At 38.4% G+C, this 72,089-nt stretch overlaps 4 protein-coding genes across 4 annotated transcripts; 3 read left to right on the top strand and 1 right to left on the bottom strand.

The window, feature by feature from the left end:
- Positions 1–387: 387 nt before the first annotated feature.
- LOC122974445 (butyrophilin subfamily 3 member A2-like) lies at positions 388–9,390 on the top strand. The gene is made up of 9 exons (XM_044342477.1): positions 388–485; positions 2,524–2,682; positions 2,857–2,892; positions 3,539–3,835; positions 3,945–4,073; positions 4,311–4,405; positions 6,361–6,411; positions 8,357–8,407; positions 9,262–9,390. The coding sequence occupies exons 1-9, from the start codon at positions 404–406 to the stop codon at positions 9,388–9,390; spliced, it is 1,029 nt and encodes a 342-aa protein (XP_044198412.1). The 5' UTR covers positions 388–403.
- A 1,432-nt stretch (positions 9,391–10,822) lies between these two features.
- Positions 10,823–14,655, top strand: LOC122974225 (lamin-A-like). The gene is made up of 4 exons (XM_044342210.1): positions 10,823–11,303; positions 12,037–12,138; positions 12,460–12,579; positions 13,136–14,655. Exons 1-4 carry the CDS (start codon positions 10,833–10,835, stop codon positions 13,181–13,183), a joined length of 741 nt encoding a protein of 246 aa, XP_044198145.1. The 5' UTR covers positions 10,823–10,832; the 3' UTR covers positions 13,184–14,655.
- Positions 14,656–19,290: 4,635 nt separating this feature from the next.
- LOC122974100 (lamin-A-like) lies at positions 19,291–36,637 on the top strand. The gene is made up of 17 exons (XM_044341984.1): positions 19,291–19,366; positions 23,674–23,776; positions 23,893–24,234; positions 24,466–24,759; positions 24,940–24,972; positions 25,271–25,431; positions 26,359–26,469; positions 26,715–26,819; positions 26,982–27,020; positions 29,264–29,374; positions 29,940–30,044; positions 31,775–31,861; positions 32,116–32,220; positions 32,931–33,098; positions 33,964–34,071; positions 34,493–34,606; positions 35,193–36,637. Exons 2-17 carry the CDS (start codon positions 23,680–23,682, stop codon positions 35,244–35,246), a joined length of 2,034 nt encoding a protein of 677 aa, XP_044197919.1. The 5' UTR covers positions 19,291–19,366; positions 23,674–23,679; the 3' UTR covers positions 35,247–36,637.
- Positions 36,638–56,595: 19,958 nt separating this feature from the next.
- Positions 56,596–69,053, bottom strand: LOC122974139 (butyrophilin subfamily 2 member A2-like). Its single transcript, XM_044342060.1, has 6 exons — positions 68,968–69,053; positions 66,384–66,486; positions 62,926–63,249; positions 60,362–60,649; positions 60,163–60,282; positions 56,596–57,330 (listed from the first exon to the last, which is right to left on the bottom strand). Exons 2-6 carry the CDS (start codon positions 66,475–66,477, stop codon positions 56,723–56,725), a joined length of 1,434 nt encoding a protein of 477 aa, XP_044197995.1. The 5' UTR covers positions 66,478–66,486; positions 68,968–69,053; the 3' UTR covers positions 56,596–56,722.
- Between the last annotated feature and the right edge of the window lie 3,036 nt (positions 69,054–72,089).

Below are 72,089 nucleotides of genomic sequence, written 5' to 3' on the forward strand. Positions count from 1 at the left end.
ATCAATCTTTCTCCAGAAAGACTGACTCTAACTTTAAATCCCCCCCGCCCCCATTTGTTATAGACATAAATCAAAAGGAGTCCAGAAAAAATAAATGAATGAATTAATGAAATAATTAATATGGATTTTCAGCTGTAAGAGTGAGTGAGTTGATGTGAGTGAATTATTATCTTGTAGTGAAGTATTCCTTTATTGTCTACAACTCAGCTCATTGGATAGATAGATAGATAGATAGATAGATAGATAGATAGATAGATAGATAGTTGGATAGATAGATAGATAGATTTCATATTTTTTTTGTTTTTAACTGAAAGTGTTAATTTGCCCAAACAGCAATTCAAAAACATTTTCTTCATACACTCTATCACTGGTTCTTTTTCAGATCTCCAGGATACTTCACCTGATGGATGGACTGTATCTTCAATCTCCGCTAAGAACTATCAGTGTTTTGGTTTTCCATCTTCTCCTAACACACTTTTGTAGAGGTAACCTTTACACAAAAATAGGGAGCTTTCTTACACCCGGTGCAAAGCAGCGCCAAGCATGATGCAAATGTCTTTGCTAGTTTTCCAGTGTGCATATTATTTAAATAGCAAATGCACTTGCGCCCATCTGAGCGCCCATGGGTGTGTTGGTCTCAAAATGAGGTGTGGTCAGGCGCATTGTTGGTGCATTGCTATCTTGAGGCAGCAAAAAGTGATTGCATTATTGACCAACAAACTCTGGTCTAAAGTCAGTGGGGCAGTATTTCAGAGTTATATTAAGGGCACATTATCAAGATAGTAATATGCACCTACATAGGACAACACACAATGCACATACACCCTGCTTGTTACACACACAGACGTGCAGCAGCGCACAAACACGCAAAAGATTACAAACCAATGTCTTAACGGTTAGTCCTAATATTTATCAGAATTAGCTAATCATAGTAATGATGGATGAAATTATGTAATTATTTGACCAAGTAGGTCAAAGTAGGTAATTAAACAGACCCGTCAGGTTGAGGGTGTCTGTCAAGACACAGCAAACGGATTTCAACAACGGATCAGACACAGATCGACTTTCCTGATTCATCAGTACATGAGGAACACATGAGGAAATAAATAAGGTGAAAACAATGATTAAACTAAAGAAAGAAAGAAATCTGGAGATTAATGATTTAATTTTTGAACATTAATAAATATTTAAAAAAATATTCTTACTTAATACATTTTTGTGATTACAATGATCCGGTTTCCATACTTTCAGCTATTAAAACCCTGCTGATTTTTCTTGTTACTCCATTACAAGAAAATGATTTTAAATCTGTAATTAAAAAAATAAACCTTTTCAAAAATCAAACGCAAAGAGATTTGCAACAAATTTATCTACAGGATCTTAAACTGGTGGTCTGGGGCCACGGGAGGGTTCAGGAGCAGTGTGCTCGTTATAGATCGTGCGCTTTCACTTTGCGCATGAGCAGATCCATTTCCTCTGCAGAGAAGCGCTCCTGCTTACAACTTGGCAAATGCACCATTATAATAGCAGTCTGCCAAGGTGCAAGCACACCTGGCTATTAAAGGGAATGGGAGATGACACTCTGATTCGCTTATTGCATGTTACACCCAGAACACACCCATGATTAATTAATAGACTATGGACAACCCCTTTGAACCATGCGCCTGACCATTTTTTCCGCCCTAAATGCACTTGCACCATGACCATGCACTTAGATCATTAAAATAGGGGCCATAGTTGTTTTAGTCTTTCAGTCACAATTAGATTTTTGAAGATGAATACAAAATCATATCAATAAATGTGGGACAGTTATCCAAACAGTATTCAAACAGAACACAAAGAGTTAAAACGTTTCAACCAGTTCTCTCCTGATATTAAACTGACCAGATCACTTCTTACTGAGATCAGGTGGTTCAAGATGCTTTACGGTGTTTAAGCCTCAGACTTCAACTCACATACAAGTAAAAAGTCTCATTATGATTGACATTTATAATCAACCCTTTTAGATGACTCCACAGAAATTCATTGAATTGTTTCAATGAACATCTGCACTTCATTTTGAAGATGAAGATAAAGAGTCTGTATCTTGGTGCACAAAGAGCTGTGTAGATTTTAATCAGTTTAACAAGTTCTTACCTGAAAATGTTTTTGACCTTGTGAAATTTCTGAAAGCATAATATTAAGGCAGAAGAATATATTATTATTATATTATATTTTTATTTCATTGTTGCTCATTATTTGATTATTTTTTATATTATACTTTAATACTTATACTGTTGCTTATACAGACAAAGTAATGTACTGTTGTTTTAAGCGACATCATCATAAGTCTGCAGTGCTTGAGTTGAGTCTGTGTTGTATTATGTTGAATGATAGATGAGTTCCAGCTGCTGTCTGAAAACCAAACAGAAAAAAAATACAACCAGGAGAATAAAGTAGCCAAACTGAAGACTGAGACCTGTTTGTTTGAGACTGAAACACTTACTGCAGGATTTAATAATAAACAGATCCATTTGTTTCCAGGTGAGTCCCAGTTAATTGGTCCACCTCAGCCAATAGTTGCCAGGGTTGGTGATGACATAATTTTGCCATGTCATCTGGAACCTGCGATGGATGTTGTTGCCAAGACGTTGGAGTGGACGAGATCTGACCTGGATGTAGATGTCCATGTGAGGCGATTAGGTCAGGAATTTGTCTTTGTGTGGCGTTCCGGTGAGGACTTTGTAAAGCAAAAAAGTCCATCATACAAGGGTCGAACATCACTGTTTATTGAAGAACTGAAGCACGGAAACATTTCACTGAAACTCTCCAAACTGAAAATGTCTGATAAGGGAATTTATTCATGCTACATTCAAGAGCTGGAGAAACGTTCTTTCATTGAGCTTGTTGTTGGTAAGTAGATACATACTGAATATGTTCATAGTGGTTTGGTGTTGTCTGTGGATCCAATGATGAATTTAGTATGAACAGTTTCAATGTTGGGAGTTAAAATGTACAACAACAGTCCTCCAACATCAGCCTCTGTGTTACTGCCATCTTCATGTCCAACAGATTTAATAGTTATTTATGAACTCAGAGCAACATTTATGTTTACCAACATTTCTTTATTTCTAACTCTTATAAGACAACTGATCCCTTTGAAGAGTTAAAAGCCAGATAAAGTAATTACATGTAAAATGTGGATGATGGTAACTTGAAGCAACCAGCTGAGGCTTTAAGACCAGTTATCACATACATTAAATGGATTAAAGATAAAGTGTCATTATTGTGTTAATGCAGAGCTCCTAAAAGTCTGATTGACAGACTGGGAGCTTTAAAGATTTGCAGATTTAGAGTCAAATAATAAATCCTATTCAGAAAATATAGATTTTCTGTAAGATGCTTTACCATATTTAAGTTTTAGCTTTGCACCTTTGGATACTCATTTTATTAGGTTATTTTCCTAATTTGAATGATTTGTTGATTGTTGATTATTGTCCATAGTATCAATATTTTCCTTCCACTGACAGATTTGTTCTTAACTTTTCCTTTTCCTCAGCATCAGGTGCTGTCTCCTCACCTGTCATCAGTATAGCAGGTGTTGACGGAGACAGAGGAGGAGTGGTGTTACAGTGTGAGTCTAAAGGCTGGTATCCACAGCCTGAGGTGTTTTGGTTGGACGGTGAGGGAAACCTCCTCTCTGCTGGACCTACAGAGACAGTCAAAGGTCCTGATGACCTCTATAATGTCAGCAGCAGAGTGACTGTAGAGAAGAGACACAACAACAACTTCACCTGTAGAGTCCAACAGAACAACATCAACCAGACCAAAGAGACACACATTATTGTTAATCCAGGTATTAATTACTAATTACTTTTAGTCTGAAATTTTGGTTTTAGTTTCAAATAGCTGAGGTCCAGTGTTGTATAAATTACACATTATTCATTGTGTTGTATCATTTGCAGATGGTTTCTTTAAGGTCCTGCTCAGTTCTTTTACTGTCACAACCGGTTTGGCTGTTAGTTTGGCTCTTTGCATCGTGTTAATTGTTGCAGCTGCAGTTTTCTTTTTTGGGTGGAAATGGAGACCAGACCGTAAGTCACAAATGAATTTCAGTGCCTCTCACAGGGTTTAATGAGAATAGTGATACGAAATTTGTATTTGTATATATATATTTTTTTTATTTTAGTAATTTGGGTGATGGAGTAGATTATTTACAAGCAGTTAAACTGTCAGACTTCTTGTATCTCATGTTACAATGACATCAATCTTCCTAAAATGCAAGTAAAAATGTCTCATAGTTTAATGTCACTGCTTTTATTTTTACACAGAGACCAAGAGAAGCCACTGGGATGAAATTGAAGGAGGAGGATGTAATGCCACTGAAATGCAGCATCTCAATGAAGAAGGAACAGACAGAGACACAGTAAGGACTGTTCATTATGTATCAGAGGGAGGGGGGGTGGCTGGGGTGTGACTTTGTTTTTGTTTTTTATCTTGACCCTCCCCGGAGCAACAAATATTTTTCCTTGAGCCTCCCTGAGTGACTGCAGGAAAATGCATGACATAAATAACCATATTTTATTATATTTACACCAAAAGTAGTTAATATTGGAAAAAAATAAAAAGCAAAGGTTGACCCTTTCCCAACTATTACATGTAATAGTGAACCATGACCCGTCAACCTTGGTCCTCTGACCTTCCTTCCCTTGTCAGGAAAAAAAGCAAACTACCAGCCCAACTTACTGTGTCTCTCCTATAGTACTGTAAAAGTTACCGATGACAATTCAGCTCTTAAAGTCAAATAAGACACTAACTTAGTCCAGCAAATGTAACAAGCAAACAGCACCACGGAGGGAGTGACAGTTATCACCAAAACAAACAGATCATTTCTTAAGCAAAATGCATCACAAGTGATGTGCACTTCAGCAGAATAAAGGTGCATGACAGCCGCCCCTCCTACCACACAAAACCAACATTAAATAAGCCTACACACACACACACACACACACACACACACACACACACACACACACACACACACACACACATTACAGTGTGCTCACCACCACCATTAGAAACATATGCATATTATTAATATCTATTAATAATATATTAATAATATTAGCTGGCATGGTGGCGGTTATTAGATTTTAAAACCTTACCCTTTGATGATGCATTAACTAAAGTTATCTGAAAACGAAATCCTGGAGTTGAAACAAGCCTTGATTTTCTGCACCAAATTAACTCTGGTGACGGTTTTTCCTTGTTGATGAACTTCAACTTTTCATCAGATATTAATCTTGAAATAGGCATGGATAATCCTCACTAGCCACTCCCAGCCTGTTTATCTGTTCTTTCCCGCTAGTTTGTGATTGGGTCCGCTCCATTTCAGTGTGCTGGTGCATTGCTCAACAAGTAACAGCGAAGGCCAGGAAAACTGTTGAAACTATGTGTTTAAATGCAGTGTAATCTGGCTGTAATCTGTGTAATCTGTCAACCAGCAGCAGCAACCACATAACTGTCAGCTGACAAAACAGATAACAATGTCGGCCTACAGGGAAAAAGCCATGGTCGCTTTCCTAGCTGACAAATAACTGCCAGCATGGACAGTAATGTTCACAATATGAATTTATGTAAACCTGAATGACATTCATCAGTTCTCTGTTTTATCAATCTCCTTTGACTTGTTTGTGGTTGTATGGGTCATGTGGTTGTGGTGTCATAAACGCCGCTCTCGCAGCTGAAATTTGGCGGCGGATCTGCCAGCTGTGATGATTGTCAAAGGGTCTTCAGACTCTGTCTACTCAGCAAACACAGGTGTACCAGTGTGGTAAAGGTGCAAACTCACTCACAGCACACAGCGGGCTGAACTTGTCATAAAGCAGCGGTAACAAAGCCTGACCATTTGGAGGGAAGATATGATTGGTCAATTTTAATTTGCAGTAAATCTGTATATAAAGACACAAGGTGTGAGGTTTCAAAAGAGGGGGGTCACAACAAGAGGCAGAGAGCAACACAAATACTAAATGTATAAAGGGGTTAATTATATCAAATAATACACAAATAACTTGAATCATTCAGGCAGTTAATTGTGAATTAGTTCAGTTTTTTTATCTTTATGATCGCTGGAAGTGTTTGATTAAATTAATAATGTAGAAAAGTCAAGAAGACAAAAGCAGGACTGAGGTTTAGTTTCTCCTGAGAGACGTTCAATGTGTTTTACTTGTTTGTTCAAACTGCAGACTGTCTGACCTCCACAACTCTGACCAGTTACTGTGAGGAGTGGGTTTGAAAATTGATGAAAACTTTCTATGTTTCTAATTATTTAGATTTTCCTGCTTTAATTCTTTTATTTTAATTCTCTGTATCTCTCCTCAGGCTCAGTTGGAAAGAGATGAAGCTGCAGCAACTCAGTCTTTTATCTCTCTGGTAAGTGGTTGAATGGTGGTAGAAATACAACAATATACACTGTGGTTTCTGATACAGAAAGTAAGACTCAGCAGAACTCAACAACACAAACAGAAACACAACTGTGCAGCACTGAACACTGACTTTATATCACAATACTTCCTTTATTATCATGGCAGTGTGTGATTCTCTCGATCATGAAGGGACTGAAAATGTGAAGACTTTCTACCAAAGAAAAACTTTCTGTATTAAAATCTAAAATCCACAGAAATCAGACCATAAGACATTAGAGATGTTAATGAATTACAGATTTTAGTGATGAATGAATGAATAAAGGCCAGCCTGAAAGACAAGCTGGGGAAAAAACAAGGGTGGATAAACTCCTGGTGTCTGTTATATAATGTGCATGCCAGTTAAATAGTAGTTACCTGGATATAACATCAGTTCTATGAGTACATGTGGAGCTCTGTACATTTCCACTTACTTTTAATTAAATACATTCAACAGTATACATGCTATTTTCACTGAAAGCAGACTATCACAGAGACAGGAAGCAGACAGAGGAGACGCAATATCATTGAAATATGGAGATAACAGATATATCCATGAGCATGATACCTGCATGCTACAGATAAGTGATGCACTGCCCAAAACGTTCCGATTGGAATCAATCACTCAATCATTACTGGTAATATAGTAACAAAAACTTAACATACAGAAGCAGATCAGAAAACAAGGAGACTTCATACTAAAATATGAGCAAATATACTTATCAAACAGAGGGAATTACAAATAAAAGCCTTTCTGTAATAAGCCTGCTTCCAGTAAAGACCTGGTACCCTCTGCAGTTGCAGTTGAGGTAAATAAAAGCCCCGCCCATTATTTGAGGAAATACAGTATGCAGATGACACCAGACTGCCACAAAGCAACCACAATCACCTCTTCACAGTATAACTCGATATGCTACCTGTTAATGCCAGAGATTACTGGCGATCATTAATCTGTGCATCACCTTTTCAATTCTAATTTGATGTGATACAGAACTTAGACTGAAAGGATTCCCTCTGAGAAGGAAGGGTCACTGCAAATCAGTACAAAGTTGTTCTGAGTGATCACCTTTATCCTATGATGAAACATTTCTATCCTGATGGGAGTGGTCTCTTCCAGGATGACAATGTCCCAACTCAGAGGACACGAGTGGTCACTGAATGGTTTGATGAGTATGAAGATGATGTGAATCATATGTTATGACCTTCATAGTCACCAGATCTCAACCCAGTTGAGCACCTATGGGAGATTTTGGACCAACATGTTAGACAGCGCTCTCTACCACCATCATCATCAAAACACCAGATGAGGGAATATCTTTTTGAAGAATGGTGTTCATCCCTCCAGTAGAGGGAGAAACAACAGTAGAGGTGGCCCAACACCTTACTAAGACATTTTAAGTTGTCTTTTTCTTTAATTTGTTACCCATCTGTATGTGTATATATATATATATATATATATATATATATATATATATATATATATATATATATATATATATATATATATATATATATATATGCACAAACAAACTAAATTACACAAACCTGTATCTGCATTGTTCACAACTTGCTGCTGCAGGCTTGATTGTTTCTCTATATTTGTAGTATATGTCGTCTGACCACATCGGGATCAAAAGTCTCCATCATAGAGAGGGAGGAGACATGATATAATTTAAATATGGGGCCACACTTTCTCACACAGTTTCTCCTGGGACACATTCATAGTGTTGTACTCATTTATTCACACCAAAAGTGACAGAAATAGTTGTTTAAACAAAGAAAAAAGAGAGCTGGACAGAAAGGTTCAAAACCTGCAGACTGTCTAACCTCCACAACTCTGACCAATCACTGTGAGAAGTTTCTGTTTTTAATTATTTATTTATTTTCCTGCCTCATTTAAAAATCTTTCTCCACAGTCTCCGCTGGAAAGAGATGAAGCTGCTCCAGTCTGGTCTTCCATCTCTGTGGTAAGTGGTCATGCTAGAAATACGACAATATTCTCTCTCTTTCCTGATATAGAAAATAAGAGACTCAGCAGAGGGAATGCCATAAAACAAACCTACAGAGACAGAATGATGCAGCACTGAACACTGACTTTATGTCACAATACTTCCTTTATTATCATGGCAGTGTGTGATCCTCTCAGTCATGAAGGGACTGAATATGTGAAGAGTTTCTACTAAAGAAAAACTTTCTCAATTGTATTAAAATCCAAAATCAACAGAAATTAGACGATAAGATATGACTGATGTTCATGCTGGTTCATATGTTCAGTTTCATGTCCTAGTAAGAAACAGGTCTCTCAATTTGTCTCCAATTTCTGTCTCTTTGTCTTAGTATTTTTTTCCAGCCACCCACTTGCTTGTTTTCAGTTCTCAAATTGGTCTCTTAGATACTTTATCAAACAAAATCGTGACTGATCAATCTGCTGTTTCTGACAAACATAAATGTGTAACTTGACTTACATTAAATTTCTTGTCTGTTACTGTTGTCACATTGAAGTTCCTTCAAATTCCTTCATGAAACAATTATTTACAATAAACTACAAAACAACAAACATTTCAATAAATCACCAACAGTAAATATCTTCTGTGTTCTCACATATAGAACAGATGTTTATGTTCTCTGTGTAGTCAGACTGAGACCAGAGTGACTCGAGTCCTTTTCCAGACCAAAACCCAAACATTCACTTGTACTTCAATTCAAATGCTGAATGAATCAAACCTTTAATAGATGTGATTGTGTTGTATCATTAAACCATGTCTTATAAAAACATCATGTCTCTCATCTAGTCTTTCTCCATGTCTCTCTTCATTCCCAGTCGGAGAAGAAACAAGATGAACTCCTGAAGGAGAAAAAGAAATTGGAGATTGAAGTGACGGACCTGAATAGTCGGCTGAGCATGAAGGAAACTGAGGTTAATCTGATCATAATTCATTTTCTTAATTAAGATGATTACAGATATTATTGATACACACACATCACCAGTCCCAGTGTGTCAGTTTGATACATGATAGTAGTTGAATTGATCACTGCTGTGATGTTGATTCTGTTAACCTGAATGACAAACAGCTGAGTCAGCAGAAACTAGAGTTTGATATCTGAGTGTTGAAGCTTCTTGAAACAAGCAGCAACATTATTATTTATAACCAGAGTATGAAGAACACTCTGATTGGCTGACAAGTGTTCATGGAAACTGTAAAACATTGTTTTGTCATTAACACTTTATTTTACAGGTCACTTGATTTATACTAATTTCCAGGGAATGTTTGGTGTAATTTGCTGGAATGTTAATCCTTAGAACATTTTACAGAAGGGGTGGTGCTGTTTGGATGAAATTATGAAAAATACCTGAAAAAAAAGTGTAAATGTGATATATTTAGTGAGTGTCCACAACAATAAATTAGACTCTTAACAAATCTTAAGCTCACAAAAAATATTCATTGTGTAGCTTATTAGATTCTCTCTTAAAAACTCTATAATGTGACTTTTACATGAATATCTGATGTCTCTATTTAAATCAAAATGCTGCATCAATCAGACTTTTTTTGTCATGTGTTTTACTGTTTAACGCACATATCTTAATAAGAAAACTTATTAGCTCTATGATGAAAATAAGAACCTTCAGAAGGACCGAGACACCAAGATAAATCAGGTTCATTCAGTTTATATTGATTTTGTTTTTCACCATCTTCTGTTTTGTTTTTGGTTTCAAATCAGTCTCCAAGATGCATATTTTTTCTCATGTTTTCTGTTTCATTTCATGTTTTTGTCATTTTATCTCCTCTTTATCTCTATGATATTTTCATATATCAGAACAGCTCATTGTGTATTAACAACAGAAACACTCAGTCAGTTTAATGTGAATGAGGACAAATACTGAGACAGACAGACTCTCTGCTCTCTTCTATTTACTTTCACACTGTAAACAGAGACAAACATGACTTAACGTCATCTAAAGTTGAAAGCTTCTATATGTGGAAACAATTTGTGAAACAATTCACATGTACTAATAGTTCTTTATTGTCAATGAGTGTACGGGTAGTAATGCAATATAAAAAATGAGACCTTCATTGACTTTCTGGATTGTTTGTATCAGCCTGTGGACTGATTTCTATGTGAAGGACCTAGGCCTGATTTTCTGCCAAAGTCCAACGAAAGTGACGTTTTTGCACATCCCCAAGTGCCTTACCTCTCTCCCGCTAATGTCAACAAATGACTACCGTAACCACACAACAAACACGGTGCTATCTGGCTAGAGCTAATATCAGAAGATATTAGCTCTCCAGCTAATGAGACAGCTAACTGCCTCCGTCAACCACTACAAAACATCCCTGCAATGACCAGTTGCCCACTTGTAAGCACACACAGCTGCTGGTTTGGAGAGCAGTCATGGCCACTAGAGGGTCTTATGGTCACCTGAAAGGACACATATGTTGTTTTTTTGCATTTGCTGAAACAACTGATGCTGTTATTCCTTTTTGGGAGAACAATTTCTTTAATACATGCATCATAACATGTGTCATAGTAGATCTCATGAGAGCAGGTATGAAGCTTCTTATTCTAATTTGTGTTTCTATTATTTGTAATATACATGTAATACAGTTATTGATATATATATTATATATATTCAGTGGGCCTCAAAATACAGAGACTAGAAAACCTTTGATTTTGGTATCCAGTTCCTATAATACATTGATGATGTCTTCTCCCTCTCAGCTAGAAGCAAGTCAACAGAAAGTGGCAGAACTTCAGAAACAGAACTCCTGCACGACCATCCAGCGCTCAGTCAGAGGAGACATCTTTGTGGAGGAGGTCGACCTGAACGGCAAATATGTCCGTCTCAGCAACAAGTCAAATAAGGTAATGCTGTTTGTGTTTGGATCATTGTGAGTATATGAGCATATATATTAAATGGACGGATAAAACTTTGTTAAAACAAACTGCTGTTTAAATCAGTTTTCTCTTGTTTTAATGTAAAGAGTTCAGATAATTAATTCATATAAACTCTACAGTCTGTGGGCTTCATTCACAAAGTATGTAATGTTTCCACCAGGAGTCCAATTAAATGATGCTTTACAGCTGAAGCACAGTTAGAGAATGTTAAAGTTAGGAAAAAGCTGTCATGGTTAAAGGAAACAACCACAGGTTAAATAAAGAAAAGCTTCATCTTAAATTTTGTCAAAGTCAAATCACATACTGTTACACTAAGACTGAAGATGTTTTGTGAATTCTGCTCCTGCTGATTTGTTGATGTCTCTGTTCAACTCTGTCTCTTAAATTGTTTTCCAATTACATTATAGGGAAAGATTGTGGTTTCTCTTAAATGTTAATGAACACATTATGTCTTGTACTTAAAGTTACTGCAGATTTGTTTCTGCATTAAATCCAAACTACAATCTAACTCTAATCTCTACCAATTGCTGCCAGTGTTTAAACATGAGCATAAAAAAGTTAAATAATGCTGCAGTCACCACCAGCAGATATTTCACTGCAGGGTCAGATATCAAAAAGATTAATTCTACCAGTATTACATTTCCTGTAAAACTGTGTCTCTGTCTCATCCTCCGTCTCCTGAACAATCTCTCTCATGCAGGAACAACAACTGAAGGGGGAGTTACAAATGCAAGTCAACAACAGGAAAGACGTCATATTTAGATTTGACAGCTACAAACTCAAGGCTGGAAAAACTATCACTGTGAGTTTTTCTTGATTCTTGAATCCTTGTTTTTAAACTATTCCTTTAATCTACATGAAGACAGTTGTGGCTGAAACTCATTGCAGACAAGTTTCAACCTTCAATAAGAAAAGAAGTAAACATGACCGGCAGAAGCTTCGACTGCTGTTTGCAGCTGGAAAAAAGAACAGTGGATTATTTTTCTTCTATGCTGTGTTTTGGCACTTCAACGAGCCAATCATTGTCAAATCTGAAACCAAATGACATGTTTTTTGTTAGACAGTTTGAATTGTGGTTGATAGATGGATTCAGTCTGGTTTGGTAAATCTGTGAAATTTTCAGATCTGGGCTCAGGATAGTATTCCTTGGCACAAAATCGCCACTGACTTGAAGGGCCAGAACCAGATATCCTGGGGCCCTGAAGACCGAGTGCTGGTGACACTCTTCAGCAGCTCCAGAGAGGTCTGACATCACCTTGCATCACACATGTTGAAAAATATATTAGATCGCCAAAAGTATGTGGACACATATATCTATCTGCATACTTTAGTGTGTTTATGATCAAGGACTGTTTCATCATTTTCATCAGCCAGCTCCATAAAAAAAGTTTTTTAGTTTAGTGTTGAGTCCTGACCTCAGTCCCATCCAACACATTTGGGTTTATTATAACTGCAACACTGACTGAGAGTCAGACCAGATCACTCAACATCAGTGTTGGACTTCACTAATGCTGTTGTGGCTGAACAGGATCAAATCCCTGCAGCTACGTTTCAACATCCGCTGGAAAGTCTGAAACCAAAAGAGTGGAGGCTGTTATAGAAGCACATTAATGATTAATGACCATGTTAAGTTCTAGTGTTCACATACTTTGTTTGGTTGATTAATTATCATCTGAGCTGCCAAACACGATTTGTGTGTGTGTGTGTGTGTGTGTGTGTGTGTGTGTGTGTGTGTTTCTTTGTTTTTGGAAACGGTAACTAAATTAATTTCACAATTTTGCTTTCTCTCTCACCAACAGGAAATGGCCATGAGAAGTCACAACCCACAACACAGACAACAGACATGATTTAGGAACAACATGACTCAGATCATCCTGCAGTGACCAAATACTGCAGTAACTCTTTGTTAACACCTGGTCACACAACTTGTTGATCTAGAATCCAAAAACTGTTCTTCTGATATCAAATCCATTATCACATTTTTGTTCTTGTGCTGTATTCAACAATTACAACATATTATGATTGAAATGAGGTGAAAAGTCCAGATCTGGTTTTGTATTTATTTGTAAAACAGCGAGAAACATCTTCATTGATAAGATAAAATGTCACTTAAATCTCAGTTCCTGAACTGAAGAAGGTGCGTTTTCATCCACATTTTCAATTAAATTACACATAAAAAACCTGAAGGGAAATGCAGAAAGTTCAAAAATATCCTGAAATATTACAAAAAAAGCTTTTTATGCTTGGCTACATGGAAAACCCGGCAAATTGATAAAAGCAAAACATGTCAAAGTACAATGGAAACAGATTTAGTAAATAAATCATGATGTCCATGAATAATGTGATTTAAATGTTCGCTCACGCTTTCGCTTCACTGTGGAGACAAAAACAGCAACAGACAAACATATCAGAACGGTGAGGAGGCTGTAATGCTTCTCAAAGACAGAAATGTTATATTTCCATCATGTTTTTCACTGTTTGAGGTTTGTCTGACTCTTTTTATTACCTTAAATTAGATGGAAAATTATTGCCAACAGCCGTTTATCTTGATGATCCAACTCATATTTGCAAAACAGAGGTGGACGGAAACGTGCATTAAATTCCAATTTTCTTTTATAATGATCATATTTTTGTTACATTAGGATGTAAACCTCATTTCTCAGCCTCATACCTGCTACACTCAAGCTTGAGGATAATTAATTTCTCTGTTTCATTTAAAAAAAAAAAAATTATACAACACAAATGTACAGTAGTCATGTTTTGTTTCTACAACTCATTTTTCATATTCTGGTGACTGTAAATCCTCAGGCTTGATAATAAAGATATTTTTGTTATTCCATGTTTTGTGTTGTTTGCAATTCATTGTAAACTGTCAGTTTAGAAATCCATCTTCAATTTTTCTAATTATAAAAAGAGATAAAAAGCCAAATAAACACATGTTCGATTTATACCTTGTGAATCTGCAGGTAGTCAAGAGTCCAGATACTGATGTGCATTTTTGACAATATTTGCTCTGAATATGAGTTATAGTTATATGAAGTACTAAAGATGTTTTTTTTTTTTTTTTAATTTGTGTTGTGATACAATATGTAAACTACTTTTGTTTATTGTGATATTTGTACATTCTTTGATGTTTTGCAAAATTAGTTTTGATGACAAACTTTTGTTAATTGAAACATATTTTTTTATTAAGACATTTTTTATTCAAATGGACAAAGAAAATCATTAAGTGTATTTTCCAAAATTAGTTAAATACTGAAAAATGTTACAAAGAATAGGAAATAAAACGTGTTGCTGCAGCCACGTCTTGTTAACATCCATCTAAATTGTTCATTGTTAGTCAAAGAAAGCTGACCACAGGTCAGTGAATCTAAAAAAAAGTAGACTAGTGTGTCAGTCTTTCATCAGGCTTAGCAAAGCCTGATATTTGCAACAGTTTTAATTTTAGAAGTTATTTCTATAGAATATGATCCATTATAGTTTAATCAACATAAATGATCCCTGAACAAAGACAAGTCATGTCTACAGCCATGCTGGTGGCTCTGTGAGGCTTTACTGAAGGATAAAGGTGATTTGAGCTAAATACTAACATTAGTATGCTAACATGCCCCACCATTTGTTTTCCTAGGATAGTGAAGTCATGACCCCTTGGAACATGACCCACCCTACTCTGCCTCTGATTGGCTGGTACTTGTTGCCTTTGTTGATTGGGTTGGTTATTTTTAGCCATGAGGAGTGAGACTGGTTAGTGTTAGGGTAAGAATATCAGGATAAGCCAATCAGAGGCATAGCAGCCTGGGTCATGACCTGCCATCCTAGAAAAAAAATGGACATGCTGACAGTGATAATGCTAAGGTGGTACAGTAGCAGGCACACTGTATGTTCACCCTTCGTAATTATATTATGTTAAGTATAAAGTCTGTTTTGAGCCTGTCCTGCTATTTTGGGACAGACAGTCCCAAAATAGACAGTCTATATTTCTTAAAGAAGACACACATTTCCATATTTATATTCTGGGGCTCTACTGGAATATCTTTGCATGATTTACAGTTAAAAACTGCTAATTTATCTCATACTGGTCCTTTATGCAGCCCCTCAGTTCAGCCTCTGTCTGAAACAGGCCGTTTTAGCTCCTGTCTCTTTAAGCTCCCTTTTGACTGAGGTTACATGAAAAAACATTAGTAGTCGGATTTCACTTCTTTTTCTTGTTATTTACACAAAATGTCAGTCTTACAAATACATCCATACATGTCTGAGAAAAAAATCTGATCTGAAATATGACAGTAGACAACTGTCAACAACCGCCAACGTTCACCTCAAGTTTTGTAACTTTGACTACGTTTATACATTATAACAATATGAACATAACAGAAAATCACTAAAAGCATGTTATTTTCCCCTTTAATGAAGGTTCTTATAGACACAATTTACCCTTCAAGCTATCAAACAAAGTCTCTTCTATATAAATACATTGTCTCATGTGGTTTGTGTCTGAGAAGCTCAAATTATCAGAAGCATCTGAAGCATCTAAAATAAAACACAGACCAACATACGCTGAGAAAATGTCTGTTTTAAAAATAGGTGATGTATATGCGGTAACTCTGTGGTTTTTAACCTTTTTAGCTTGTGAGAAAGTCTAACAGCAGCCACTGCAAGCATGAACACATAATGCAGAGATGTTTGACAGCAAACACTGGACTTGATCAAACATAAAAGTGAATTAAGATGCTGAAGAAAGTAAAAAAATAAAAATCCTTTTGATTGCTTTTTAAAATGTATCTTTGGATCCACCAGAATTTCCCAGACCCAGAGCATGATGGGATGTTTTCTGCTTCATTATCATAATGACCAAACTAGCTGCCAGCATACTCTGTACTGATCACGTACCAGCGTGTTTCTCTCATATGTGACTATCAGTTATTTTTGTGTAACTCTGAGTTTCCCACAGTGAAGTAGTCCCACCAGCAGCAGCAGCAGAACCACCATCACGATGGTGAACACAGTCCTTAAGAGCAGGAGAACATAGAAGGAGTGATCTGAGGAGGGACACGTCTCTCTGTCAAGAGTTGCAAAGACAAGAGAACAAATCTGCTGTAACACCATGCTAACAAGTTGTCCATAAGGAGCGTTACTCTAGCACGAATTGAAAATCGATTGGGTTGGTGTTATGTTTTCACGTTTTATGCTTTGTATGTATTTACCATTAGTAAATGAAATAATAAGAAAAAATCATCTTTGAGTAACTGAGCTATCCTCACATCTGTACAGAATATAGTTATGCTTAAACAAAAACAAAAAAAAAATACAAATTTGATCTAATTTAAGCTATTTTACAGTGTTTTACCTTTGACAGTCAGTCGGCTCTCTGGTGATTCTCCAACATCAGAGATGTTACACTTGTAGAATCCTTCATCAGACTTTGAAACACTGTGGATGGTAATTTCTCCTGTAGAGCTGCTTCTCATGAAGAGGCCATTCTTATAGAAATCAGCTGTGAGGTGGGAAGAAGTCGTCTCATCTGACTCGAGTCATTGAGACCCTCACAGTGAGAAGACACAGACTCGTATTGAGAAGGCTGCAGTTTGGTTGGAACAATACAAAAAGCCATTTAAATTTGGTCTTTTTGCAAGTACATGTTCTAAATTTGAAAATGAACTACTCACAAACTAAAAAGCCCAATTCAATGTCAGGTTTATTTATGAAAAGCAAAAAGTAGGTTTAAACAATTTACAAAGATTGTTAAAACATCTGCATCTTCAGAATTAACTCCTACTTACCATAGTTCTGAACATCCACACTTAGCATAATGAATACAGCTAGACAGAAATAGAAAGAAAATTGTATATCAGACAAAGATGCATTTATATATCAGATAATATAACCCCTGAGAATCAGTACCCACACAGTCTGATGCAGAAAGCCATGACCCCCATACTGTCTTGCTGCTGTCTGAGCATCAGACAGAAATGCAGCTGAAGCATACATGAGAACTTCTTCTTCTGGATCTTCCCGCCAGACTGACACTATCTTCCTATCATAATCTGGCTTGAGCTATAGACATTTAATTCAGGACATTTATGGACAACTGTGTATGCCCTTTTTGCTCTAAGTGCTGAAAAGTTGTTTGACACCTTTTAACCAGATCTGTCTCCTAGCAGGTCACTTCCATGCTTACATTTTGCCCTGTAAGACACAGCGTGATCCAGAAGTGTCCTTCTGTTTGGCCCAGAAGATGTAAAGTTAATTTGACAACATGTGATCATTTGCACAAAAATTTGGAACATATTGACCCAATACCAGCTGCCAATCAGGTGGCAGGTAAAAGCATTGGTCTTGGTGTGCTGGACTCTGGCTGCAGAAACGACCTCTACAGATGTCAAAGATATTGCTTCTGTGGTGGGGAAGGAGCCAGAGCTAGTGGGGGAGGTGGAAGTTATGACTTGGCATAGTCTATAGCTATGGGACTTCATCATTGTTCTGGGGCACTTCAAAACAATGGGCAACAATGGAAAATCCTGGAAGGGGGTGATTACAAGGAATTGCCTGCCAGGTCTTTCCCCATGAGGAGTTTTGACATTACTTCTCTGCTAATCATGGATTGTCCATAACAAACACCATATTCAAGCATAAAATAAGTTCATTCATAAGCAGAGCTGTCAAGTTGAATGAGCATGTGTCCCCTCAAATATTTGAAACTGGATGGCTTTAGAAAGTGTTCCATTCTATTTTCACAATAAGTGTTTTTTAATTAGCCTTAATTATACAGCATATAAACAAAGTCACTTTTCACTTGTTGTTATTTCTGTTTAACTCTGCCCACTACACACAGACCCCCTCTCTTTTTAGGGTTCCTTCCAGCTAGAAAGCGCTATATAATGGACGGGTTTCTGAACAACGTCATCAGTGAGATATGCGCACAGTTGCGGGGCAGAAAACTAACCAGAATGACTGAGAGCTTATGAGAAGATCAATATGTGAAGTTGGTTTTTTGGGCTATAAACTGCACAAATCACAGAACTAATGGATGGAAAACTTCCATTATCCCAAGAAGGAAACCTGCCAGTTAGCTCACAGTGCAGAATTAGCTGTTAGCTTCAGAGTTCTGGTCAGAGTCTTGGGGCCTCATTTATAACCTTTGTGTATGCACAAAATGGGACTTGAAAGACATGTAAGTCACTTCCTACTAAAAAGTTGGGATTTATAAAAACAAACTTTATGGGAGAATGTGCGCACCTGTACAGAAACTCTGACCCATGCATGTCAGTGTTTTGGGGACAGGGAAAATTGGCGACGCAGATGGTGAAGTGGTGAATTGAAGCCAGATTGTAAAATGATTCCTCTCAAACATTTAATTTCACTCAATATCAAATGTTAATTATAGATCCACTTTAAAATTCAAGCCAACAGTGTTACTTGTGCTTGTTTTAGTGAGCCATAACTATTCCAGACAGTATAAGCACCTTTCAATTTTAAAAGATACAAGCCAACTCAGATCTTACCCAGTTACATCTGTAATTTATTATTGAACTATTGATAAGATATTCCATCACATTCCCCACCCCCAGAGAGCAGAGGAGAGGGCTAGACTGTGTGCTATCGTATGAGTAAGAGTGCAAATATTTGTCAGACTGTTATCAATACCTTGTTTGTCAGTTTGATGTGTAGTTTAAGTGTGTTTCTGTGTAAACTGAAAATGAAAATGCATTGTGTTGTTACATTTATAATTTTTCACTGATACTGATTAAATGTTGTATTGCCTGTTTACACCAGTATATAAAATACAGAAAAAAACCCACAATATTCATTATTTATTGCCCATTCATCTATTTATTTTGTGTTTTTATGCAACATGTATATGTATTTAATGTTAATTGATCATGCTCATTCATTTATCATATTAATAATTTATTTCCTGTGTCACTTTTACTACCCCCACAGGAAAGCTGATATAACAGTCAAAGGTTAGGAAGCCAGTCAGTGATTTGCAGATCATTCAGCGAGATCAAGTGACTAAGATAAACTTTGAACAGGTACGTTGTCTTTGTCTTATATTTAACCTTTAATAACATGAACTTTTAGAGTAAAAGTGGATCTGCGTTCAGAGCTTTGGGCTCTTTCAACTACAACTTAAGATTTGAACAGATTATAAAATCTATTTAGCCTTTATGTCAGTGGAAAAATTGTATCCAGACAGAGAATGAATTTCAAATGTAAGTAGATCATAATTTAATTGTTTCTCATTTCAATAGCCTTTAACTGTTATTTATATCTTGACTGGGCATTAGTTTTAACACCAAACTGGTGTTACTGTTACAGGGAGTCTTTATTGTCATTTAAAAAACATTAGACTTTGTAACTTCTAGTGTGTAATACAATATTAAATGAATATGGCAGCTACAAAGTACATTTTGAATTCACTGTGGGACAACTTTAAAGTCTTCAGCTACATAAGTTAAAATTTAAATGTAATTTTAATTGCACAATGCATAGATGACACAATTCTTTCAATTATTCTTATCATTATTATCATTATTCTACTCTTTGTATCGCTATTGCTGCTGTAACAATTCAATAAAGTACCTACCTACCTCCAAGAGAACAGCAGGTCAGTGTTGACAGTATAGTGCCATGACACGTCAATATTTGTAGAGGAGGTGTTACCACAGAAATAAGATAAATAAGGCGTATTTTCGGTTTTAAATTTGGTTGGGGCATTTTTTGTCAGACAGCTAAAATAAACAGTCTTATACTGCATGTGCACTTGCTCTCTGTACTTCCTTGTTCAAATGCACACATGTTCACACACACATATACACATAAAGAGCCTGACGGCAAACTTTTTACTTTAATATGTATTTGCTGATGTAACTTGCCTGAAACAAGAGTTGTATCATGATTTTTTTCTCTGGTTTTAAACAGATATTTCACGTTTAATGTTATTAATATAAATCTGAGACTAAAATTAAAGCTGCAAGCAGCATTGAACGGGCCTTCGCACCCTTGCGCATGTCGTGGCGCGGTGCAGTCCAAGGGCTTCTGTCACAGGCATGTAGATGTCTCCAGACCTGGGCTGACCGGTTTGACTTTACAAACATGTAAAGTTTGGTGTGACCTGAGCATATACAATAAAGTTATAGCAATTTCCTCTGTCATGGCGAAACATCAAATCTCAACGGTGTGAGGATGACAGTTTTCTGAAGGGTGAGACATGTCTGTCTTGCTCACACCTGTGTCATTAAAATTATGCAAGTTTTGGGCCCTTTCACTTTGATTTCAATAAATAATTTGAAAACTTTTGATGAGTTGGTGTGTAAAAGAAATTCACTTCCTAATTTTCATCAAGTCTATTTTTAGAAAAGTAAAGACTTTTGACCCACATGACCTGGTTAATGTTTGATTGAAATGTGTACTGTCAGGTGTGTAGAGACAATAAGTAACTGCAGCTGGACACAGAAAAATACTCATATATTTGAACGGAGAGTGTGAGCGAACTGCTAGGTGCTCAGGTCCTAATAAAGGAAAACTGCAGTACAGAGCTACAAATTTTAGTTTTGATGGTATTTTTCTACAGCACTTTATCACTAAACTGTCACCCTAACTCCATTTTTTCCCTTCCCCTCATAAGTCATCCCCACTATTGATTACACATATAAGACCTACAATTATTGTAAAATAAATGATAATAACACCAAACTGCATACAAAGTTTGTATATAATGTACTGTAAGTATATAGACCTTTCTGCTATATCCTATAAAACTGAGCTACATTCAACTGTCACACCCATCCCCCGCCTCTCTCCTCTCCTTCTCCCTGTCAGATTGAGAGCAGGATTTCAGAGTACTCTTCTAGTGTAAATATCTTCATAAATCCCATGACTTTGGCCAAATGTTACATTAAAAATCACATTTTAGTAGGAATTTCCATCGCGAATCCATTGATACAGGTTTGAAAGTGGTCTGACTTATAGTTTAGACATCAGACGCCTCAGTTTGGCACAAAGTCCATGCCCAGAGATTGCCTCCCCATTGGTTTACATTGTAAGGTGCAATGTGGCACTCCAACTTTCGGGGCTTATCAAATCTAAACCGTTCGTGTTATTACAAAGTTTTTAATAACTTTTGTTCAGCACAGTATCATAAGTCATGTATTAAAGTTTGAAGCCAATACCATTAATGCCCTAGGAGGAGATAGCGTTTCTTGGGGGTCCAAAATTGGCGCAAATTCGTACTTTGATGGGCATATTGCAGACTTCCTGTTGGAAGCATATGATTAATAGGTCTTGATGAGACGAATAACGACATTCCTACGGGCTGTGGCGGCCATTTTAGTGACATAGGTGGCGCTATAGAGCACATTTTGGCACTTTGGGGGATAATTTTTATGTTTCATCAAATTTTTCACCAGACCTGATGTGTGTGCCAAATTTGGTGAGTTTTTGAACATGTTTAGGGGGTCAAATTAAGGGTTGAAGTGGCGGATTAATAAAGAAGAAAGAAAGAAACAAACACACGCAATACAGTAGGATCTCTGCCCCTTTAGGGCTCAGGCCCTAATTAATATTTAAAATTTTCACAAGAAAGAAATAATAAATGGAACATATGGACCCAATACCAGCTGCCAATCAACCCTTTTCTCTTCTGAATTCAGTCACCTTGAATGCCCGAACGGCTGCCCCAACCTCCTCACTATGATTAATTTGCTAACACTAGCTTACTGGGTACACTGAGCGCTGCACACTTGGACTAACATTAACTAACTAACATGGCATGTATTGTAATCACATTAAACTTAGTGAAATATTTTGACAATAGTCTGACTCAGTGTGAGTCCCGGAACCGGGGAGAGCAGCAGGAGAGCCAACTGTCAATCACAGCTGTAAATCAATGCCCACACGGCAGACATCAAAGCTACTAAAAGTCTTCAAATCTTATTTGTTTGAGGCCATAATGATTTGTTGAAAAAAATTAGAGAAATTGAGGCTTTTTGAATGGGAGTCAGTTGGAGCATCTCGTGGCCATTCCAAATTGGCTTCAGTTGGCTTGTGCAATTTACAACTTTGTGGACTTTGTTGCTAGCCATATTAACTCCCTCAGTTTAGTCTGACCTCAGCTTCATACAGCTTAAAGTTGGGGGTTGCCAGATCATCAAGTCTAGTATCCCCGACATTATATCCATCTTTTTCCTTCTTTGTCATAATAACCCACTTTTTTTGCAGAAAACACACAAACCTGGTAACTCTACATATATCTTATCAATAACACTATGCAGAGTTAAAATGACAAGATGGTATGTGTTGAGGACTTGTGCTGTTCTGCCTGATCTAGTCCTCGCATGTTCTTTTTATGAAACAATAGGAGAAGATATTGTTAGGCTCAAAATCAGCTTTATTTTTAATACCAGTAGAATATGCTATATCACAGAGTTCTGTGTCTGACTATAGTGTCTGTCAGTTCACGAAGTCTGACTCCCTATCTCTCCCTGACCCAGTATTTTATAATACATAGATCAAGAAATGTGCAAGCGGGGTGTTGTCGTCTTCCCATTGGTTGACGGCGTCCTGCTTCTTCTTTTCGTGGTATATGACTCCATACCTTCGGCCACGCCTCTAGGTGATCTGAAACTTCAGCCGTCGAGAGACAAACATCCTGTTTTGCGCAACCTATGGATCAACATCACCTGTCTCTTACAGTACACAGCTTAAAACCTTGAGGCTATACGTGGCATTGTTTTTCACAGTTGAATGGGTGCACCCCAGTCTCACACTTCCTGTTTTGTTAGCTGAAAGCAGAAGATGAGGTTAAGCTGACCTATTACTAAATTCTGGGAACATGTGAATTGTAAGTTTCTCACGTCCAGTACTTTTCCACTTCACAGTCCACAATGTTCAAATACAGTATAATAAGCTTTCTTTCACACAGTATAAAAAATGAATCCAATATCTAAAACACCTCTATTGAAAATAAGCTTATAAAATCTCTTTGCTAAAAAGCAAATCAAGGACTTTATTTGTTGCAATTATGTTTTAGCAAAAGCATCAATCGTAACAAGAAAATATCCTTCATTTGACACCGGTAAAATTACTGGTAGTGACAATTCAGCAACACATCGGTAAGGACATGTTCCTACTGTTTCTTACTGTTATAACCAAATCTACGCTCATGAGAAGAGCAAAGATTTTTTTTTTCATTAGTTGAAACCTTCAGTAAAAATTCAAAGAAAGTCCAAACATGTAATGTTCACTACAATTATCCAGGAATAACTTGATTTTGTATAAAACACAATTTAAAAGCATAGTTTTTCCACATGATTATCACTGGTTTCTGTTCCATTTTCAGAGCTCCATGATGCTTTGTCAGACAGACAGACTGCCGTTTAAATCTCATCTCAGAACTCTCAGTGTTCTGGTTTTCCATCTTCTCCTAATACACTTCTGTAGAGGTAACTTACACACAAATACAGACATGAGTGCTCCAGCATAATATTGCTCTTTGTGTATTTCATAGACTGCTCAACAGCTCATCTAGGAACATTAAAACAGACATTCGGGTTTCCAGGTCAGTCTCAGCTGATTGGTTCATCTCAGCCAATAGTAGCAACACTTGGTGATGACATCATTTTGCCATGTCATCTGCAACCTGCGGTGGATGCTGCTGGCTTGACGTTGGAGTGGACAAGACCTGACCTGGACCCCAGATTTGTCTATGTGTGGCGTGATGGTGTGGAGCTTGTGAGTAAAAAACATAAATCCTTTGAGGGAAGAACATCACTGTTCACCGATGAGCTGAAGAACGGAAACATTTCACTGAAACTCTCCAAGGTGAAACTCTCTGATGAGGGAACATACAGATGCTTCATTCCAGGAGTGGAAAAGCAATTGTTTGTTCAACTAGTTGTTGGTAAGTGGAAGCATAATCTATTTGTTTTTTTCAGTCCAATGCAAGAGCATATTTATCCATATTTTATCCATATTTGAAATGTTTGATTCTTTGCAAAATGCTTTACCTTATATATAACTATTTACCTTATAGTTGTGTGTCATTAAATATAAATCTTATCAGGATAATTTCTCTGTTTTAATAATTTGGTCTTCATCTTAACTGACAGCACTGTTTTTTTCTTTTTTTCAGCATCGGATGCTGTATCCTCATCCGTTGTCATTTTAGCAGGTGCTGACAGAGACAGAGAAAAAGTGGTTTTACAGTGTGAGTCTAAAGGCTGGTATCCACAGCCTGAGGTGTTTTGGCTGGATGGTGAGGGAAACCTCCTCTCTGCTGGACCTACAGAGACAGTCAGAGGTCCTGATGACCTCTATACTGTCAGCAGCAGAGTGACTGTAGAGAAGAGACACAACAACAACTTCACCTGTAGAGTCCAACAGAACAACATCAACCAGACCAGAGAGATAAACATCTATATTCCAGGTAGAAATTGTCATTTTTTATGGTAGTGATGATAGCTGAGGTCTTTTTTATATGAATGTCATGTCACTCTGTGTTTTATCATTTCAGATGATTTCTTCATGTTCCCATCCAATTCTGCAGTTCCTATCAATATTGGTTTGGCTGTTAGTTTGGCTGTTTGTATTGTGTTCATTTTTGCAGTTGTCTCTTTTGTGTGGAGGCAAAACATAATGAGTAAGTCATAAATTAATTGCAGTGCTTTGTAAATGTCAAGTTATTCTTACAGCTTTTCATGGGAATAGTGCTGAGAAATGTGTAATTGTGTAAATTACATTTCATTTGATCACAATGTCAGTATTTCATGGGTTATGGAGTAGTGAAAAATGTTGCTACTTTTATCCCCAATCAGCCACATTGTTAAGCGTCTTGTTTTTATAGCCCTTTGTATACCTCAGTTTAGACTGTGATGTCTCATATGATCTGATACCTTCCTAAAATGCAAGTAAATGTCACTGCCTTTATTTTTACACAGAGAAAAAGAGGTGCAACACGGACAAAACTGAAAGAGGACTAAATGAGAATGACACTGAAATGAAGGTTCTCACTGCAAAAGGAACAGAGGGAGAGCAGCTTATGCCAACTACCACATTGTCAGAAAATAAAAAGAGAAAAACAGAAAAGAAAAACAAAAAGGTAAGGGAAATACACTATAGAGTCATCTCCAGTCAAGCCAATGCAGCAGTGCCAAAAACTGCAGTTCCTCAAATGGCCACTTGATTGGCTCCAAAATGCCCAACTTTACAGGAGAAATAAACATGTTCACAACCTGGTAAAAAAAATGGTTTTGGTCTTTATTGCTAATTTCCCCGTTCATGACAACTGTATGGGGGGGATTTTTTTTTATATATTTCACCTGTTTAAATTTTATTAAGGCTTAAAGTTATGCATAATTAAGGACATGGCTGCTTTGAGTGACAGGTGGGTGCCATCACAGGCAAGTCGCTATCATGGCGACAACGTTGGTTACTTAACATAACCATAGCATAACCCCAGATTCACAGAGTATAGGTGTAGCCATAGCTGTTGCTATTTCAGTGTGTTTTCAGTTCATGAAAGTTAATTGTAACATTTCAGTCACCTAGTAAAGTATTGTTCAGTGTTTGGTTGTACTAAAAGACCCACTAAGGAGGGTGTTCAGTTTTTTTCCAGTAAGTACATTTTGTTTTAATGGTTTTAAACCTGTCTTTTGCAAGCAAAAAATAGCATTACCACTATTACAGTTAACCATAGACTGTATATGCTAACCAAGCTAACAGCTAACACTAGCGTTAGGGTCAGCTCCACCCTCTTGTCCAAATATGGTCACTTCTGGCTCCAGAAATCAACGGTCAAAATGCAAACTTGAGGCTTCAAAATGGGAGTCCACAAACCAATGGGTCACAGTGGCTACGTAAAAAATAATGGATCCATTATTTTTTCCAGTAGAGGAAAAAAGACACCAAGAGACAGAAGGAGAGAAAACACAGACAAAATGTATTGTACAACTTCACTCACATGTCCTAACAAAATCATGTCCTGCATTTTTGATGCTGATTTTTTCTCTCTCTCTCTCTCTTTCAGTTTAGCAAGTGGAAATCTAAGCGGCAGCTCCAGGAGGAGCAGCAGAGGAGGGAGGAAGCTGAGAACAGAGTGGAGACCATGAAGCAGGATCTGGAGACCATGAAGAAGAAGGTTTATCTTCACTTGAATAATATAATACACTGATTCCCATTTGTAGTCACATTCTTTATGCCCTCTATAGTATAGGCAAAAATACAGTAATTCAAAGACCGGGTCCAAATGGGGTAGAGACCAAGTCCAGACTGAGTCAAGACCAGAATGTATTATTTTCTGTCACACATATCAGTTTGTAGTATTAAGGTTTAAACGTTAATACATGAACATGTCACCCATCTTGTTTCTCGCTGTCCCTCCAGGTTGAAAATAAACACATTGAGCTGCAGCAGCTCCATGAAGAGCATCAGAGGAAGGAGGGAGACCTGCAGACCCTGAAGGAGAAGCTGGAGACCAAGAACAAGGAGGTTATTTTATCTTCTCTTAATACTTTTGTATTTATTTAGATGTCTCATCATCTCTGCTGTTTGAGGCGGACTAAATCCATACACTATGACTTTCTTACTCTTATTTACACTTACTTCCTCTTAGTATTTAATATGCTACTCATGTGTCTCATCTCTTTCCAGTCGATGAGAATTCGAGACTCCCAAAGCCGTTTTTCAAGGGTAAGTGATTTTTTGATATTCTGAGATTTCTTAATGTAGAAAATAACTGACTCAGCAGTGAAAACAACACAACACCAAGTGAGTCCATTATTGGCATATATTCATTATTATTGTTGTTGAGATAGACAGACTGGATTATCTGATGGTCATTAATCGACAGATAAAATCGAGCACCGAACAACTTCATCAGAGCTGAGGAGCAGCAGAAGGAATTTTAATTTTTACAGCATAAACTGAAGGGGAAACCATATGTTAGCACCCACACATGTACAACTACGCAGAAACTTTGTCACTGAACTGCAGATTTTCTACTACAAGGACAGCTTAGTTTGTTATGCAGCAATCAGATGCATATGGGTCATTATATAGTACTGTTGGGCCTTGGCTACAGGTTTGGCTATCAGAAATAATTAATTATTAGATAATTATGAATTATTAAAATCAAAAGAAATTATTAATAAGAATTAATAATAATGGGGCACCACTGTGGAGTCAGGGAAAGAGACAATTTGGTCAGTAAAATTTACTAAGCTATCAATTTGGAATTCTGATTAATAATTAACTTAATAACTACAACCAAAATTACTGTAATTACAACTAGTTAAGGTTTAAGGATTTTGGAGTTCTTTGCAGAGCAGAGGTTTGCAAAACTCATTCTCATGCAACATTAAACAAACAGCATGTGTATCCAAAAGCATTTATTAAAAAAAAGGTAAAAGAGCAAAACACACAATATGTAATCTAACTAAATGTACCTATATACAAGTGTATATATGTGTGTGTGTGTGTGTGTGTGTGTGTGTGTGTGTGTGTGTGTGTGTGTGTGTGTGTGTCACCTGGCTGAAGTCACCTGGTGACTGACTACACAGCATGCAGAACCACAGAGACAAAATGCCCTGTGGTGTCTTGAAACCGCATGTGTTGCAAGAAGCAAAGTGAGCAAGCTGGATTTTAAACCTGTTAACTGTGTGGTTCTCTGTTCAAAGTCAATTGGTGTAGGCTAAAGGTGCCAGGTTAGGAAGAGGTTAGTTGCATGCAAGTTACTGGGTGCAACATGTGTTAAGCACATTAACCTGGCGGTGTGACTATGCAATAACCTGACCATGAACAACTAGGTCATCACAACAATAGTTCAGTGAATTACATTAGCCAAATCAATACACGTGCAATACATTGATTGAGTTAAACAGTCTTGCTTAGCCGTGCTATATGTTGCTAGGCTATGCCCAGTTGTTACCAAGTCCATGGAGAGAGAGATGCTTTGTGGTGTTCTGCTTCTTAGCTGGTGAATCCGTGGATGAGTCAGACTGAGAAGAGTTTGGCTCCAAAGCTGAAGGATGCAGGCCTTGCTAGGTAGCCCAGGTCACTCCTTTGTGCTAGCAGCTAGCAGCAAGCTAAAAACTCTGTTTTGTGGCTTCTGTGCTTGTTAAATCAACCAGCAGGCTTGTGTGGTAGCTACTGGCACTAGAAAACTTAGTTACTGAATCTTGCTCTTGCATCTTCAGGCCACACAAGAGAGCAGAGGGAGAAGAGGGGAATCTCTAATTTTGTTAACCTGGGTCCATGGGTGGAGTTCACACTTGGGTTGAACAACCACAGACTCTGGGGATATTGACTTTCTTGACTTTGACTTTGTTTCTTAGAGTCGTGAAACATGTGGTCAGACAGTGAGACCCAAAAGTATTCAGCCCAGTCTCTTCAATCTGTGTACAAACACAATTTAAACTTTCAAGTTGCATGCAGTCCATACGCCAAAGTCCAATTTTGCGTGTAGGGGATATGCCAATTCTTCTCAGGGAAGTGACATCATATAATGCAACTTCCTTTAATTTTTGGCTTATTAGGAGTAGGCGAGATGGGTAGATGGCTAGATAGTAAGGAGGCAAAGAAGCAGGAGAGCCATGTTCAAGAATAACAACTGGACATTGGACTGGAGATTTTTTTACTGTGATGTTCGGCATTTTTGACATTTTTACCACATTTTAGTGTTTTAACCCAAACCATGATCTTTCCCTAACCCTAACCAAGTGGTTTTTGTGCCTAAACCTCACCAGTGGCATTAAATAACACATGAAAAGGTTAAAAATGCAGCATAAAATTGACGTAGCACCTGCACACAAAATTGGACTTTGGCATATGCACTGCACGCAATTTGAAAGTGTAAAGTCGTTTTATTTGCACGCAGATTGTGAAACTGGGTTAATAGTACTGTATGTTCTGTCACATGTCTTAATGTGGTCCAGGTTTCTAACACGTTGGAACAGCAGAGAATCGTGGAAGCTCAAAAGGAAGTACAGAAGTTGAGGGAGGAGCTGGAGACCAAGGAGATGGAGTTAAAGGCCACAATCAAGGAGGTTCATATTTATATCTTTTCCTCAAAAGATTTATTTCCAGCCAACTACTGGTTTGTTTTCTGTTTCTCTTCAAGTCTTCATTTGTCTCTTTTATTTTTTGCACATTTAAAACAACAAATCAAATGCAATGATTTTATAAGCAATATAACATGACCTCTTTCTGATTGGGAAGTGTCCCTGAGATACTATTAATCCAAGAAGAATAGAGTCCTCATCCTGAAGCCTTTTTCTCATAAAACTAAAATACCTTAATTAAAGCAGAACGTAAATCCCACATTCGTGTAGCTTGTCTGTCACATTCTCACACTCTACTACAGAATTGTAATACAGTGAATGGCTATTATTGAAAAAATACTGTTATCATAAATGGTTTGATTTCATGAAAATCTCAAGGATTATGACTAAGCACCTTCAGAGATGTTGGTAGTAACTTAAATCAGACATACAATTTAAACCATTACTCACATAGCCTTTGTGGTTTCTCTGTTGTAGTATATTCACTCAAATATGCATTTATAATTAAACATGTCTCTCATATCATCTCTCATCTTCTCTTTCCTCCCAGATTGAAGAAAAAAAAGCTGAAGTTCAGGAGCTCTGTGATGACATTCAGAGGAGGGAAACCAACCTGCAGAGCCTGATAAGGGAGCTGGAGACCAACAGCACGGAGGTTAATCTCTAACATTAATTTTACTGTATTTGTTGAGATAATCATGATAGTCTAGTCTAGTAAGGAGAGAAAGATAAATTTCTGTCAAAGTGCAAAAGTTTAATTTTATGGTAGTTTTTTTAAAATGAATTTTTAATCAATTGATAGACTTTGAATCAAATCAAGCTAACTCAGTTAGCCACATTCGAAGAACAGGGCTAAAGTAGTTTAAGACCAGGAGTCTCTTAAAGATCATCATAACTTTATGTGTTGAATAACCAAGACTTTAAACTGATGTTAAATTTCTATCTGCAGAATGATTTAGATTAGCCTGTTTTAATAAAAGAACATGATTTTCTTTATCTCTCCAGTCTCAGTTGAAAGGAAACCAAAACCACTTCCTCCTTGGAAGTGTTCATGGTAGATGTACCACAATACATTATATGGTTTCCTGAAATAGGAAATAAAAATCCACATCACATTCTTAGACAGAATTGTGCACCACTGAACAACACTGAATTTAAGTCACAATGGGTCTCATGCAAGAACTAAGTGCAACGAGTGATTTAGTGGTCACATTCATCGTTTTTCTGTACTTCTGAATGTTCTCTTAGCTGTGAATGGAATTAACAAGTGGTCCAGACCTGTCTTACGAGTCTTGTACAGATAGTCAACCATGGTAAAAAGCACTCTTTTTTTGGTCTGCTACAACTGCTCGTCCTGTGCTCTCCTTTGAGAAAAGCTCAGAAACCAAAAGAGAGAAATTTATATTTCAAATTTCATTTCATGATGGTACCCTCTAGTTTGTGCTAATTCATCGGAATACCGTTAGTTCTCCATCTACACAGCTGCAGTCCTTATTTCCATGCAGCAAATCTCGTATAAAGATAATTTGTCATTCTATCATTGGCAGACCAGACAGTCACACTGAGCCTGACAGTATCCTGCTACACAACACAAGAGCCTCAGACTCTGAACGACAACCCACATTAGCTTTCCTGCTAAAGTGTCCTTCTTATCTAACTTACAAACATGTAAGGCCGACCAATATGGGATATTTGAGACCGATACTGATATTATATAGTTCCCAATTTATCAATCAATCAATCAATAAATCAATTTTTATTTATATAGCGCCAAATCACAACAAAAGTCATCTCAGGGCACTATTCACATAGAGCAGGTTAAGACCGTACTCTTTAATTTACAGAGACCCAACAATTCCCCCATGAGCAAGCAATTTACATCAGAATATAAAGAATATAATCATACAAAGCATCCAACCATTATCAAAATAAGACAATCTTCACAACAGATCTTCACAAAAATAAATCTCATCTCACATTAGCATTTCTGATATTTCTCCAAAGATGTTTTTTCTTCCTTTTAATAATAAAGAAACAATATTAGCAATACATTTATAATACACTGACATTGTTTTTAATTACAAAAAGGGGTGACTAAATGTCTAATGCAGATCATTATCCAGGTACCAACCAAGACCCAAAGACTGTGCTTCATAAATTTGAAAATAATGGCCAGAAGTCTCCTAAAGATCATTAGAGATTTGTATTACCTGCAGCTGGATGTAAAGCTAAATTAGATCTTGAAGGACCCTTGATTTTCTCTGTTATATAGTCATTGAGGTGTATAATCACTGTCATGCCTTAATAAAAGAAGGTGTTTCTCATTTGTATCTGTCTCTCTCTGTATTCTCCTCCCAATTGGATGAAACCCAAACTTACATCAAGAGGCAGCTACAGGATGAGCAGCAAAGGAGGGAGAAGGCTGAGAAAGAAGTGACCCGGGAGAAGGAGCTGGAGACCAAGATGAATGAGGTTAACTCTCACATTAATCTGGCTAGTTATCTCTCCCTTGGTGTATCTTTTCAACAGGTTACACATTTTTGCTTCAGTCACATACTTTTTTTGTACCCAGTGCAGCAGTGTGACTCACTGACATATTATTAATAGTTTTTGAACAACAGAGGTCTACGGCACAGAGGAATAAGATATATCAGGCTTTGGAAACACATTTACTTGTTGCAATAAATCACTGCTGAAAGACTAACATCCATCTATCTGTTTGTTAGCTGAGCGACATTGAGATAAAGTGGACGGAGACATTTGAAGAGCTGCGGAAAACCCGAGAACAACTGAAAAACACGTCAGCAGAGCTCAGGAACCTGGAGAAAGAAGTAAACACACACACACAACATGCACATTCCCTCATACCCTGCACACATACATACACACACTATCCCTCCCTGTCAGTGTTGGGTTAGATATGATGGAGATTTTAGTGACCAGTGCTGTGTAGCATGTGATTAGTGTGATAATCTGTGATGTGTCTAATTCTTTTTAATCCAAAATTTGAACCATTCTTCCTCCTCATAGTGGCAGTAAAACGATCCATTTCTAACCAGAGTCCACTGTAATAGATGTGAGATCCTGTTCTGTGTAAAAATTAATTCAGTTGAATTTATGTCCAGTGGGTGATGTAATCCGTTACCATGAACTGTTCGGTAAAAGTGATTAACATGGATTCCTCTTGTCCTCTAAAAGTCTAAACAAAGAACCTGTCATTCATTCAGCAGTTACAGCTAATCAATGCATAATTGATTTGTCTTTTTTTATATATTTTATTTATGCAGGTCACATTTACATATTATGTGTGACATTTTGTCCTCCATTTTAATTTTTTTCCCCTGAAGAAAAAAGAAAATAAAAAAAAACAAAACAAAAAACAAAACAAAAAAAAGAAACAATTATGATAATCATCAGGATGACTTCATCCGAGGTAGTCAGGTCAAGTCAATTTTATTTGTTTGATCCAATAGCACAAATGTGTTTGTGTGTGTTTGCGTGTGTGTGTCTGTGTGTGTGTGTGTTGTCTTCTCCCTCTCAGCTAGAGAAAAGCAAACTTAAAGTGCTGGGACTTCAGAATTCTCAGAAACAGTCACAGGAGGATGTCTACGCCAGCGTTGCCAGTCAGGGTTCAGTCAGGGGACGTGTTTATGTTGAGGAGGTCGACCTGGACGGCAAAAATGTCCTTCTCAACAACATGTCCCATGAGGTAATGCTGTTTGTTTGTTGATGAATACTATTTGAGTCCTATTTTATCATGCAAATTAAATTTTGCACCTATTCATGAACTAAGCATGTCCAAGGCTATTCCAGATAGGTTATTCAACTATAGCTAATGGACTGTTCAAATGAGCTCAGAATCAATTTCATCTTGTTTTCATGTAAAGAGGTAAAATGACATACGTGCATTCATAGACACACCCACACAGCAGACATCAAAGCTACTATGAGTCTTCAGATCTTATTAACAGAGCATTAATTTCCAAAATGACCACCAGCACACTTAGTAGAGGGTCTGAATTAATAGATTGAGACCATAATGACTCGTTGAAAATAATGACTGACTCAGTATTTCTAGAGAAAAGTTGAGGCTTTTTGAATGGGAGTCAGTTGAAGCAGCTAGCGGCCACTGGCGGCACTTTAAGATACTTCAACCTCCAGATGTGATAGGTGCTGGTTGGAAAATATACAGAAGCTAGGAGAGCTGTTGTGACTGACTTGGAGGCTAGTGTGTTATCGGTTAGCTCACCAGCTACAGCAGTTCACCAACTAGCCCTGTGAGCTTTCGGGCCCTACCTCTTTCACATAGACTTGCTAATGTCACCTTGTGGTGTGACCACTGCTTAAAGATGCAGGATGACATCACCAAAACAGTCCAGTCAATGTTGTAATTTGCCAGTGTAACAACAAAAAAACAGAATTAAAAGGAATTGTATCATTTTTTTCTTTGGTTCGGATCAAATGAAAGAAACATTAGACTTTAGATATTGAGTGTATACTCCCTTATGTAGAGAAACATTCATTTATCAGTCTGTGTCTCATCCTCCCTCTCCCGAACAATTTCTCTCATGCAGGACCAACCACTGGGATGCTGGGAGTTACAAATACAAGTTGACAACAAACAACCCATCATATACACATTTCTGCCCTCCTTCACACTCAAGGCTGGAAAGACTGTCACTGTGAGTTTTCTTGATTTTCAATGTGTGTTTGTTGCATTTTTCCTTTTCTTTCTTTTGTCCTTTCAAATTTGTTCAACTGTTCCTCTAACACTACCTGGTTCTATCATTGAATTTCATTTGAAATAATAATAGTAGTAGTAGTAATAATAATAATAATAATAATAAGAAGAAGAAGAAGAAGAAGAAGAAGAAGAAGAAGAAGAAGAAGAAGAAGAAGAAGGAGAAGAAGAAGAAGAAGAAGAAACATATCTGGCAGCAGCTTTGTCTGCTGCAAAATAGAATGAATGTTGTCTTGTTGTGCAGAGTGACTAGCCAATCACAACCTGAAACCAAATGTTTTTTTATTCAAGTGATAGACCGTTTCACTTATTAACACTAATGTTTACTTGTATGGTAAATCTGTGAAGTTTGCTCTTTTCAGATCTGGCCTTCAAGCAGTGGTGTCGCACACAGTCCCCCCACTGACCTGGTGTTGTGGAAATCCTGGGGCCCTGCAAATGAACTGCTGGTCACCCTCGTCTGCTGCTCTGGAGAGGTGCGACATCACCTCGCATCACACCTTGAAAAATACACTATATGGCCAATAAATTCACTTAAGCAGAAAAAAACACAATATAAATAGGTACACATATATTTTTGTCCAAGCCTCTTAGCTGCAACAAAAAAGGAAATCTTAAAGCTAGGCAATAGCGTGCTTTTGTAGAAATTTGGAGAGGACCCTTCCTGTTTCAACATGACAGCATCTCCATGGGCAAAGCTAGCTCCATAAAGAAATGCTTTTCCAGTTTGCTGTGGAGGAATTTGACCTGCCTGCACAGAGCCCTGAATTCAAGCCCATCCAACTCCAGCCAGACCTTTTCACCCAACATCAGTATTGGACCTCATTAACATTCTTGTGGCTGAAAGGGAGCAAATCTCTGCAGCTAGGTTCTAACATTTGCTGGGAAGTCTGAAACCAGAAGAGTGGAGGAGTTATAGCAGCAGAGTAACAAACATGTAATGTTCAGGTGTCCACATACATTTGGCCATATCGTGTACTTATTAAACTAGATTTTTTTTACTCTTGCAGCTACAGTCCAGCTAATAACTTCACCATTTTGCTTTTTCTCTGTCACCAACAGGTAATGGCCAAGACAAAAGTCAAAAACACCAAAGATGTAAACTGTGCACACTGAAATGGTAACTTGACAATAGAGACATTTTTTGATATTCAATATTTTGTACTGTCTTATATATATATTTGTATATTTATTATACAAAGACTGTATATTTCACTCAGGCTTTTGTAACACTGAGATAAAAAGGCTGGATAACTAATATTTAAATTTGACCCTGACACAAGTACTTTTAAGAGTCCAGATGTTGAATATTTTCTTTTAGAAATATCAAGTTTCAAATATTTTATTTTGTTTTTTTTTTTTATTATTTGTCCTGTGAAATTCAGCTTTACATCAATAAATGAATATATAATTTTGTATTTATAGGGTGATATTTTTACACCGTGCTGAGAAAATGTTGCCTGAAACCACTCTTCTAATTTAGATTCATAACATTATCATAAGATTTGTGTGTGTGCGTTTTATGAAATTGCTTGAATAATAAATGATTTTTTAAAATGGTAAATTGTAAATGGACTGCACTTATATAACGCCTTTCTAGTCACTATATAAGTGCGACTCCTATGCAAGGAATGTACATCACTACACTCCCTGCATAGTGATCCTTTTGTTTAAACCCTTTTGTTGCCATTTTTCAGACATGCCATTGAAAAGATCCATTCTTAAAGACCACTTATTATGCTACAATTCAAAAAAGTTTTCTTACTAGCTTCACTATTCACATCAAATATCTGGGTTATATTGTCATTTGCTAAATTCCACATGTAAATGACAATACAATGGCACAGTAACACGGCAAGTATTACTGAAAGCCTGTTGTGCATTAATATAATGTATCTGTGGTAATTACATTTGTGCAGAAACATTGATGAATATTTCCCCCCTGAAACAATAAATGTGTTTACCTTTTCCTTTATAAGTTTGTGGTCAGAAGGATCGTTAGCTCATGCCACTGAAGGATACACAAAGGGATTGTCAAACCTTTAGTTTAAAATTCATCAATTTTCCATTGGAAATAAATTAAACAACTTACAGAAATTCTTGTCCTAAACAATTATGTATGTAGAAAAAATTAGACTACTTTCAAACATATAGGTAGACTTCAACGGCAATATAACACCCTCAAGGTCCAATTACTTAATAATGAACCTGTTAATCAATATCAAAGAAGTTACACTGTAGGTATTGTTTAACCAATTGGTGCCTATTGTAATATTGTTGGGACAATATGACTGATCAACAAAGCTGGAGGTTTGGTGGATGATGGGATAATGAGTTCTATATATAAATCTTTTGTGATTTATTTCACAATGACCACATACTTGATATTTGACATTAATGGATGCATATGTAGATTTTGTTTTGTTGGGATTTGTACGTGGTGTTTTGTGCTTATCGGGCTGCGTTTGAATATTTATGTTTGTTTTTATGTTTGTCCTATCCTAAAATTAAAAGTGCAATAAAAACAAAAACTGTATTTTTACACCTATTTCCAACTTTTATTCAAATACAAATACAAATATGAATAATTCTGCTACCTCAACAAATATAGATACAATTAAAGCTGCAAGCAGCGTTGGACGGGCCCTCGCACCCTCGTGCACGTTGAGGCACGGCGCAGTTGAAGGGCTTCCGTCACGGGCATGTAGATGTTTTCAGACCTGGGCTGACAGGTCTGACTTTACCAACCCCTCCCCACCTTTTTTCCTTCTTCTTGTGAAATATTATCAGAAATCCCATTACTTTGGCATTAAGGTATTATTCCAGGGGAAAGAAACTCCAACACTGAATTCATTATCCCTTATGCAGTTTTTCTTAAATCATTTTTTTGTTTTAAAATGTCCCCAGGGTATAAGCCCATCTTTATTCATGTAAACATGTTCTGTCAGGTAAAGAATATTTATACATATATCCTTTCATGTAGTTATTCAATATTGTGTTACATGGTGAGCCAGAAGTTATTTTGTTTTTTTTACACACACTCAATGATGAACACTTTAATTGTTGACAGTAAATGACAGACAACATTTGCTGTGAACATGGCAATTTATGTTTCTGTTAAAAATATCGTTTAAACAAAAGTTAATCAAGGCAAACATTTAGCAAATTGTTTTACTTTACAATTCATGTAGGGAAAATAACACATTTGCAGACCTGAATTCTGTCAGTGCTGACAAACTGCAATCTATATGGATGACATTTATTTTTTATTTGATACAGTTATTGATTATGACATAAAATACACAAGACTACAGTTAATATGAGCTATTTTGGTGGAACAGAAAAATACATTTGGATTTCTATCCCAAAACCCTCTTGCTACAAGTCATCATCACTTGAGGGGTGGGAAGGTTGGGGACGCTCCATTACAGTAGCATCTTTAACCAGGAAATTCATTTCAGAGAAAAACTAAGACTGGAGTTTCAATAGGAAAGGTAACCAAACTACTTTGTCAACTTAAGTGATTCTACAGACAGATTTACTATGCAAACAAGGGGTCAGTTGTAGCAGTCCCCTGCTATAACCTTACTTGAAACTGTAGAGGTTTAAAGGGATAGAGAGAGAAAACATAAGACAGTGGGGACACAAAGTGGAGGTGAAAGCATGGAGAAATAACAACAACAGTAACAACAATGACAATAATGTATTTGTTTTTTTTGTTTTTAACTGTCCTGTTTGGCAGCTCAGGCATGCAGAATGAAGAGTCTGTGCCTTGGGGTGCCAGAACAGATTTACTAATAGTTCCTGCACATAAACAGGAAGAATTCATATTTAAACTACTGAAGTTGAAGTTACGCACTTGTAACCTGTTCAACAACTTTGCAAATGAGCTATCCTTCTGCCTAATGACTGTTTTCAGCTCCGCTACACTAAAGTGGCACTACAGGTCCAAACCAACCTGACTGTTATGCAGAGGCTTCCCTTTAACAGGAGGCAACTGATAAAAGTCACCAACAGCTATCACACTAACATTACCAAATGGGGAAACGTCACCAGTGTGCTTAATCTGCCTCAACCTGCCATGGACATAGGTCAACAGATTGTGATCAACCATACTGATTTCATCAATGATTAGAATTTGGAGGTGACTAACTTTTGCTCTTAGAGAGTTTAGTTCATCTTCACCCAAAGAGGTATAAGGTAAACTAGAGTGTGTGCCAATACTCAGTGTGTGATGAATTGTTGCTGCGTTTAAAGAGTATGCAGCTATGCCTGTTGAAGCAATTAACAATACACAAATATCGTCTGGTTGATGACAAAGTGTTGACAACAGCATCCCTATCTCGTACTGAATAGCTCTAATTAAATGACTTTTCCACATCTCTGCACCACCTGTCACAAAGACATGCATAGGCTCTGGGTTTTTATCCATCACCTTCTGCAAACACCACTGTCTCACCCTATAAAAAACAGCCATCTGTGTCTCATTGAGAGACCTAACCAAAGCTAACCCCTCACTTCTAGGCATAATTTTCCTGTTTCTCTCTAAATGTGCTACCTGTCTGTTATCAGTAGCCAAATCTGGAACATTCTCCATCGCTTCCATAAACTGTTCATCCCCTGTCTCACCTTCCTGTTGCTGTCTTATTTCCTCTACACATTCAAGGTGTTCCACTTCCTGTTCAGGACACAGCTCCCCCTCTTCATCAACCCCGTTTTGCTCGACAATCTCCTGAGCTCTCTCCAAATCAGGACAATCTACGTCAAACTTTGCCCTGTTCTCGTCAACCATGCTCTTAACTGAATGCACAGAGCCATCACTAATTGTCACCTCACCATCTTTATAGAACTGACTAAACATCTCAAAGCCTTGAGGTTGGAGGTCTGAGTCAGCTCTATAAGGAAGGAACAACTGTAGCAGGCTCTGAAAATGGTCCTCCTCTCGTTTCTCTAAATCAAAACGCATATAATAAACAACTGCAAACTGAGAACGTGTTCTCCTCAAGATGAAGCCGAAACCATTTTTCAGTTCAATCACGTTATTAGACTTTTCGTTCTTGGAGAGAACACGATCTGACACAGATGTAGCCATGCACATGTCATCAAAGACATTATCAGGCCTGTTCCTATACCTGTCCACTATGCCAGTCATCCACGTCTTCTGTCTTAAACTCACTACAAACCACTCTCTGCTTCAAAACACTGAGGGGTAAATTCATCTTCACAATGTTGTTCCCTGTCGGCACAAACACAACCTTTCTGGAACACTCCTCCAGATACACCGCCTCCTGGGCACAAACATTCCTGTTGTGTAAATATACACTGCCTAGCTTCTTTAATGCATCTTTAGCAGAGAGATTTCCTTTTGTTTTGTTGCTTCTTTTTGGGCGTTACTCATTAATAGGCCAATTTCTCTCTCTGCTTTCGTAATATAAGATATGATATAAATGACGACCGCATAGGCGTTGTTGACAAAGCTAATGTCCAAATTGGCATTCCAGCACTTTAACAACCGCTTACTATACTGATTTACCCAAACATTGTTTACCCCTCTCCTATAAAACACCTTCCATTCTCCTATAAGCCTCTTCAAAGGTCTCCTGATTGATGCCCAGAGTCTGAAACAAATGCTCTACACCATGGGTCTTAATCTCGTGCAAAATATCAGCCCGCGGGCTGCAATTGGCCCGCAGGCTGATATTTTGTGGCCCCCACCTTGATATGAAAGTTTAATGTTAGTGTGGCCCGCAAGTTTTATATGAATGGCACTTTACTGTGTTGTGTGTGGAAGGTCCCTTTATTGCACAAGCTGGAGCTGAACGAACCTGCCAATCACAGTATATGGCTGTTTCACAACAACTATGCTATTTACACAGGAAGAATGTGCGCTGAGAATGTGCGCACCTCACGCTAGATTGTATCGTTATTTTTGCTACACAGCTTTCAGTAAAATTCAAAGGTGAATTATTAAACCTTATTAAAGCATCATTCTGTTTATTTCAGCATCATCTCTCTGTTAATGATCACTTCACTTTTGTTTTGAAGCACTTTGTAAAGTTCTTCTGATGTTTAATAATGATGACTGACACTTCACAGTGGTGACGGTTTGCAGAAAAATGTGATGAATTAGGGGTAAAGTTGTTTCAAATATCCGCAGCAGCCGTGCGTAATGATCAGCTGTTGGAGAGCCTGTGCGTAATTCTCACTGAGGTCTGATGAGTGGAACGGACACAACTGTTGACGTACAAACAGAGGTTTAAAGACCTTTACATCCATTTTTGGCTCACTGTGACAGCAAATGAGGCTTGTGCATGTGATTCCACAGTGTGTGGCATTAAAAAAACAGAATCAGGTGTATCTGCGTCTTTATAAGTCTGGCAGATAATAATGTATGTGCATATTTCTGTCACATAATGCCACGTTGCGAAGTGAATTAAAAGTTAATATATACGTTTTCATGAACACATTTATGTTTATCCAACAGAGATCATAAATACAGAGTGTAACAAAACACCGTATAGCTGATGCTGCTGTGCCACACGTCATATTTGATTTGACAACGCCGCTAGCTTCGCAGCACCCGCTGCATCCATGGAGTTATTATAGAAAATAAAAGCCAATAAATAACGCCTCATGGCTGCATAATGGTGTCCCACTGTCCCAGCTTCATGTTCTCCACGTTTGCTCTGCAATGATGTGACATTCACGGAGAAATTATTCTTATTAATAATTCTTGGGTGAATGGAATGTACTGAATCATTTGTGGAAAGAGATTTATTCCTCAAAACATTTTACTCCATAGTAAATGCCTTGCACAATAAACATTATAAAGATATTTCTTTATGATGCCATTTGTTTCACTTGTTTCTATGATGACGTTTACAACAACAAAAGCACGGCGGGTAATGAACAACCCGGTAGTAGTCGCCTTTTTTGCACCTGCTATCCTAGCCTGTTCCTGCTAAGCTTTTTTTCTGGAATACCTGATGTTGGGCCTCAGACCGTGAGGTCACACAGAGAGGGCCTACATGTAACCTGTGAGGCCTGACCACGAGGTGCTTGTTCCTTTGTTTCCCCCAAGACAAAGGAATAATGCCAAAAATGCTGCTTAGACAATGGGAGTCCATTGCAAACTCCATTTCCAAGGATGCTTTGCGATTTTCACACCTCAGCAGGGAGCAGTCAACATACAGCCTCATTGGCGGAGACGCTCCTGCACAGCAGAGCGTCTTGATGACGCAGCCATGACATCACCGCCCCTTTAAAAACAGAACGTGCCCTGAAGCACATGCTTTTCCCATGTCACTGAGCTAGGGGTAACTCCTGTTCCTCTGTGAGTCAGCTGACTAAAGGGGGTACCCCACGCATGTGTTTTCCCCTCATCGAAGACTCCCCTCACCGGACGAGACGAGACTTCGCCCGTGTTCACCCGAACACATTCCCGGATCCGAGAGAGACCGCTGCTGCAACCAGCGTCCTCAGATTCCTTCGAGACGGAAGAAACGCTTCTTCACCGAGTCGACTCTGCTGTTCCCTCCGCGACGCCGCCAAGAGCCAGCTGCCATGTTTTTTCACCGACCATGCGAGAACGGCCACCGTCTGCATCCGAGCCTAGGACAAAGCCGGACATAACGACGGATTACACACACACCCTGCTCGCTTTCTGAAGCGACCCAAGTAAGAGGCATAAGTCTGGGCAGAGGCAGTGTTAATTGTGTGTTCTTATCAGCATCAGTTGCTGTTGTTTAGCATTAAGCTCTTAGCTTTGCTATTGTTTTGTTGTGCTGTTGACGGACCGCCGCGTCCATTTTTCTCTGTTACTCTTAGGAGTATTTTAAGTTTGCTGCCTGTTTAGTTGTGTTCACCACGCTAGACTGTTTTGTGTTTGTCCCGCTCGGGACTACTGCTGTGTTTGTGCCATCGTGAGCTTTGTCGGTCAGAAACCAGACAACGTGCGTCACAGACTGCCGTCCGTACACACGCTGTCTGTGGACAAAGCCATTTCTCTTCCTCTCACGATTGCTTTCTTTCCTTCTTCCCTCTCTCTTCTGACTAACACATACACGCGCGCGCACACACACACATACACGCACCGACATCTTTTGCACATCTGATGGTCAGATAACGTCGGACAAAGCTTCGCTTTGTCTTTCCTTATCCGCCATCAGACACGTGTGTTTTTCACAGAAGTGGGTGAGTGCGAGACGCCATCCACCAGGCAGCGCCGTCTTGCTTCTGTCTAACCAAGACACCGCCACATTTCTGCCATCCGGTTCTCGCGCAATGTGACTTCCCCTCATAGTCACGTCCGCGTCGCAGACTGACGACGTCATCACGTCAGGCCCCGTCGCCATCTTGTCGCTCACGCACGCTCACACACACACACACACACACACGCACGCACGCACGCACGCACGCACGCACGTGTTGTGCCCTTAAAACAGGGAAAATAGTGAGGGAAGAGGGATGAAGAAACCCGCACACTTCTCTCGTTTTCACTCGTTTGTATTGAGTCTTAATTATGTACAGTACAACCAAATTCACATATTTTCTCAGTCAGAATACATTCAGTCTCAGGACCACAGTTTCCTTAATTGAAATACATTTACCTTCTTAACTTTCATATTGTACCTAACACATGAACTGACCTTTTACCATAATAAAATGTTTTTAAACCTTACAGACAAACTTAAATGCAGAAAATGGCAGAACAACAGTCGGATGCTACATTGGGACAATAGCAGTAGCTAGCTTACACGGTGAATGAGTTAGCCCGAAACTCTTCAACAATATAAAAGTACAAAATTCACCTCTTTCGCTCGCAATGAACAACAATGACGAAATAAGTATCAACAATGTGTATCGCTAAGTTTATAGTGCTTTAAGTACGGTAATTACCTTAAAACAGGGAAAATAGTGAGGGAAGAGGGATGAAGAAACCCGCACACTTCTCTCGTTTTCACTCGTTTGTATTGAGTGAGGCAGAGAGCGCGATTCCCCCTACTGGAGTCATGAGGCATTACCAATAGATCGACGCACAATCAACCCAGAAAAAGAATACACATTACCTATTTGTACGGTTTACATTCTGGCTGGATATTCTCCACAGTAATAACCTTAGCAACATAACTGAAATAACAATAAAATGATGTATTAAGGAAATAGAATATATAAGACATATAATTGCATAACTCTGAAAAGAAATAAAATCATGTTTCTGAAAAATCTAATTATTTTCAAATTCTTAACTACCACATACTCCCCCTCAAAATAGATGTTGTCCCCAACATCCAGACATTTGACCTTTAGTGCAATTAAGAGGTTAAACTACATACCATCAATAAACATTCAATACAACATTACATACTATCACTTTTGCTATACCTTGCCTTATGCTCTACAAGTGTTCTTTTACAGGCTGGAACTTTTTTCATACATTCCTTCATATGGGTTAATACCCAGAGTCCATCAGTGTTCTCTGTTGGTCTGTGGGGCCTAAAGTGTCCAAGTTAACACAGTCCATTGCTGGCTTGTAACATAGTTCTGCTATTGCAGCATGTCCAAAGCAACTATACTCTCCTTTGATAAAGGTCCATGAGAGTGAAATGATTAACTGCAATCATGTGATGTTCTTTAGATGTGTAAGGTGAGCTGTAATCACAGTCTAAATGTGTACCAATCATTCAACAGTCCCTTTGAATGTCAATTCTGTGTTGAACAGTCCATTTGCTTTGTCTAGAGTATAATGTATGTGCATTTACTCAGTTCAGTGACCTGTGCTGTGTGTGATCACGATGTTTCTACCACCCATGTCCATAGGGTTGCTGGTAGTAGTATGGCTGCACAGTGTGTGTCCATGGCACCTCAAGGTTTGTATGATGTGATAGTGTTCTCAGATTGTAGCAAGCTGGTGAGCCAAGTCGATCATATGTGAAGACCTTAGGTCGCCTGTGCTGTCTAGGCCGCTGAGGCCCCGACTCACTGGTCCTGTTGTGCTCACTTGGGACAGGTGAAGGAATAGCCTCTTCCACAGGTAGGTCCTCAACATAACTGTCCTCTTGGTCCGGTAAGTGCTCCAGTTGGTTTATCACTTCATGTTCTCTCTCTGATTCAGATGACGCATTTTCCTCCAACTGTATTTGTTCAGCAGGTTTATCCGTCCTCTCAGGATTTGACGTCCGAGGTTGACATGGCTGAAATGGCTGCTGAGGTTGCACTGGATAATATTCATCATCGTCCTCCTCTTCCTCTGACTGCTCCACTTCCTCAGTTGTCTCTACAGTTCTTTTCTTTGCTCGTGGCTGGACAGACATTTCGAGTGGCAGATGGTCACACGGTAGGAGAAGATTGCGGTGTAATATCCTTGATCTCCCTTTTCCCTTCTCAGGTCTGAGTTCATAGACAGGGATGTCTTCACTGACTCGACGGACAACTGTATGGACCACATCCTCCCAGTGGTTTCTCAACTTGCCTGGACCACCACGAGGTGTCATGTTCCTGATTAAAACGCGATCACCAGGCTGTAATACTGAGCTTTTCACTTTACTGTCATAAAGTCTTTTGCTCCTTGTGGCCGCTTTATGAGCATTCTCTCTTGTGATCTGGTATGCCTCTTCCATGCCCTGCTTCCACTTTTCCATGTAATGATGATGATTACTGTCTCCTTGTTCTGGGGTCAAGTTAAACAACATGTCAACTGGCAACCGTGGAGAGCGTCCATATAACAAATAAAAAGGAGAGAAACCTCACTTTGAGTACAATTGTACGCATAGATAAGTTTGTTCAGTGAGTCTTTCCAGTTGGTCTTTTGTCTTTCTGTGAGTGTCTTTAACATTTGGAGTAGTGTTCGATTAAACCGCTCCACCTGTCCATTCCCTTGGGGGTGGTAGGGAGTAGTTCTCGACCCTGCAACTCCACAATAGTTTTTCAGTTGTGCAAACAGCTGATTTTCGAATTCGCCACCCTGATCATGGTGTATTCTTGTCGGGAAGCCAAACCTTAGAGCATAGTCATTAAAGATTTTGTCTGCAGCTGTCTTGCCTGATTTGGAAGTCGTGGCGTACGCCTGGGCGAAGCATGTAAAATGGTCGATGATGACAAGAATATATTCATAACCACCCTTGCACTTGTCAAGGTGGAGAAAATCAACAGAGACAAGCTCAAACGGGTGAGTTGTGACAATGTTAGTCAGTGGTGCTCTTGTGTCACGGCACGGCTTCTTGTGTTTAAGACACACACATCTTCTCATGACATAATCCTCTATCTCTCGCTGCATATAGGGCCAGTAGAACCGGTCCCGTATCAGTGACGTTGTTCTATCTACACCTTGATGGCCCATTTCATCGTGGAGTTCTCTCAACACTGTACTTTTGTGCTTTCCTGGTAGGACCAGCTGTTTTCTGCGAGCTGTTTTTCTGTATAAAACTCCATTCTCACTCATCTCTAATTTGTCCCATTCTCTCAGAAGACAAGTGATCTGTGAGCTGAGTTGTTTCAGTTCTGGACCTGATGGCTTTTGCTCTGATAGTTTACACTGAATCACAGGTCCAATAGTCGGATCACTCCTCTGGTCCTGTTTGATCTGTCCTGTTGTCAGCGGGATGACGGATGTGTCTGTAGTTATGGTTGCACACTTGGCCGAGACACCCATGGACCATGACACACTAGATTCATCCTGATTTTCCACTGCCTGTGAAGTTGCTCCAAGCACATCATATGACATTTCCTCTGAGCACTCTTTCATGAACTTCTCCATATCTATAGGCATTCTAGACAGACTATCTGCATCAATGTTTTCCTTACCAGGGCGATATTTGATCGTGAAATGGAAATCTGCCAATTCCGCTACCCATCGGCACCCTGTTGCATTCAATTTGGCAGTAGACAGTACATAGGTGAGTGGATTATTGTCGCTGTAGACTGTGAAGAATGGCGCATAGTAGAGGTAATCACGAAATTTTTCTGTGATCGCCCACTTGAGGGCTAGAAACTCTAACTTGCCTGAATGCAGATGGTAATTCTTCTCGGCTGCAGTTAAAGTACGAGAGCCATAAGCGATTACACGGAGCTTTCCATTCTGCTTTTGATACAATACTGCACCTAGTCCCTGGTTTGATGCATCAGTATGCAGAATAAACGGCTGCGAGAATTCTGGGAAGCCTAGAACAGGAGGCTGAGCTAGACAGTCTATCAACTCCTCTAATACTGACTGATGCATGTCGGTCCACTGAATAGGTGTACTCGATGGAACTCCTCTGCTGTTTCGTTTTGTTTGCCACTTTCTCCTTTTGTTTTGCAGGGTTTCAGTTTCTGCAGGTCCTTTAAGCAGGTCATACAGAGGGCTGGCGATCCGTGAGAAATCCTTGATATACTGTCTGTAATAACTCAACAGTCCCAACACTGCTCTTAACTCACCAACAGTACCTGGCTGTTTGTTTTTCAGAGCCATCACTGCAGCAGTATCGGCTGGATCTATCCTGTTTCCCTCTGCAGACACAATCCTGCCGAGGTACCGTACTTCCGCTTTAAAGAGGTCACACTTCCTGGGTTTTAGTTTTATTCCATGCTCCCTCAGCCGTCGCAGGACCGTCCTGACGTCATTAACATGATCCTCAAATGTTCTGCTAAACACTAGGACATCGTCAAGATAAGGCACACATATTTTGTCCCTTAATCCCTCCAAGCACTCTTCCATGCAGCGCTGAAATGCTGCAGGCGCGTTCATGAGTCCAAATGGGATTCGTACCCATTCATATAGGCCCCAGGGGGTCACGAAGGCTGTTAGATGTTTACTGTCCTTACTCATGAACCCCTGGTGGTATGCCTTACCCTGGTCCAGCAGTGAAAAGAGGGTGTTTCCACCCAGATTGTCCATAATGTCCTGCACTCTGGGGATGGGGTGGCGATCTGGGTGAGTTTTCCTGTTGAGCTCCCTGTAGTCGATGCATAAGCGCAGAGTACCGTCTTTTTTTCTCACACAGACTACTGGGGAGGAATAGGACGAAGTGGATTTTTCCACCCACCCCTGCGCTATCAGATCCTGTAAGTAGTCTTTCATCTCCTGGTACAAGGGCTTTGGGACAGACAGATATGTCCTCAACACTGGTTCATTATCTTTTAGTGAAATGTTCATTTGCAGATTTTCCACACAGCCTATGTCATCATCAGACCTAGGTCAACAGGGGGGTCCCATTGCTCATCAGTGGGAGTGTCCTCACTAGAACTCTTCGCCTGGACTTTGTGGACTGAGGCAGTAGGTAGGCAGTCTGATTTGAATATGTTGGCAGGATATACTGATCTAACAGACTGCACTGTTCCAATAGCAGTCCTTCCTGACAATGTGAGGTCATGGCTGGTAGGATTTTGCACACTGACAACAATTTTTGGGGTCATGCCTGCTTTCACTGACACCAGAGTGTCACAAAACTCGAGTCCTTCAGGCCACTGCGGGTTCTCATGAGGCTCAAAAATCAGAGTCTTATCCTCCTTGAAGGGTGGAGCCTGTACCCGACATTCAATCTGGATGGAGCTGCGTTTAGGCACACTGACTCTCTCATTTGCTGTTCTCACATTGTGCTCACATGGCTGCCCTGCACTCACTGCATTAATAAAGGCTTTGGCTCTATTCTTTCTGAGGTGAGGGAAAGCTATCCTTACTGTTTTCAAAAGCTTTTCTCTGTCCCTGTGCTTTGTCCGGTCCAGCACACTATTCACCACCAGGTACTCAATGACATTAAAGCCAATAATGGGACATGGTTGTTGATTACCTTTTAGCACTAGCACGGGTATCAGTAACTCTTCATCATTAGCAGTAAGTTTAAAGCTTACCTCAAGCCACCCAATGTATGGCATTTCTGTTCCATTGGCTGCTTCAATGTGCAAAGGGTCAAGTGGATCAATTAGCTCTGCTACGTCCCTTAGTTTTGCATCAGGTAAGTGGCTCTCTTTCCAGACCTCATCTATAGCACAAATTTGTGAACCTGTGTCCCAAAGTGCCTGAATTCTCTGTTTGTGCAGAAAACACCTGATGACACATTTCTTTCCTACCAACTCCCTTACAGTGGGTGTTTTCACCGGTTCGTTAATTTTTCTACACTTGGACTTCTCACATGACTGTGCTTCCTGTTTCTTAATGCCTGAACATATGTATGGCTTACAGTGTCTTTTGTGAGCCTGCCAGTGGGTCTCTTGGCATTCTTTTGAACAGTACAGTGTTGTTTTACAAACAGAACAACATTTTAGTTCCTTCCTTTCTTTCTCTTCTTCACAGCTAGCACAACAGGGGGACTTATCTGTACTGCAGGTTGCCCCATGTCCCGTGGGAGCAACCCCTCTTAGTTTAAAGGGATCTCTCTAGCTGGTTTTGTCAGTCTCTGTGCTTTACATCCTGCACGAAAATGCTCACTACTTCCGCACCTAAAGCAGTGTTGACAGTAGTCCTCACCTGCCTGGATACAAGCAAAACACCTAGGGCGGGGGCGTGGTGCTGGGTAATATCGCTGTGGTGCAAATCTTTGCTGGAACTGTGCTGTTTCCCTCACATGTCCAGGTCCAAGCGCTGGTCGGTACTCCTGCACCGTTGCTGGTGGCTGCTGGTGGTAAAACTGCATACAGTTTTGTTCAGCCTTAAAGGAGGAGGGCTGTGGGGTTGCAGGTGCTGACTTTTGGATGGTTTCTCTAATCTGGGCTACTTCAGCTCTCAGATCTTTCAGCAGCGCCATGTCAGAACGCATTTCTTTCATTTCTGAGAGGAGGTCCGGGGGTAGAGTGGCTGTACTTTGCTGGGTAGTACTTTTCTTTTCCACTGGGGATTCACTGGGCTGGACAGTGTTTACATGAGTCACTCGTGATGGGGCTGAATGTTTCTTTTTGTCCTGTCTCTCCTTTTCATTGGCACATGCAATGTTCACCTTCTCCAACAGTAGCTCATCTGATGTATTTGTTTGCAGGAGGTAAGGCTGCAGGTCACTTTTAATATTATCATTCTGCAGACCAGTCAGGACAGTATGCATGAAAAGACTCTGGACTAGTGCCGGGTCGTATTTGAGACTTGATTCAACTTCCTGAGAAGCAAACAGAATTTTCTGTCTCAGGTCCATTGCCCTTATCAGGAAATTTTGGGGTGTTTCTTTACTACTCTGGACCTCAGAGGTGAGTTGTTTATATAACTCTGTGGCACTTCTTTCCTGGTAATGAGACCTGAGGATTCTCCTAAGAGCAGGCAACGTGAGGTTTTCTTTTCCTTCCAGGTAACTCCTTAACTGCAGGCCTGGTGTGATGGCACGGATTACAGCATCAGTGATCTCTGAGTCTGGGTAGCCTTTGCTGAGCCCATTTTCAATTTGCCTAGCCAGACTGGAAAAGGTGAGCCTGTCTTTTTGTCCGGGCTCCCCTATTTGGCCTGATATCTTAAATTCTTTGTGCCACATAGAGCCATTTGGCAGTGCTGAAGCCATGTTCTTCACTGGGATGCTAGAACTCAAAGGTAGGTTCATGCTATTTTTCATCAGATCATGCATTGCACTCTCTTTTTCACGTAATGACAGCCTTAATACCTCTACCTCCTTCTGGAGGCTCTCCTGTTCCTCAGTTTGATTTAGAAGTTCACTTGCACTATGTTCTTTGTCCATTTTTATTTTGTCTATGATGTCCTGAGCGTTCAGGAGTTCAGACATACCTTCATCCTCTAGGTTGGCCAACTCTTCCTGTTCAAGGTACCTTATGACATGTGAGACTAACTGACTGCGTGTCTTTCCAGTCACATGCTCTTTCCCTGGTCCTGAGATTTGAAGTGCATCACATACTTTAATCAGCTGCTCTACCGTCAGTTTATACAGTGCTCCTTTAATCTCCAGCTGCAGTTTCTCTAATTCAGATTCCATTTTATCAGAGGAGTTGGCATAAACAGTCAAATGAGGGTTTATCAAGCTTAATTGGTTTTCGCTGCTCCCTAGTGGTCACGTTGCTCACTTCAGGACACAAACCACCAATATTGGTCTGAAAACCACCTCTGCTGCTTTGCTGAGCTCCTTTCTGATGCCTGGGTAGTTTGGGGGGATGATCGACAAGAGGATTTCTCTTACAGGTTAGGGATGGTCCTCCAGCCAAACATCCCAGCGGTGCCTCCAAATGTTGTGCCCTTAAAACAGGGAAAATAGTGAGGGAAGAGGGATGAAGAAACCCGCACACTTCTCTCGTTTTCACTCGTTTGTATTGAGTCTTAATTATGTACAGTACAACCAAATTCACATATTTTCTCAGTCAGAATACATTCAGTCTCAGGACCACAGTTTCCTTAATTGAAATACATTTACCTTCTTAACTTTCATATTGTACCTAACACATGAACTGACCTTTTACCATAATAAAATGTTTTTAAACCTTACAGACAAACTTAAATGCAGAAAATGTCGGATGCTACATTGGGACAATAGCAGTAGCTAGCTTACACGGTGAATGAGTTAGCCCGAAACTCTTCAACAATATAAAAGTACAAAATTCACCTCTTTCGCTCGCAATGAACAACAATGACGAAATAAGTATCAACAATGTGTATCGCTAAGTTTATAGTGCTTTAAGTACGGTAATTACCTTAAAACAGGGAAAATAGTGAGGGAAGAGGGATGAAGAAACCCGCACACTTCTCTCGTTTTCACTCGTTTGTATTGAGTGAGGCAGAGAGCGCGATTCCCCCTACTGGAGTCATGAGGCATTACCAATAGATCGACGCACAATCAACCCAGAAAAAGAATACACATTACCTATTTGTACGGTTTACATTCTGGCTGGATATTCTCCACAGTAATAACCTTAGCAACATAACTGAAATAACAATAAAATGATGTATTAAGGAAATAGAATATATAAGACATATAATTGCATAACTCTGAAAAGAAATAAAATCATGTTTCTGAAAAATCTAATTATTTTCAAATTCTTAACTACCACACACGCACATGCATTCGTCCAACCCTGTACATAGCTGTTGTGTTTGTTTGGTAGGATTAGATTTTAGGATTGTTGTTTATTGAATGTAGCATTTGTTAACTTTGTTAATTTTGTTAAGTTTAATAAACACTGTTATATCTTTAAAGAGAAGTTCTTCTGTCATTATTGTGTGTAATATTGTGAAAAGTGGTTGACTGAAGGAGTCAGAGCTCGAATTCACCCTTCTTTGTTCATCCTTGAATGTTGATATCTCTCAGATATTAACATTCTAGGTGAACTCCCATTTATGAGACTACCTTGTTTGATTATTGGTCCCGGTTTCCGGGTGGTGCCCCGTATTTGTTAATTCATATTAATAATTCTATTAATTGTCATAATTAGTTAATTATCCTTGAAAATTGATAATTATCGCAAATAATCAACTGTGTTCCTCACAGATCTAACAGTTGGTGCCCGAATTATTGATTAAGGTTAACAATATCTTATTTTCATAATTCATAATTATCTATGATAATTCATAATTATCTATGATAATTATGAATTATTGCTAATAACCAAACACACTACTGCCCATCCCAACACTGATGTGGCCCAGCCTCACCCAGACTCTGCCTCCAGCGGCCCCCAGGTAATTTGAGTTTGAGACCCCTGCTCTACACTCACATAACTCAATTCTTCTGTCTTAACATTTTGCAGAATATACTGTGCCCTCTGTTTTGGCATCAAATCATCATCATCATCAAAACACTTACAGACTGGCTTGTTTTTTGATCCAGGATCGTTCATGGTCTCCTTTGCCTTCTGATCACATTTGCATTCTTTCGTCTCTATTTTACAAACAAACATCCTTGCAGAAACAAGTTTTGGGAAATTAAAACGACATGTTGTTTTCTTTTTCCTGCATGATTTAGAATGTCATTTGGAGTGTGTTTGAACTGATGACACAATGTCCAATAATGTATCATCATCTGAGGGTAACTAGCATGTATTTATCAATGAACTCGACCATCTCCTCATCTGTATGTTTATCAATTTGGGGAGCACCCTCAATCCAAAACAGACAGTGAACATGAGGAGAACCGCGCTGCTGAAATTCTACCCTATAAAAGTGATCAATGATTTTGCCAATTGGTTGAGAAGGAGACATGAGAACCTCTTTCAAGAAACAATGCCATCTATAATCAAACATCTTCGCAGCTGTGACCGTGTCACGACGCAACAACTCACACCTGTCTCCAGCGGCCGCGGACAGGTCACGGTGACTATGTGCATACTTTTTATAGTCTATGGTGTCTCCTAAACTTGACTCTAACTCAGCTTGCCCGCCTCAGTCCAGTGACGCACAGCAGTGGGCAAAATGGCCACAGCCAAGCTGTACTACCCCCATTCAAATGTGAGGAGACCTGGCGTTTGTGCCGCACCGCCCGATTTGGTCTGAATACGGCTTCAGTATACAATTTGCATAAGCACAAAATGACGAAAAAAATCAATAGATCTTTTAATCTATCTTATATCATTTGCACTCCTTATTGTATGTTATCATATTGTAACGTAGACCACTTGTGTCTAAGGACTACATTTTATCAGGATAAAGTAAGATGTGAGTGATATTGTAACCCTCACCTGCATCTAACCTCACCACAGAGTCACTAACAGTCACATTACAAATTTACCGTAAACGTTAAATAAAAAAATAAAAAGTTATTACTCAAAGCCTCGGTAAACTTAACAAAGAGTTCATGATAACGGAGATGAAAGCATGACTTACCTCTATGTTGGTGTGATCAAGTAGGAGGATCGCATTCAAGTATGCTGCTTTTATGACCTTGCATGATGACATGTCACGGCCATCACGACACCCAGTCTCGACAGCTACACAAAAATGGCGACACTTGTAAGGCTAGCGGAACGTTAGCTGCAGCATGACCGGAAAGAAGCACAACCGTTTAGCCTCCGCTAGCCTCTTAGCTAGCCCCGGCTCTCTGTTTGGATCCAACGGGACCTCTGAGCCCTGGTTTGTTATTCAGGTTAAAGTGAATAAGCAGGGGGTCTGTCAGGCAGCTAAATAACTGAAGCCTGCGGAAGAAACACAGGGATCATCATGGTGAAACAGTCCGTGGAGAAGCTGCTGTGTTTGGCTGCACAGATAGGAAATCCGTAGGCTGTGATGGCCCCAGAGCCTGTTGCCTCTGTTGCCTTTGGTAACGTGGTTTGTGTCTGTGTGTTTGCAGGTGCTTGGATGGGTGGAGCCGATGTCAATCGAGTACTAACTGGGAACACCTGGCCAGTGCCCCAGAAAGCATTTAAACCCGCCTGACCTGATTCCAGTCTCTCTCTGATCCCTTCTCCACTCACCACGCTGTGGTTGTTTTTTTGCGATGCCTTTTTGGTTTTGTTCTGCACTGACAACATGCACCTCACATTTTACAACACATCCATACACTTTCAAACACCCCTGACACTGACTTTCACACCCCATTGTAATTATTGTTATTTACTTTAATAAACTTCAGTTTATTATTCCTGAGTTTGGGCATGGGTCTCCCTCCTTTGTTGTGGCCTGCGAGCCGGTCATGGCTGACAGGATGTATCACTCTGTTTGAAAATACCTTTTCTTCTCATCTTTTTGGTTTATAACAGCGGTTGGCAACCGGCATATTAGGTACATTATAGCCACCCTACGCTTTGTACTGTGGACCAAAAATTAAATCCTACACTGTCCATATAATAAACTCAAAAAGAAAAAAACACTGGCATGTTCATTAAAGTTATAATGAGCCCAAAAACTCTAGTCTTCCTGAGTTCTTCCCTCATATATTGTCTTTCTTGACCAGTAGTGCAATATATGATTGCAGGTGTAATAGTGTCCTCAGCAAAGTGGGACAAATATGTGCTATATCACCATAACCAATCGTCAAAAATGAGAGTCAAAAACTAATCATGTTAAATAAACATGATCTCAATATTGAGGAAAAATATTTGTGATTATGATTTTTGCCACAATCATGCATCCCTAAAGACAACATACATTTTGATTTACATACACACACACACAAACAGTTTAAATATGTATGTGATGAATTGTTTTCTTTAATAAACTGTTACTTGAACACTTTTCATTGTGCTCCTGAATTTCTGTGTGCTCCAAAATTTTTCATTTGTGAGCACATGTACTCCTTCTGAAAACAAAGACTGCTCTCAAATATAAAAATGTGTCAAATCTGACATGTTAAGTCTTTAAGCCTTTGAACTAATATACAATACACACATTTAAAAATGACTATTTTACCTCGAGTACAGTGTGAATGTTGAGAAATAACATGAAAACATGAAAATAACAAGCATTTTCCTATTTCCCTTTTTTCTTTTCTTACTTTTCACTTAGATTTATAAAATAAAGGAGACATCACACTGCTCTCATTTGAATGTGTTCATCTGTTTAAAGGGGTAAACCTGCGAATACAGGATGTTTTTTGTATATAATTAAGATAAATATATACTGTCAACATTTAAACATTGTTTAAATTGTCAAATTTCTTAGTTGTGTAACACTGCAAGAGTAGACCTTTTGCAGCATTTAAGCACTTTATATTCTTGTTTTGTCTGTTTAACTTTAACTCACTTATTAATAACGTAAATGAGAATTCACACACTGAATGTGTTTAAATGGGTAAACCTGCCATTAGAGGATATTTATCTACATAATTGAGAGTAATATATATTTGAAAATTCTTACTTGTGTCTTTATTCACTACATTATAAACTGATGTTTGGTTGTTTACCAATCAGACAAAAACAATATTTTGGTCCATTTGTCATTTGAATTTGCTTTTCATGATGAAACTGACAAAATTTTGAACAGACATCAGTTTATTTACACTACAGCAGACTACAGTATAACACACAAAAAAAGCAATTTAACCAATGTCACACTGAAAACACGACATAAACAGCAGGGAGGAGAATCTAAATTAAAAACAGAAACAACATTTTTAGCAAGTAAAAAGAAAACAAAGAAAATTCAATCATATTTGAATAAAAGCAGAAATAGGCATAAAAATCCTGTTTTTGTTTTATTATACTTTTAATTTTAGGACACTAAAGTGTTAAAATAATTGCCTATGTATTAACTATCTTATGAAGGAGGTCCCCACACCAAGTCTCGAACTCAAGTCTCTCAAATCATAGACGACTGTGCTGACTACTGAGCTAAAAGTTAGACCTCTACCTATTTATACACCCATAACAGAGAGACAGCACAGTGTGTCACTTATAGGGAGGAACTTCAAAGGCAATTTTTGCTTTGCACTTTGCGCTTTTCATTTATTACCTATTTTTTACAACCTATTTTTGTGGAAAGGAAAGGGGGAACAACAGGTTATGGAGAGTCCCTTGAGAGCTCTTCACTTGTGTCTGTAGTTCAGATCTCTGGGGAACACCCCCTACTCTGGGAGTGATGTCCACATGAGGAAATGTGCATCATGCAGCAGGTGGATGTGACTCCCCTCATTGAGACCTGCTGATAGACGTAACAGTGGAGCAGAGAAGAGCGATTGACATAGCAATGTAACCGACCTGCGTGCTGGTATTTGACATGTTTTTTTTTAAATATTTGTACAAAATAAATGTTCGTAAAAAAATTCCAATATTTGTGCCTTGGCGAATAACAGTCCAGTATTTGGATTCGGCTCCACCCCGATACTGTATATCACACACACACAAAATCAAAGTCAGAAGTCACCTGTTTCCAAATTGCACAGGTGTGTTACACTGAAAAGAAGCATAATGTATTTATTTTAGAAAAATACAAAACTTAATCATCATGTTATTACAATATATTCAAAAAGGGACAAAAACACAATATTACAAAACTTAAATCTGGGTTTCATCCAAATCTATGTTTTTTTTTTTAATGGCTGCTCTTTTATCTGTTATTTATCAGCAGCAGGTCATACCTTAAACTTATTTTCACATCGGTCTGACTACTAGGCTGAAGGATCCTTTTTTGTCACAAAATTACAGGATATCAGCAAAAGAAAATTTTCATCCACTGCTGTCATGTGAATTTGGAGTTTTTTAAACAAGATGAAGAGCTGGTGGCGCTACATCTCCAGTAGGTGTTAATAAACCATTGCAGAAGAAGAGGACAGAACAAGATGATGTCATTAAAAAGCAACAGTCAAAGCTCAAATGATGGAAAACTATGTAGAAACATGATGGAAATATGACATTTCTGTTTGTTTCATGCATTGATTTGAGGAAGGTTACAGTCTCCTCATCATCGCTCCACACAGATCTGATATTTTCAGCTCTTCAGTGATGTTTAAGTCACATGATTCATGTATATCATCACTTTATCACCATGTCTGTTTCCTTTGCACTTTGTTGCATTTTGCTTTTATCAATACGTCAACTTTTCCACTTCAGCAAAGTGTAAAGCCTATTTTATGATATTTATTAATTATTATCATTATTATTATTATTAGTAGTAGTAGTAGTAGTAGTAGTGGTATTTTGTTTTCTCTGTCACTACTCAGTTGTTTTGGGGAGGGGGGGGGGGGGAAGAAAATGCAAATGCAGTTAGAAACGCACCTTGTGATACAGTGTTAAAAGCCAAATCTTTAATCATTAAGTGCACATTAAGATCAAATAACTTGATCATGTGTTAAAAGGTTTGTTTTGTTGTCCTCTTTCTTCTCTTTTGTCTCTGACTTAAGTTTCTCCTGTATCTCATCTTGTTGTCTGTTTATCTTTTCCAGTTGTTCATTAATTTCCTCCACGTGGCTCTGTAGTTGCTTGTTCTTGTTTGTCATTCTTAAAACCTCTATATCAGTCATCTTCATTACTTTATCTATGGCCACGCCCACTTTCTGTTCTTCTTGCTTTCTCTCGTCCAGGCTCCAGTTGATCGCTTTAATGATTTCTTTTAGTTTCAAGTATCCCTGTGCTCTGTTTACTGTCTTATCTCCCTCCTTCTCTGATATTTCTTTCTCCACTGAATTAGACTTTGTTTCATTCTCCTCCATCAGTTTCATTGTCTTCTCCTCCTGGACGGTTATTTGCCCTTTTTGGTTCAGAAGTTCCTTCTTATGTTCCTTCAGTTTATCAATCTGCTGCTCCAAATGTTTCTGCTCTTCCGCTTCCTTCTGTAACTCCTCATTAAGTTTTGCCTTTTCCTTTTCCAAATCCACCATTTTCTTGCTTTCAGTGAGCTGCACCCTGGTGTCTTCTCCCTCCTTCAAAAGGCGTTGTTCTGGTGAAACAGAAGCAGAAACCATATTAGACACCGAAGCCAAACACACATTAAGTTAATATTATTTAATTTAAATGACAGCAGTATACTACTTCCACTATATGATATAAACTTTGTTTACTGCAAGTAAGAAATCACAATCTTCTGCAGTTGATTGATAAAATAATGAAATAGGTGTGTAAAGAAGATTGCATATCCTTTATGTATTTCCATCTCAGTTTTTATATTGCACGAATGTCTATTCTTTAGTTTCATGTCTTTGCCTATCATTTGCTAAGTCTTGCTTACGGTGTATTTTGATTGGTTAAATAGCCTATCAATCAATCCTTCGTAGTAGACATAAGTTGTATCCCCTTCCAGTTGCTCCAGAGAGTGTCCAGATGATGAAGAAGATGAAGTCTGAGGGCCTTATTTTAACGGTCTGAAGCGCATGGTCTGAAGCACATGGTGCAAGTGCATTTAGGGTGTGTCCAAATCCACTTTTGCTATTTTAACGGCGGAAAAATGGTCGATGTGCCAGGCGCATGGTTCAAAGGGGTTGTCCTTAGTCTCCTAATTAATTATGGGTGTGTTTTTGGTGTAACATGCAATAAACCAATCACAGTGTCATCTCCCATTCCCTTTAAGAGCCAGGTGCACTTGCACGTTGGCGGATTGCTATTATGGCGGCGCATTTGCCAAGTAGTAAGAAGGAGCGCTTCTCTGCAGAGGAAACTGATCTGCTCGTGCGCAAAGGGAAAGCACACGATCCATAATGAGCACACTGGCCTCTGCTGCTCCTGGACCCTCCTGTGGTCAGCCACAGACCACCAGTTTAAGGTCCTGTTCATTAATTCATTGCAAATTTACCTTCATTTGGTTTTTGAAAAGGTTTATTTTTTTTAATTACAGCTTCGGTTTCTGTAAAATCGTTTTGTTCAGTCATGGAGTAACAGGTCAAATCAGCAGGGTTTTAATTACTGAAAGTATGGAAACCTGATCACTGTACTCTCAAAAATGTTAAAGAATATTTGTTAATTATTGTTCAAAAATTAAATGATCAATTTTAATCATGTAAAAAATCATCAACACAGTTATCACTTGACTTGATCAGCTCTCCAAGGTTCTGATCCTGCTGCTGGCAGCAGCTAGAAGCTGTGCAGATTTATTTCCTTCTTTAGTTTAATCACTGTTTTCACCTCATTTATTTCCTCATGTCATCATGTATTGATGCTGCAGGAAAGTCGATCTGTGTCTGATCTGTTGTTGTCCATCTGTTTAAATACCTCCGTGTATTGCCACGATTTGGTCAAATAATTAAACAATTTAATCCGTCATTACTGCGATTAGTTAATTCTGATAAATATTATGAATAAGCATTATGACATGTATTTTTTAAAATATATCAATATACACATTAATAATCTTTCACATTGTAATCCTTTTATTTGTTACCTTTTGCATGTTTGTGCGCTGCTGCGCATCCTGTATGTGTAACAAGCAGAATGTATGTTGTGCACCCGCCTCTGTAGGTGCATATTACTGTCCCGATAATGCGCCTTAAAATAACAGTGAAACATTGCACCATTGACTTCAGACCAGGTTTTTGTTGGTCAATAGCGCAATCACTCTCTGCTGCCTCAAGATAGCAATGCGCCAACAATGCACCTGACCACACCTTACTTTTAGACCAACACGTCCATGGGCGCTCTGATGGGCACAAGTGCATTTGCTATTTTAACAACGTGGACACTGGACGGGAAAATGACAACTGCGTCGGTCTCAAAATAGCAAAGAGACTTGTGCGGTGCTTGGTGCCACTCTGCTCCGGGTGTAAGATAGGACCCTGAGAGTGCATCACTAGTGAAATCCACTGCTGGATAGCGAGCTCTTATCTTAGTTGAGTTAAATCGTAGTTTACATCGCACAGTTAGTGGGAGTCCAGTGCACATCACCTTGTCTGATTTAACAAGGTGATATTTGGTCCTCTCTATACCAAAGGAGAAAAATACACATTGCTACTCATTGTCAAGACACTGTTAGATAAACTACCTACTTATATATCTAGCCTTTTATCCTGCCTGTTATCCTGGTTTATATCATACAGTGGAAGCAGTATAGAGTGTAAAGATATTATTTGCTGTCATTTGAATGAAATAATATTAACTTAATTTCTGTATGGCTTCAGTGTTTAATGTGTTTAATGTTATTTCTGCTTCTGTTTGTGCACAGAGATCAAGATGCATCACAAGAATAAAAATTACATTACAGTTTATAATTACATAGAAGAACATCATCACTTGAAGAGGGAAGAAGACATTAGAAATCAGCTCATGACTGAAAGCAAGAAAATGGAGGATTTGGAAAATAAAAAGGCAAAACTTATAGAGGAGCTACAGAAGAAAGAGAAAGAGCAGAAATATGTGGAGCAGCTGATTTATATACTGAAGGAACAGAATAAGGAACTTCTGAATCAAAAGGAGCAAATAACTGTCCAAATAAGGAAGACAGAGAAACTGATGGAAGATTATAAAACAAAGGTTAATTCAGAGGAGAAAGAAATATCAGAGAAGGAAGGAGATAAGGCAACATGAGGAAAAAAGAAAAAAGAAAGAAAAAAAGACAAAGTCAACAGGAAGCACTATTTCAATTTTCCTCTACTATTATTAAAAACCTCGAAAACACATGATGAATAATACCATTAGACTGTTCAGTATTAATAAATAAACACTGATTGACTGACTAATTTGTATTACTGTTACTGTAATGAACTGTTTCATATAACCATCTAAGATTTTCAGAATTGATAATACATTAATAAAAAAGTTAAAAAAAATAATTTTTTTGACTCACCATGTTTGTGTTGTCTCCATTTCAGGACAAAAATGACAACTACAAGAATAAACATGAAGGCAAACAACACACTGGTGGTGACAAAAGCAGCACAACTGGATGGAGCCATGAAGAAATCATCTGAAATGATAAAAGTAAGAACAATAAAACTGTGTGTTTGATCAGTTGGAAGCTGGAAGTTGGAAGAAACAACTTCTACCTGGAACATGGATGTATGTCTCTCTGGTCTGGTTGATGTTCTTCTGTTGGACTCTACAGGTGAAGTTGTTGTTGTGTCTCTTCTCTACAGTCACTCTGCTGCTGACAGTATAGAGGTCATCAGGACCTCTGACTGTCTCTGTAGGTCCAGCAGAGAGGAGGTTTCCCTCACCGTCCAGCCAAAACATCTCAGGCTCTGGATTCCAGCATTTAGACTCGCACTGTAAAATCACCCCGCTGGAGGATCTGTCAATCCCCACTAAGCTGATGCCAGGTGAGGAGACAGCACCTGATTATGAGAGAGAGGAGACATTTCAAACAAAAATCATTGGATAAGAGTGCACATAGTCCATCCTTTGTAAATTTCCACATCTACACTTTCAAATCCACTACATTTCAGAGGGAAATATTGTACTTTCTACTCCACTACATTTATTTGACAGCTTTAGTTACTTTTCAGATGAAGATTTGACACAATGGATAATATAACAAGCTTTTAAAATGCAACACACTGTTAGAAATGAAACCAGTGGTTTCCAACTTTTTGGGCTTTTGACGTCTTACAAAAAGCAGTGTGTAGTCGGGGTCACATTTCACATGTCTATGAGTTGTTAACAGCTCCACCAAATAGTGATTTTTCCCTCTAAACTTCTCACATGCTTTCATTTCAATAAATGTTCAAATGATCCAATATTTCAGCAAAAATCAAAGCAGAAAAGTCCAAAAACTGAAAACTGTATATAAAGTAGTTGAAACTAGCTCCACCTCCAGCAGCTACAACAGTAACATGCTGCTCTAACACTGATGCTTCACTATTAATAATCTAATGATGTCATATATAATAATATATCAGTCAGAGGGACCAAACCACTACTTTTACTGCAATACTTTAACTACATCAAGCTCATAATACTTATATACTTTTACTGCAATACTTTAACTACATCAAGCTCATAATACTTATGTACTTTTACTGCAATACTTTAACTACATCAAGCTCATAATAATTATTAGTCGAGCAGAAGAAACACGGTACCCACATGACATTTTTTTGTAACTTGTTTTTTTAAGGATCCTAACCGTGTCTAGTTAAGAAATTTTCATGATGCCAAGGTCAACTAATAGCCCATGGGGTTGGTTCGATGGCCATCTTGAATTGATGTCCATGTGACTGGCAAAAAAAACTGATTTTCACAACTCCTGAACCAGCCAACATAAAAAGACAAATTAACCCACTTTTTCATATAATTTTGAGGCCAGGACTGAAATGGAAAGATCACAATCACTCTTTATTGGTGAAAAACAGGCAAATAACAAACTTATATTTTAACAATATAACTTTTACTATTTTGTTTCTAAGAGAGAAATTTGCCTTCAGCTTTACATTTTCAGCAGCAGCAGCAGTACGCATGTGTTTAGAATAGCCATAGCAGAGGGCACGAATGACTTCTAATATCCATTTTTTCTGGCGAGTGGGACTGAGCCTAAAATATGTTATTTGCCTGTTCTTCATCAATAAAGAGCGGTTATACCATGTCAATGTCCTTTATATTTGACTGGTGTCAAAATTCTATGAAAAATTGGGTTAATTTGTCTTTGTATGTTGTCTGGTTCAGGAGTTGTGAGAATCAGCGTTTTCTGCACTAGCGTGGACTTCAATCCAAGATGGCCGCCAAATGAACCCTATGGACCATTAGATGACTTTGCCAACATGAAAAATTCTTAACTAGACACCATTAGGGTCCTAAAAAACCGGTTACAAAAGAATGCCATGCGAGTAAATGGGAACCTATTTCTCCTGCTTGACTATTTGTACCAGTGTTTCCCCTATAATTGTACAGGCCTGGCGGGCCACCAGGCCAACGAGAACCCCCACCAGGCCAAAAAGTGCCAAAAGTAACACCAAATATCCATTAATCTGGAAATCAATAGCATTTGGGAGCCTCTGTACAGCACTGTTCCAAAACATGAGTCAACCTCTGTGTGGTTGCCTGTGAAACTCCTAACCTCGCTCCTTCTGATGAATAGGGCAGTGTGTAATGTGTGTGCATAGCAAGTGAGTGTTTAAGAGAGAGAGAGAGCGAGCAGCAGAAAAGTGATGGTGAATGCGAGTGGAGCAGAGGAAAAGGTTAGCAGTAAGTTGTCAATCTAGTAGTACAGTACAAGCTACATTGTGTCAATTAATAAATGCTGCAGCTTCTCAAGACCAAGAAAAGTTTCACCTGCTGTATCCCCAGCTACTGGAAAGGTGAAGGGGTTTAGCCCTGAAGTTAGGTTAGCCTAACCTGCCAACGCTAAACAGAGACATAGAGAATGGAGGAATGTGTGGCTGCTGACTCCCGCTGAAAAGGATGAATGGATGAGAGGAAAAATTTAAAGAATATGTCTGGCGATTTTCTAGATTTTTCTTATTGTCAACATTTGCAGAGCCAAACCAACAATGAAATGATTTCCTAACAAGTATTGTGTGTGTGTATCCAAAGCATAATATAGCCACATCCTTTAAAGCACCTCAGGTAGAAAAGCTCTATATGTAGTGCAATGCAGTTTGGTCTATTTACTTACCAACAACAAGCTCAACAAAATATTCTTTATACAGTTTTGGAATGTAGCATCTGTATGTTCCTTCATCAGAGATTTTCACTTTGGAGATTTTCAGTGAAATGTCTCCGCGCTTCAGTTTGTCAATGGACAGTGATGTTCTTCCCTTGTAGGCCTTGTTTTGATCCACTAGAAGTTCCTGACCGTTGTGCCACACAAAGACAAATCTGGGGTTCAGGTCAGGTCTCCCCCACTCCAGGATCATTGGAGCAGCATCTGTTGGAGGCTTCAGCTGACATGGTAAAACAACGTCATCACCAACCATTGTCATGACACGCTGAGACTGACCTGGAAAAAGTAGATTTATTTTAAAATTCTGATCTTAGAAAAAACATTCACCTCTGTACGGTTAAATATTCATGACTTATGCATAAGAGTTTCAGAACTACAAGAATGTATTGTAGGCAATGAAGCTGTTTTAGAAGCACAAATAAGCTAATCTGATTAATTTATTGGAAGCAAGTTGTCTGTCTTGATAGATTTTGAAATATTTGAAGTTTGATGTGATGCAGCTTTGAGGCCCATAAAAATGCTGATCAGAGTCATTTTAACACTACAATTCAAACTTTGTTCATATGCAATGAAAATGTATTTGGACACAAAGAGTTCAGTTGTGATCATATTTACTATTGTTCTGCTTTTGTCTCCTGAGTTGTACCCCAAGGCTGCACCCTAGGCCCCATTTTATTTTCATAACATATGCTTCAAGTGGGGTCTGTCTATAGGAAGTTCAGCATAACATTACCACTGCTATGCTGATGACATACAGCTGTACTTCCAACGGAAACCAAGCAACACAATCCTCTGTCTCTTTTAAGTTGGATGGCCAAAAATATTCTTCAGCCAAATTAAAGTAAAACAGAAGTCCTTATTATCAATCTTGAAAATGTACCTCTGGGTATAACCAGTTCTCTGGGGTTTTTGCCCTCAAATCTTTCTTTTGGCAGTCCAGAGACAGTTTTACAAGAACAGCTTGACCCTCACTATTAGATCTTCCCTATATAGGACTGAGTATGTTTCACTGGGAGGATGCAGGTCTAGATCACTATGCTGATGATATCCAGCTGTACATCAAACTGGCTCAGGCCCTTCTGCAGCCATGTCATACCTCAGTACCTGTCTTGAGGAGATAAAGGCCTGGATGAGCAAAAATTTCCTGCAGTTAAAAAGCAGCAAAACTGAAGCTCTCCTTATCGGCATGCTACACCAGGTTCACCCCTCTAGCTCCAAGTCACATCAAAATGTGTAATAGCTATATTGGCCTGCATTCCCCATACCTCATCTCACCTTTGATGGCCAGGACATCCTCCTTTCCTCCTCTGTCACTAATCTGGGTGTCAGATGACTTTTGATGACCATAAGACATCTATGCAAAACCTCTTTCTTCCATCTCAAAAACATCTCTAAACTCCGCCCCTGTCTAACCCTGTCAGATGAAGAGAAACTTGTCCATGCCTTTATCTCCTCAAGACAGGACTAACGCAATGCGCTCTTCACAGGGATCCATGGCAGAAGCATCCACAAGCTCCAGTGCATTCAGAACAACGCTGCCAGGATCCTGATGAGCGTGAGAATCCATGAACATATAACACCAATTCTGTTTTCATTGCACTGGCTCCTTCAGAATCGAGTACGAAGTCCTGCTCACATAAAAAGCCATTAACAGACATGCGCCTCCATACCCACAGGAACTGATCAAACTACAAACCTCCACCCACACCCTCAGATCTGCCAGCAGCTTGCTCCTCCAGGCCCCCAGCACCAAGCTCCGCACCATGAGGGATTGAACCTTCTGCTCTGCTGCACCATGCTTGTGGAACAGCCCTCCTACCGATCTGAGGGCAGCACAGACCCTAGACTCTTTTTTAAAAACCTTTTTAAAAACCTTTCAATTCAGGAAGGCTTTTTCATCTTAACTCTTATGACTATTTTCTTTATGTTGTGTGTTGTGTTTTTAATACTGTCGCACTTTGAGTTTCACTATTAATGAAAAGTGCAGTACAAATTGAAAGTACTATTATTTTATTATTATTATATATCACCACTTTTAAATCCCAGCTATATCCCACCCGTGAGATACTTTTTTCATCTTTTGTAGCCTGGTGGCATTATTTACAGGATTACTTATACTAATTCTGACGTTCTGGTTGTAAAAGGTAATCATTCACCTTTTAAATGAGACCAGGGTTATGACTGTAATCAAAAGAGTTGAGGAAGAGTAACCGTCTTATTTTTTTTTACAGGCATCTCCCTGTTTTTGTGCACAAAAACAGGGAGATGCCTGGTAAAAGGCTAAATTTGTCTCTTAAAGTTATCTAACTAGTTATTTTTGTTTTGTTTGACTTATTTAACAGTATTAAAATGTATTCAGTGACATGAAGCACAACATTAACATTTAAGTGAAACCACAACCTTTCATCAAGTGCTTATGTTGCTGAAACCTGAACAGATATGGGATGCAGGATTACATTTGCAAACACAAGGTAATTGGGAACAATCTAGTCGTATATAAATGGAATTTATAGGAGACGCTGTTGGCCCATCACTCAGCCCATTCTAACATAGTTTTGTTCCTGCATGACAGGAGATTATTAGTCAGCATTTTGAGAGGAAAAATATTTATATGTGGTATGATCTCTCTCTCAGAGATATGATACATTGTACTTCTGATGTTATTATTTGATTACATTGTTTCAAAACCTGACAATGCTCTCTTTTTGTTTATTGACTGATTAAGCAATTATCCATTACACTTACTAGAGATGTGCAGAGGGCCCAGTATTTATATTTGTATCTATACTTGTTGAATCAGCAAAATGATTTATATTTGTATTTGTATTAGAATAAAAGTGGAAATAAGTGTAAAATATATTTTTTTATTATGCTTTTATGATAAAGTGTTAAAATAATTGTTTATGAATAAACTATCTTATGAAGGAGGTCTCCACACCGGGTCTCAAATTCCAGTCTCTCAGGTCATAGACGACTGCACTGACAACTGAGCTAAGATCAAGTGCCTTGTCAATGTGCAGACAGACCTCTACCTATTTATCCACCCATAACACAGAGACAGCACAATGTGTAACATGTAGAGAAGAACTTCAAAGGTGATTATTGCTTTGCACTTTTCATTTATTGCCTATTTTTTTTTACAACCTAACTTTGTGGAAAGGAGAAGGGGAACAACAGGTTATGGAGAGTCCCTTGAGAGTATTTTGTTTGTGTCAGTTGCTCAGCTTTATCTCTGGGGAACACCCCCAACTGCGGGGGTGATGTCCAAATAAGTTAATGTGTCATGTAGCAAGTGGATGTGACTCCCATTGTTGGATTTGCTGAAAGACGTGACAGGAGAGCAGAGAAGAAAGACTGAGCACACCCCTAACACTTACTATACCTTGCTAATTTGTCTCTGTGTTAGTTACCTCCACAAAGGTGTATTAGGAGAATGAAGACAACGATGTGGTCGAAGGTTCTCAGAAGAAATTTAAGAAACAGTCCTTCCTTCATGTGACCCATCTTGGAGTGCTGAAAATTCAGATACACATGTATAAAATATTAATTAGTAGAAAAAAGGTTCAATATTATTACAGTAATATTCATCCAGAAAAGACAAAATAAATAATTACAAATTCATTGTGCGAAGGATGTTTTAATTCTGATAACAAAACAGCCTGTTTTAGCCTGGAACATTTACAGTCAGTAAGATTTTTAAATATTTATATTTATATTTATAACATGTCAATTTATCACAAATCACAAATTTACAATCTTACAGCAATATAACATCCTCTGTCTTTAGACCCTTGATTCAAATAAGAAAAAAGTAAAAACAAAAAAACCTTTAACAGGGAAAAAAATGGAAGAAACCTCAGAAAGAGCAACAGAGGAGGGATCCCTCTCCCAGGACTAACAGACAATAGATGTGTGTAGAGAATAGACCAAGAAAGTCAAACTACAGAAACACAGCACAGAAAATAAGATGAAAAAAAACTTAATGGATTTGTGACATATGAAGAATGTGTGTGAATGAGTGAAAAACAGAATGGACCTGAGTCAACAGGTGCTATCAATGCCTGATTTTAGGCATGGAGCAGTTTTAAACCCATATAATACTTAATTCAATACATTGTACACATTTCCTCCTGGACAACTTTTCAGGCTCACACATGGGCACAAGAGCTCCGTCTACAGACTGATTTCCATAAAAAGTGACTTATTTGTTCTGTCATAGTCCGTTTATTTTTGTACCACTAATGCAAAAAAGCTTTTTCTCTGCCATCAAAGCTTTTCACTTTGTATGCAGTTAAACTTTAAGGGAAAGAGATGTTTGTTGTTCCAGACATCAACGGTTGTTCCAGCTTCCTGCGGTTGTATTTGCATCGTTTTATAGATCTATTTTCTCCAAAATAATCATTGATGTGGCAATTTTATTTAATGTGCACTAATTTCTCTGTAGGGATGAGTAATGAAACCAGGTATTAAACAGGCCCCGGGCCAAATTATTAGAAACCATCAATATTGATAAGCTTCAACGTTACAGGTTCTTTTACTGGTACTTTTTAATGTTTTGTTGTAATTTATTTTCATGCTGCAGCCTCTCCTCTGCTCTCTATGTCGGGGCTGAGCTCCTCTATACACACACACACACACACACACACACACACACACACACACACACACACACACACACACACATACGGAGTGAAGTCAACGAACAGCAGAGCACAGGTGAAATGAAGATAATTCGAGTTGATGACAACTACGCTCATTACTCTAAGTGCAATAAAACCTTCATGAGTAAAAATCCAGTACTTCATCAATACACCTGTTCAACAAGCAACACGTAGAAAAGTGATATTTCAATCTGCTCTGTCTGCAGTCTCTCATCCAGTGTTTTATATGACCACAGTGCACCGGCTCAGCTAATAGTGAATTGTTACGAACAAGCTAAAACAAAAACTGTCTGTCTGTAGTCTAACTGTTTCTTAGTTTGCCACAAATCTTATGAATTGTCAAATTCTTTTAAACTTAGTTGCTGACTGAGACATTTATTTTATTGACATTTTGGTCATAGGGTTCTTAGGGTTAGTTTATATAGTGATTTTGCTGTTGTAAACATTACTGTTAGTACTCTAGAAACATTTAGTTATATTTAAAATATAAATAAATTCTAATCTTGTTCTCAATTTATTCTTTTTAAATAACACATTTTTAAAAAAGCAATTCTTTAGTAATGAAAAAGAACCTATAAGTGTATCGTTAAAGATCCAAACCGAGAGGTATCGATAGGAGTAGTGACTGTCAGTGTGAGGTCAGAACGAGAGACGGTGTGCAGTCACATATATTAATATGAAAGTGACAAGAATTTTAACTTTTTTCTTTACTGACTGATGTAGATTCTGGTGACTTTAAAGTTGATAAAGATAATAAGTACAGATATTTGGTTTATTTTTATTCTAAAATGGAGTTGGATAGTTAAAATAAGTAGGCCTACAAGTTTTTTTGTTCAGTAAGCAGATAAATAGGACTCCTTCATCAATAATAGCATACTTTTTGAAGGTAAATATGTTCTTTTGCCAGGGACAAAAATCATGTCCAGAATGCACCAAATTGCACCATTTAAAAAAAATGTTTTAAAGAGGAGCAGGCCCCGGACCCCCCTAGTTGACTTCATACCTTCAGAGCTTGTCGTTGTGCTGCTTCACCACACAATCTGGACACCAGTAAAAAGTGTTCTCACCTGCACCCGTACTAACAAATCTTTTCTCGCTTTAATATCTGTTAAATGTACAGTATGCAACACCAGTGGTAACTTCATACTTTGATTTAAGTCTATGATCTACTGTAGCACAGCCTCAACAGTCTCACATTCAATTTGTTGTGAAGGAAGGCCTTTTTTTCTATATACATATATATAAATATAATGGAAATTTATGTTTTGATTATTGAAAGCATGACAGCAGCAATTTAAAAAATGTAGAATTGTTTTCGAAAAATCCCACATACCTGTTAAGAGCATCAAAGTGTCGCCTCACCTCCCAGTAAGCTGCGATCAAAGTCCTCAGATAAAATGGTTTGTACTTTGAACAACATGGTCATGTGTAATATGATGAAGTGTGTTGTCTTTTTTATCTGGCAGGCTTGTCTGTAATTACATTTGTATATGTTTTTTATACTAGTAAGATTTAAAAAGATATGTATGTATATGATAAATATTAAGAATGTATTTTTGCTTTTATAATTTGAACCATTGGTGAAATTGGTGGATGCTAAAACTCTCCTGAAACCCTGACTACAAAGAAATGTCTCTATACAATTTATACCTGAACCTTTACCAATAGTTGTAGGTAAGCTTTTAAGTCAGGCCTTTAGAATAAAGTATGAAATAAAATACAATAGGAAGAACATCAGATTTGATGTCAGGTTTTGCAGGCTTCAACTTGTTTTATTATATTAGACTGAACAACATTGACTGTTTAATATTTATTTTTTGCAATCTAGGCCAGTGTCAGCCCAGTTTCCTTATAGCATCTAACACATTTCGGTGTTGGGACATGGTAGGAGCAGGTTTTGTTATTAGCAATAATCAATAATTATCTTTGATAATTAAACGTGTTAAAATTAAAATGAATAAAATTATGAATTGTACAAGCTGTTATCACAGTATGTATACACACAATCACAGGAAACTTCTCTTTAAATGCACAACAGAGTTTATTAACATTAGCAGTATCAATTACAAATCAATAACACTTCAATTAATAGACGTCTATCATATAACTACAACTATCCAACACAAGCAACAATAAACAATGGTGCATAAACAGCAAGACAATATACAGCACTAACAGAGATGTGTGTGTGTGTGATTATTGTGTGCGGGGGGGCGGGAGAAGTGGTGCTTGCTAATTTTAAGATAAGAATTTTTTTCTTTTTACTTTTTACATTTATTTTTGTGTATTTTTGTATATTTGTGTGTTAACATGTGAAAAAATGTTACAACCTACTCCAAGCAAAAAGTTCATTGTATTTATATGTTTACTTTACTTTCAGAATGCCTAGGTCCTGGAAGAGAAATACTGATGGGGGGGCCTCTCAATATTTTGAAGAGAGCATAAAATGATGCAAAAGAGCAGAGAAAGTCCATCAGATCTGTGGCAAAATTGTATTTATGTATATATGTCACATCACACTGTACAGATTCTGTAAAGGGAGGAAGACGTTCGAAGGGATCAAATGAACTTTCACATGCAGGCTACCATAATGGAAACAAGGTCTTCACTGATGAACAAGAGAAAGAATTGACTGATCATCTGATGAGGACTGCTGATGCATATGATGGACCGTCTCCACGTGAGGTAAGCAGATAGGAATTGGTAAAGCATAAGTTAGCAATTTATATTGGCTGCAATGTAAAATATTGAACATTTTTTATGTGATTTCATTTACAGGTGAGAGAATTTGCATATCAGCTTGCAGTGAGATATGGATGCAAACATCCAAGGTCATGGAACGAATCTTCAAAGGCTGGAGCTGACTGGTTTCCAGCTTACATGAAAGAAATCCAACTCTGTCCAGAGGCCACAAGCCAGGCACGGACCAGTTTTAACAAAAACAACGTGCCAATATTTTTCAAAAAGCTTGAAGAAGTGATAACGAGGCACAACTTCAATTCAAATGACATTTGTAACGTCGATGAGCCTGGCATAACAACTGTGCAAACCCAAGACAGAGTGATTGAAAAATGTGGCCCTAAACAGGTTGAGACCATAACATCAGGAGAGAGGGGTTCACTGGTCTCTATGCCATTGGCAACACAATTCCTCCAATGTTTGTGTTCTCACACATGCGTTAACACAGACAACTTTATACGAGATGGGCCAATAGGAAGTCTTGGAAGATAACTTCTCCAGCTGCCCACCGGTCTACCTCTCCATACCCATCAAGCTGTGCTGAAGAAATAATGGATCACTTGAACTTTAGCCCAGTTGCTATGCAACCCTTACCAAAAGCAGGACGAAGAAAAAACCCCGTAACAGGAAGGAAGAGGAAACAAACAGCAATACTCACTGATACACCTGTCAATATGGCCCTGGAAGAAGAGGAGAGAAGAAGGTCTGACAAGGTGAAACAGAAAATAAGCTTGCCAAGACAAATCAACTTGCACAAACCAACAACGACCTAGGCTGTCTAAGAAAATGCCAGAAAAGAAAAAACAGAAAATTCATAACATTGAGCCACAGGACACAGATTCCTCAGATGATGATGACAATTTCTGCATCGTGTGCATGGAATATGTGTGCAATAACTATCTAAAGGAAGACTGGGTTTGGTGTATGACCTGAAGTCCCACGAGACCTGGGCCCACGAAGCCTGCACACCAGAAGTGCCATACATCTGTCACCACTGTGACTCTGATGGTGACCAACATACTTGGCACACACACACATACACGGACAAACTCACACAGAAACACACTAATGTTCAGTTGATGAAGCTGATGCGCATTTTTGTCAGTTTGTCAGACACACACAGACGTCCCAATTATGTTAAAAAGTCAAATAAGGGTTGAATAAAAAGTTTTTTTTCAATATCTTAACTTTTTGTCATAATCCTTATTTCATGATGTTACATTTCACCCCAGGATATGTTACACCTAACCCAGACTATGGGGTCAATTGTAACATTTCACTCCTTGTGTTTGAGACTAAACCATGCATTTTCTGTCTGTGTTGCAGAGTTAACAGCTACACCGTTTAATAGCAGACACATGTCACTAGTTTGCATCACATTTTTAATGCAGTGGTTAAAAAGAGCTCCAAGCTACAGACAGAAATGTCAAAACCATCCCTGGTCTCCCCTACTTACTCACATGACATGAAGAGCTTCTTAACATTGGCTGTCTGCGGTGATGAAGATGATTTCTAATATTAGACTTGCTGTATGTAAACGTGAGGCAAAGAGCATATACACACATGGATGTGGCATTTCAGCCAGATGCGATGAATATATAATGCATGTATGATTTTTGTGTTGGTTTAGTTTTACTTTCTAATTTTAACCTCAACATCACTCATTTTACACCAAATATCAATTAATAAAGAACATCAGTGTTTATGAAAAAACTT

Source organism: Thunnus albacares, chromosome 22 (assembly GCF_914725855.1).
Source record: "Thunnus albacares chromosome 22, fThuAlb1.1, whole genome shotgun sequence".
NCBI lineage: Eukaryota > Metazoa > Chordata > Actinopteri > Scombriformes > Scombridae > Thunnus > Thunnus albacares.

Excerpts from the sequence above, each read along its gene's own strand:
- LOC122974225 (XM_044342210.1), top strand. The coding sequence starts at position 10,833 with ATGGCCACTAGAGGGTCTTATGGTCACCTGAAAGGACACATATGTTGT. Across the intron at positions 11,304-12,036 it reads TCAGCAACAAGTCAAATAAG|GAACAACAACTGAAGGGGGA; the intron begins GTAATGCTGTTT and ends TCTCTCATGCAG. Across the intron at positions 12,139-12,459 it reads AGGCTGGAAAAACTATCACT|ATCTGGGCTCAGGATAGTAT; the intron begins GTGAGTTTTTCT and ends TGAAATTTTCAG.
- LOC122974139 (XM_044342060.1), bottom strand. The coding sequence starts at position 66,477 with ATGGGTCACATGAAGGAAGGACTGTTTCTTAAATTTCTTCTGAGAACC. Across the intron at positions 60,650-62,925 it reads TTTTGTTGAGCTTGTTGTTG|GTGCTGTCTCCTCACCTGGC; the intron begins GTAAGTAAATAG and ends TCTCATAATCAG. Across the intron at positions 57,331-60,162 it reads ATGGAGACAACACAAACATG|AACAACGCCTTTTGAAGGAG; the intron begins GTGAGTCAAAAA and ends CTGTTTCACCAG.
- LOC122974445 (XM_044342477.1), top strand. The coding sequence starts at position 404 with ATGGATGGACTGTATCTTCAATCTCCGCTAAGAACTATCAGTGTTTTG. Across the intron at positions 486-2,523 it reads CCTAACACACTTTTGTAGAG|GTGAGTCCCAGTTAATTGGT; the intron begins GTAACCTTTACA and ends ATTTGTTTCCAG. Across the intron at positions 2,893-3,538 it reads TTTCATTGAGCTTGTTGTTG|CATCAGGTGCTGTCTCCTCA; the intron begins GTAAGTAGATAC and ends CCTTTTCCTCAG.
- LOC122974100 (XM_044341984.1), top strand. The coding sequence starts at position 23,680 with ATGATGCTTTGTCAGACAGACAGACTGCCGTTTAAATCTCATCTCAGA. Across the intron at positions 24,235-24,465 it reads GTTTGTTCAACTAGTTGTTG|CATCGGATGCTGTATCCTCA; the intron begins GTAAGTGGAAGC and ends TCTTTTTTTCAG. Across the intron at positions 24,760-24,939 it reads GATAAACATCTATATTCCAG|TTGTCTCTTTTGTGTGGAGG; the intron begins GTAGAAATTGTC and ends TCATTTTTGCAG.